General features: G+C 51.5%; 2 protein-coding genes across 2 annotated transcripts; both read right to left on the bottom strand.

The window, feature by feature from the left end:
• Nucleotides 1-33,773: 33,773 nt before the first annotated feature.
• Nucleotides 33,774-43,691, bottom strand: MFNG (MFNG O-fucosylpeptide 3-beta-N-acetylglucosaminyltransferase; the record flags this gene model as incomplete). The annotated part of the gene is made up of 8 exons (XM_080632589.1): nucleotides 43,266-43,691; nucleotides 38,162-38,210; nucleotides 37,567-37,669; nucleotides 37,319-37,472; nucleotides 36,763-36,848; nucleotides 35,294-35,459; nucleotides 34,682-34,767; nucleotides 33,774-33,843 (listed from the first exon to the last, which is right to left on the bottom strand). Exons 1-8 carry the CDS (start codon nucleotides 43,602-43,604, stop codon nucleotides 33,774-33,776), a joined length of 1,053 nt encoding a protein of 350 aa, XP_080488715.1. The 5' UTR covers nucleotides 43,605-43,691.
• A 4,697-nt stretch (nucleotides 43,692-48,388) lies between these two features.
• CARD10 (caspase recruitment domain family member 10) lies at nucleotides 48,389-62,613 on the bottom strand (the record flags this gene model as incomplete). Its single annotated transcript, XM_080639652.1, is given in 21 exon segments — nucleotides 48,389-49,107; nucleotides 49,356-49,471; nucleotides 50,100-50,215; nucleotides 52,297-52,455; nucleotides 52,917-53,016; nucleotides 53,368-53,437; nucleotides 53,723-53,963; nucleotides 54,316-54,439; nucleotides 55,250-55,430; nucleotides 55,847-55,967; nucleotides 56,654-56,694; nucleotides 56,919-57,034; nucleotides 57,786-57,923; nucleotides 58,022-58,216; nucleotides 58,390-58,515; nucleotides 58,641-58,796; nucleotides 59,167-59,349; nucleotides 60,780-61,105; nucleotides 61,780-61,917; nucleotides 62,294-62,541; nucleotides 62,543-62,613. Coding segments are annotated over 21 exon segments (3,174 nt in total). The 3' UTR covers nucleotides 48,389-48,899.
• Between the last annotated feature and the right edge of the window lie 8,525 nt (nucleotides 62,614-71,138).

Here is a 71,138-nt window from a genome sequence, read left to right as displayed (position 1 = left end):
ACACTGAAAGCTTAGCCTCTAAGCTCAATTTTGCCCCCATTAATTTGTCTCCAGGCTTCTTCTGAACAGAGACCCAGCCTTTCATTTGTTGCTCACCAGCAAGGCAGTGCACTTTTTACACATAAGCGTACTCAGAGTCAGATTCCTCCCTAACATTTTCCCCACACTGTACAAGACAGGGATCTTCCCAGCTTTTTATCCCTAGATTCCTGCTCAGCACTAACACAGTTTGGGTGCCCTTTTCACTGCTGGAAGTCATAACCAGGAAATACAGCCTATTGTGTTAATATTTAAACACCCCCCACATAAAGCATGGGGCCAGCCTCAGGACCTCGTTCGTGGCTCTCCCCTGTGCAGCAACACCAGCATCACTACCCAACTCGCCCCAATTCTTTCCTCACCTTAAGGTCTTCCCCTCTGGCCTTGCACCCTCCTATTCCCTCCTAGGCTTCACCAACAGCTCCTGCAGATGCCTTTCCTGTGTCCTGCCCTGCAGCCTCACCAGCTTTCCCAGCTATGCTGGGCATGTGGACAGCGAGCCCCTGATTACCATTCAAGCCAGATTCTCATTAGGCAGAAATGCCCCTCCAGGAGATCCATTAACAGTCCATAAGGTTAACTTAATCCAGCCAGTCTTGTGTGGTCTCTGCCCAAATTCCCTATTACATTAACAATCTTGAGCCTTAATTAGCATGTGAGGCAGAGGTGGCATTATTAATGGATAATACGGAGCATTAAGAATAAACAGGCCAGGCTGTCTCTCCCCGACCATGCATGCAAATCGTCTTCGATGCAGAATCAGCATGAGCTTCCCCCGTGGGCAGCACATGCTGAGAGGCTGGAGTGCCCCACACCAAAGACAAGCCCTGGGAATGTATGGCCAGGCTGGCGGAGGAGGACAGCAGAGAGGAAATGGGATCCCAGAGAGACCCTTCATCCACTTGGGAGAAGGACTGCCAATAAGAAGATGACAGTGTGGCGAGAGAAATCCTTGCACTGGAGAGGAGCGGTCATGTCCCTGACTAATCCAGCTATCCCATTGTTCTGGAAAGCTTGGGAAAGCGAGGCCAGATTGTGTGAATCTGTATTCCCTTGGACACTCAGTTCACACTGCCATACATGTACCATAGGATAAGACAATAGGCGTACATCTTTGAACACTATGTGCAAGGAAGGGGTGTCTGCCTGATGGCGTACGGACTGTAGTTGCTAGCTGCAGCTGGGGAAGATGCTCTTCATGAGTCTCCTTTTGTGACCACTGAGCCTTGGTACACTGAGAACACAGTCCAGAACAGCGGGGGTTCAGGTGAAGGAGGGAAGCAGTCACCTGTAGGATCAGAGAACAAGTGGGCTGGGGCTGCTCCTCAGCACGGATTCACTGTGCGGTGGGAAAGGGATGGGTCCCTGTTGGGACACAGTGATCAAATCAGCTTGGTCACCACAAGTGAAGGGGCAGCCTGCTGCAGACCCCCTCCCATCCCAAGCAGAGACAGCTGCTCCGCTGGGTGAGAGATGGGGCAAACTGGTGCTGCCAGCAGCAATGAGATGCTGGGGAGGAAGCAAAGGCCATGAACTGGTCAGGGCTGCACAGCGTGCAGCTGTGTGAGGAGGGCTTACATATGGCCTGTTGCCCTTCTGCCATCCCACAAGCCTGACGCTTTCTTCTCAAACACACACTTACAAAAGCATAAGACAAGCAAGGGGAGGAGGGAAGCAGAAGAAGCCAACCCAAGGAAGCAGAGTCTAATGACAGCACTTCTGGACTGCTAATTCACACCTCCAGCAGCACCCGGCAGGCTGCGAAGGGAATGGGAAGCTTGCCATGGAGACCTATCACTGCGGGGAATGGCATCCTGGCTTGTTCCTGAGGCCTGACCCACGCTATTCCAGCTGTACATCACTCTGTTGTGATCGGCATGTCCCTCTAGGCTTTGCAGAGAGGCTTGTGCTGGGTGCAGTTGTGCCTGAAGCACAGAGATATCCCCTGTGCATTGGCCCTAAAGCACCTAGCCTGCACTAAGTAGCCTTGCTTAGCCAAGAGTGGTGCTGCAGGCTGAGACTGCTCTCTCCTGGGGCAGCGACAGCACTGTGCTCAGCATCAGCCCAGCTGCCTTCACTGCCCAGGGACACAGTGGGCAGCAGGCAAGGAGCTCTCCCACTTTGCAGCACAGCTCCTCCAGGCCCACCAGCCAGCCCCTGCCAAATCCATTTGTCCGATCTTGCGCTTTCTACTAATCCTGTTGAGCCATCCTTTAAGTTGCTCTGAGGCAGAGATAGAAAATACAAGCGATGCCTTAAGAAGTTTCCCCTGACCTTGCTCAATTCAAGATAAAGGGCTTTGATTTAGAAAAATTACAGTGGGGGTCTGTCACTGATCTATCACATGGATTAAAGGAAAACAAACAGAGACACAGGATGCAGCACGTGTTAGGTGAGCAGACAGCGAAGGGAAGAAAGGTTACAACCAGCATGGGGGAGGAGACAGAAGAAAGGAAAGGGCAGAAAGTGAGAGGGGAGGCAGAAAAGACACCTTCTCCTTCACCATCTCCACTCTGGACTGCTAGCAGAAAAGCCTTATACACACATGGTGTGAAACAACAAGTTTCACCACCTTCCTTAGCATGTAAGGAAGAGTGAGGCAGCTGCACTGTCCCAGTGCGTGACCAGGCTGGGAACAGGTTGCTGGGGCTGAAGAAGACTTCCTTGCCCCATGAGAGGCACCGAGTGGGGAGCAGAGACTGAAATCTCAAGGCATAAATGGCTGCTACAGACATCTCACCACCGCTGTCTCCCCTGATGTTATTCCTCTCTGCCTTCACCCCTTGCCCCTTCCTTCATACCAGACCTCTCCCCTCATCTCCTCCCCTTGATGCCTCTCCTAGACCTGGTCACATCTGGCAGCATCTAAGCAGGCTTTCCACACTCACCTCAGTCACCTACTGCCTTTAATCCAAAGGCTACTCAGAACATTGTTTCTCTGTAGGAAATAAAAGGGCTACCAGGGCACCTTCTTCTTTACCTTCCAATACCACGAGGTTGTTGCACCCCACCAGGGACTTTTTCTTCCCGGCATGAGTTCCCTCCCTCTGAACCTATTGTGATGGAAGACCACTCACAAGATGGCTGATGTTACATTTTCATTCATCTTGTCTCCATAACCTGGCTGTGGGCCTCGGCTAGCCAGGAAATATGAGAAAATCTTAATTTCAGCCACGGTTTTGTTGCTGTATCTCTCAATCTGCCATACGAAAGCCTAGTCCTGACCTGGAAGCTTACTCTTGGGTGTCTCTTTCAAGTTGGTCAAGATGTCCCTGTGCTGTGCTTAGGCCTGAGGGCCTCCTCATAGGTGGTCCATGTCCTCTTAACCTCCTCCTTCCACTCTCTTCCATCACCCATTACACCAGCAAAAAAAGTTCTTCAGACTTACCTTGCTTCTACAGACTGTCCCACCATCAACTGACTTACCTGAACATGCTTCAGTAAGAGCTCAAATCAAATCTCTATCACCTTTCAATGCCCTCACTTGCTCTGTATTGACCAATTCCTGCCTCTGCTGACCACCAGCACCCATGGTCAGAGAAGCTATCCTCACATCCTGAGGTCCACTTCAAAATTCCCCCTCCTATTTTCCAAGCCTCCTAGGATCTTTCCCAGTCCTGTCTTGATGTTCCAAGGGCACCCTAAAATGATTCCAGAGATTTTGCCCAGCTTCTTAACCTCCTACAACATGCCACTGCAGCTGACACAGAAGTCTATACCTGTGTGGGACTTGGCACAGCTCATCGGTGTGATGTCTCTTCCCATCTAGCGATGCCTCATGTTCTTCTGTCACTACAAAGATGAAGTGCTATAGCCAAGAAAGAGGCAACTGATATATACAGAAAGATGAAAGGTGAAGGCCTACTGGAAAAGAGGCAATAGAGACCATAAAATAAGACAGGTCTATAAAACCACAGATGACACAGGAAGGGTCAAGAAGGCAGGTGTTAAATATCTCTTCCCACCCAAAAATTGAGGGCCAGGAAATTAAACCAGAAAGTAACGCGTTCAAGACAAATGACAGGAGGACTTGCATTGCACACTGCAATGACTTCCTACCATGACATTTTGTGGGTGCTAGCGCTTCACCTGATTCCAAAAACTGGCTGGACATATTCAGGGAAGAAGCAAATCCATAGAGATCTATGAAGCGTGCAACAGATCTTCCAGCACAGGGTCCGTCAGCCACACATCACTGGAAGCCAAAAGAGTGTTCAGAAAAAGTAGTCCTAGACAGTTGTCCTGTCTTTATGCTCTTCCTCTTGCCTCTTTCAGACACTGCTGGGGATCTGGAGACCGGAAGGACCTCACACCTGGCTCAGTTCTTATATTCCTGTGGCTTTCAATAGCTAGGCTGATGCAGAAGTCGTGGGCAAATAGTACCTCTGTGTAGCAATATCATTTTGGTGCATTTGATCCTATTGGAGGTATTGACAAGGAAACAAACAACAGAGCCCATTCCAAGAAGGACTTTTTTTCCCTCTGCCCTAAAGCTGTAAGGAGGTCTGAGGCCATTTAAACCAGTCATCCCCAGTACAGATCCTTGCTCGGAATAACATCTATGCTTCACTCCTACCGCTCTCAATACCTTTTGACAGACTTTTTAAGACCAAAGCCCTTTTCCCTGTTGATAAACATGGAGCCCTTTCAGTAGACCATCTGTAACAGGGCCAACCGCCCTGAATTCCTTTCCATTTCACTGTCCTGTCTATCACACTATTCATGGCAACCTCTCCACACTAATCCTTTTATTATGATCTGACTCAATTTTCCTGGCCTGTGACTGCAGTGGGGTGAAAAAGGAGGGGTGTTAATCTTTCTGACCTTGTTGTCCCAATTCTGAACCATCTGTAAGCAGGAATTCAGAGGAGGGAAGTCTGATCCTCCTGACCCCACTGTCCCCATGCCAAGCCATCTTTGTCTGGAAAATGGGAACCACTTGCTTTGGTAGGTTCAGCCTGTACCCTCCCAGAAAGTTGTTGTGGCAAAGCTCCTTTTCACCTAGAGGACTGCTTCCTGGAGTACCTCTTCAGCCGGAAAGGATGGAGAGGTGGAAGGAATAATGTCCTCCACCTCCATCAGACTCCATTTACTCATTCCGCAGTAGTGCGTATGAAGAAGAGGCCTTGCAGATCACTCCACCTCCACCACTGTCCATGGTGTCCATGCTTGTTCCCTCCACCCCTTTTCACCATCATGTGTTCCTTTGCTGCAAGCAGTTGCATCTTCGTAAACCTGCCAGACTATTTCGTAGTCGGTCTGAGCACTCGTACCAAGAAGCTTGCATGTATCCTCAGAGCCAGCCAAATATTCACCTTTTTGCTCAACCTCATCCCATACTTTTGAGTTTGCCTGTCTTTTTCCACCTTAAATAATCTCTTCATTTCCTTGGTGTTTACAGTCCTCAAATACTTGTAAACGGTTATAGTATCATCATTTAGTCAAGCTCTCCATATTTAGTTCTTTTAATCTCTTCTCATAAGTAAGTCCCTCTAGCCCTTTCATAATTTTTGTTGCTCTTCTTTGAATTTCCTCCAATTTATTTATTCACCCTCCTTCAGCTAGCATAGCACCCAGGACTGAATGCCAGGTTTTTCAGACTGGTCTCCATAAAGCCTTGGAAATATTAATTGGTTCTCCTTGTGCTTCACAGCTTGATGTTTCTGGATGTACTTGAGTACACAGATGCCAGGAAAGCTACCTTACTTCATACATGTGGCACCAGGTAATACAGCTCAAGACTATCTCTTGAAGCACAAGACCTCTCCCCCAGGAGAGGAGGAAGAAGAATCTCAGGAGGTGGGGAGAAGACGATATATGAGCAGGTAGGATGGATGTCCTCCAGCTGAGCATGGCACACAACTACAAACACTTACATACTTAGATTGAGACACCAAGTACTGAGATTTGGACATCAAGTCCAAGAGATGGAAAAGGTGCATATACATGCTCATACACGTGTGTTCACTCCAGATATAAACCAATTACCTGCATCACACAGAGGCATATACACAAATGCACACAGGAACACATGGATACATGGATAACACAGATGAAGCCGAAGAGGAAATGAGACACACATGCGCACACAGACTTTGTGCACACACAGATGTGCATACAAGAGCCTAGCAGAAAATGGTTCTCTCCCTGTTTATATCATACATGTTCTCATGCATAAACCAATGTTCCCAGAGGAAGGGTAGCCGATGGAGTCCTCACAGGAACCTAAAATTACACAGGCAACTCTGACCCATCTGGTCTACAGATTGAGTGCATGAGCCGTGGAAAGAACGAATACAAACATATGATACCTCGCCTTAAGGCAACTGGTAGCCTGCACCCCATCCTGAGACACAGTCTGCATACCTACAGTGCCTTCCATGGTGATTAGCTTATCACCCAAGCCATTTAGAAGTTAGGAGGGAAGGAAGGAAGCAACATCCCCATAGGCCAGTTGTGGCACTTTGTCACACCCTCTCCAGGTCATGCTACTGATGATCCTTCTTATTTGCTCCCTATCTCTGCTGTCAGACTAACTGACACCCACAGGAGTCAAAAGTACCTACAGTTTCTTGCAAACAGTCCTTCCCCTACAGCTTACTGAAACCAGATGGGTGTAACTCTTGTGTGAAAAGCTAAAGATGCACTCCCCAGGGTGACTGTAGACAGGAAGGAATAGACCCAGCACATCAGTTGGGTCAGCAAAGGACGATGGATGGGCCTTACCTTCAGCAATAGGACAAATTTTCCTATGGGGTTTTGAACCTGTGCCTATCTCCATGGTGTCTGGTGCTATGCTATAAGGCACCATGTAGCCACTGTGTCTAGCCAGGGCTGCCTGGGAACCTTAAAGACTCCCTGCAACATCAACATAGTGACCAAACCCATTAAGCTATTCACCTCAACCTGGCTCTTAATAGCTTGCTTCCCACCCCTTACAATGCTGTGGGAAGAATGACAACTGCCCTTCCCTCCTTCTGTACCTCAGCTGGTCAGTTGGAACTGGGTTTCCTCTTGGCTTATGAGTGTTGAGCAAATGAGGTCATTTCTCCTCAGTGACAGAGAACTGTTTGGTCAGTGCAGTCTCTGGTGAAAGCAGTTCATCTCAGGCAATGGCTAGGTATCCCTGAGCTCCAAGGAGACCCGAAGAACTGCTGTAATCCCTTAAAGAGGAGGTCAGGCAACGGCAAAGCAAGCTACCAAACTAACACCAGCTGGGGAGCACAGGAAAGCCAGGACACAAATGCAGCTGTAACTGCTGCCAGACCATCTAGCCACTGACGCAAACACTACAGCAGTCCCACAGTCACTGTCACCTCCAAAGTGCCAAGCCTGACCCGTATGGGGCTTTAAATACAGCCTTCATCTGGATCACAGCTGACCCAGCTGACAGAAGGGGCTGGAGGTGGGTCACAGCCCTTTGGTCTGCTGCCTGAGCTTTGCACTCTGCCATTCCAGCCCCAAAAAGAGGACTTCACACCCACACATCCAGCATAGGAGGTGGCTCCCATGCCTTCAGCCTGCTTCCCTTCAGTGGCTGAAATCCATATCCTCCTTAACGCCTCCTGCCACCTGGAAAGACATCAGGGAACACTGACCTCTGCCCCCAAAGAACCCCAAATAGAGCTCAACCCCCTCCTCAATCCCCTCGCTCAGCATCGGGACCAGCATGAACAATCCCCATCAGCAGAACCCGCAGTGCTACTGAGGATGCTCCAGCTTTCCCCATACCTGCTGGCAGGCTGGGATCCCTCACTGCTCCATGGAGAAGGAAAGCAAAAGCCCCTCCATTCCCAGAAAACAGGGTATTTTCCTGGAACACCTAACCTGCTCCTGTCCTGCTCTGGTACCCAGGCATGGGTGAGGGCTACAAGTGTGTTTGGGGGACATCACATGCCTCTCCCAGAGCAGGGCTCTGCTCACCAGCTCACCAGAGTGTGAGGACAGGGGTGTTCCCTGCATGTCCTCAACCCCACTTCACACTAATAACAGAAACAACTTAGCCCAGGCCCACACTTGGAGACCTGGGGACCCGAGGGGAAAAATCACACTATTTGAGATGAGAGAGAGAGCAGCCAGGTCTCTTCCTCTCAGCAAATGTGCTGATGCTTTCTGACACATCCGCTGACAGCACTGGGAGGTTTCAACAGGCCCTGATGTGACCACTAGCTTTTCTCCCAGGTGAGCAGGGCTCTCCACCACTCTTCAACAGAGTTAGATGAGGCAGCCGCACTCTGCCTGAAGCTGCATCTGGCTTCTGACATGACCCAGGTAGGAATAAACGTCACGGACATCATCACAGCTATGGTTCCCTCCCCTCTGCTTCCCCCTGCCTCTGATTTCCACCTTTCCGATTTTAACCGCAAGCTGCCCCCCAGCAAAACCTCCACCTTCGTATGCCCCATTTTCCCAAATGCCCTCTCTACCCTCCAAGCGGCTTCTGCTCCACAGCTGAGCTTTGCACCAGCACGGCGGATCAGGCAGCATATTCCCAAATACCCACTTTGCCTGGAGCTGGGTGAAGAGAGGGAAAGGCCATTCATTCACAGTTCTTCCTTGGGTGTCGTAGTTTTTGAGGTGAGGGAAGAGCAATGAAAGCAGCTTGCTTCATTCTGACATATCTACATGCTTAGTTGGATGTGAGTTGGATGCCCTTAAAGCAAACCACCTCCCAGAGGAAAACAACAGGGTGAGGAGGGTGGCAAGTGGGCAGGGGGCTGGGGGAGAAAGATTTCTAGGCTGGGGAAATCAGTGGGATGAAAGCGGCTGTTTCTCACCCCTGGCACCACGTCAGCCCCCCTCCATTCCCTGCAGCTTCTTCACTGCTGCTGGTACGGTCTGCATAGAGCAGGGAGGCGAAAGGGGGGCTCTATTTAAATATATTAATAATGCATGTTCCATGCACATGAAGCTTCCTTTGAATAGAACATCAGTGATGCTGTCAGGCCACGCTTCCTGGGACACAGGAGTGTGTGGGGACGGAGCAGGGGATGCAGGTCACCAGAAATGCCCTTCTACCCTGGCACAGTCCCCTTCCTCCCCCTTCACCCCAGCTCCCCACTTCACACACAGTCTTCTCCCTCCCACCCCCCGGTGCATGACAAATTCCTTGGCTCACAGCATGCAATGCAGCCAGGCTGCCCAGTCCCCTAGGCCCCCTCTAGGGACATGGACCCCCCTCTTCTCCCCACTCCCTACATAATCTTTACCCCTCCCAGCTCCAATCTCAGCAATCCTCTTCCCGCTCCATAGTTTGGTTTATAGCTCCCTACCTCCAGGGTGGGGAGAAGCGCTGTGCTCTCCAGCCTTTAGGGGAAAGGAGGGGGAGCAGCTCCTGAGTCTGGCCTGCACATGTGCACCCACTTCTGTGTGCACACACCAGCTCCCAGCAGCAGACGCTTGCGTGAGCCCATAGTGGGTGCCAACGGACCGCGGGCTGTGCATGGCTGCAAGATGCATGCGCCCGCAGCGCCCGAGTGATGCTCTTCTCCCCATCACCACTTCCTTCCCTGGGTGCTTGCAAGGCTTGCAAGCATATTGCTTGTGCACAGCCACCCCTGCCTCCACACACACACACATATGCAATATGCACACTTGTGCTCACATGCATGCACACAGAGGTAAGGGGGAGCCACACCAGCACACACAGGAGAGGGCATTACGTACAGCAGCTCCCAGATATGCTGCCCGCTGCAGCATTAGCAGATTTATGCTGCCTTTACCCAGCCAGATCCAAGCTCTGGAATGGGAACAGCAGCAGCTGTGCACTCCTGCCTGTCCTGGGATGAGAATAGGATGCGTCTGTTCGTCTCTCTCCCCCACCCCCATACCTCCTCCTTTCCCCTCCTCTTGTTCCCATTCATTCATTCAGCTTCTCCTCCCCCATCCCATGCTCCAAAGCAAGAGCATCTTTATGCATAAAAATGTGGGCATGCTTTTTCTGGTGGAAAAAAAAACCAAAATGGTCACGCAGACCCCCTGCAAGCAATGCATACAGACATACGTGTGCATTTGAGTAGCTGTCCTGGGCCCCTACATAAATACCCAGCTCCCACCGCCACCACACGCACACTCACACACCCGACAGACACCACGCAATGACTTTTCTGCAGCCAGTCAGCCTCCCAGCAGAGCAGTGTAAAAGCAGAGCAGAGATTTACTCACTCCCCTGCATCCAAACCAGGCGAATGTTCACACACCACACACAGAGACAACACACACACACACATCACTGTCTGCAAAGGCTCCCCGGCAAAGTTTGCTAAGAGGCGGGGAGCAGAGGGCTGTGGGATGAGGCTGTCTTCTTCTGCGGGCAATAAACCTATATGTCGGTGTATCTATACCTATATACACACATGCATGTACATAATATACGTATATAAGTATACACACACAGAGACACACACATACATACCTATACATACATATACATGTACCCCCTCCTCTTGCAAGGTCTGAGTAGAAGCAGACCAGTCAAACCCAGCTGCGTGCAGCAAGCCCTGATCCTATTCAGCATCCTGATCCTAAGCGAGTTGCACGCACACACACACACAGAAACGGAGACCTGTCTCCAAGCCTCCCTCCCTCCCATCACCCCGTGTGGGCATCATCTCCCCCTCACCCCTCGCCACTTCCCCATCTCCCATGCACTCACCCCTTGCCTTCATCCTCAGCTCAGAAACATCCACCCCCCGCCCAGGGGGTACATGCATAGGCTGGAGGAGAAAGGCAATCCATCCATCCTGCCTTTCTCCCCCCCCCACCCCGGTCCTCCCCCTCCAATCTCAGCCGCTTCTCCGAGAGGCGACGCGAACAGGGAGCCGAGGACACGCAAGGCAGCTGCACCAGGACCGCACACAGAAACGTGTCACAGACACACTCATGCAGACATACCTGCTTCTGGAGGGGCGATTGCTCCCTGCTTCCATATCGGGCATGGCAGAGACGAAGTGGAGGCACGAAAGACCCCTATCTTCGAGCAACTTGGAGCCCCGCAGGGGTCTGTGTTGTTAAGGGGGGGATCCCCCACCTTGTATCAGTCACCCCTGGAGCTGTGCTGTCCCCTGCCCCACAGCTGTCTCATTCCCGGCTGCACCTAAGCAGCGCTCCCAGCCACGCACACACGCGAACACGGCAGCAGCAGCAGTCCGGGGAGGGCACGCACAGCCGGAGGATTTGCTGCCTTCGCCGCATCCGCATCACCGGGGGAAGAAGGCAGAAAGGGCTGTATTGGCATTTAAAACGCAAGTGATTAATTCGCCACAGGCTCGGCTGATAGGGCTCTGGGAGCAGAGCCGGCACTGCTTCTCCCAGCTGGGAAGGCTGTGACAGGAGAAGATCCCTCTCCCATGGAGCCAGCTCCGAGCTCTCCTTGACTGCACAGCCACTGCTTGGGTACAGGCAGAAAGGGGTGGGCCTCCACCGGAGACATGAGCACGCATGCAACAGCTGCTGGGGAACTGCACACACACACCATTTCCTTCCAACAGCTGCCGAACAGCTACACACAACATACAACAGCTTCCCAGGAACACACACAAGCAGCAGCTGCTGGGGAATCACAATCACACACACGGGCTACAGCTTCTCAGAGCCAAGTCACCCTCATGAAAATACAACAGCCTCTAGGAATGATGCAGGTACGAGTAACAGCTCTTGAGGAGCTACATACACACACGTATGCATGCAACAGCTATACACCTACTGACACAGGTATGTGGGAAACTACGACTTAATATATACCCCTGTGGTATTTACTAAGAAGGCTGACATACAGAAATGCAACAGGAGGGGGGAGAAACCTTTCATCCGCATACAAACACACACATGTGGCTGCTCTGGGGAGACTGTCTTTCCTACACCTCCCCAGATCACCACACAGAGAAATGCAACAGCTCCTCAGAAATCACCCTCAACTACATTCCATCAGGTACATGCAACAGCTCACTGGAAGAACTTCCACCTCCCCGTGCCTAACCCCACACATGCCAGTGCTGATGGAGATCTTGCCTACAGTCAGAAACAAACATCCATGTGTATCCGGTGCTGGGGATCCAACCACAGCTCAGCCCCCAGATACCGCACACAGGTCTAGTGGAAGATGTCCCTGCCCGTGGCAGGGGGTTGGAACTGGAGGACTTTTATGGTCCCTTCCAACCCAAACCATTCTGTGGTTCTATGGTTCTCATATGGGCTAGGAAACCACCTTAGCAGGCACAGGGTGACTCTTAAGAAATGACTGCCCAGCCTCTTCATGGAGAGCACAAACACACGTGACGGTTAGACATACACAGTCCCTGCAGAGGGATGTCTATGTGCAGACACAGACCACAACTGAAGGGACATGATGCATCCCTCACACTCACCACAGCTGTGGAGGGATTGCCTGTCTCACTTGGGTATGCTCAGACAAGCAACAGCTGCACAGGAACTTAGGAAAACACAGGGCATTGGATGGGAGCTGGCTTTCTGGGATGTGCAATCCAGTCCCCTGCCATTCCAGGCAGCCACACCATAGAATCATGCTCAGAAATGTCTCCAGGTCCATCCTAGCTCTGTGAGACCTCTTGCTCCCTGCTCACAGGCTGTTCTGTTAGATGTTAGAAACCTGCCCAACACCTGCATTTACTCATGACCAGTTCACACCCACATGTCCTTGTACCAGCTGTCCTTCACAAAGGTATGAATAAAGGTTGCGAGAACAAATGGAAACGCTCCAAAACCTCCGCTTGCAGCTGAACAGACACCATCTGCACCCCTGCCTCACACAGACATATGCAATACATCCAGGTGAAGACACTCCTCCCAGCACAAAGATCAACAGCCTGTAGGAAAAGACACCTAACCCTGCCACAGTAGCACTCACATGCACATGGGTACAGACATACAAGCTCGTAACCTCTGATGGGAAACTAATGGCTTTCTTCATGCAGTCCAAGAACTGCAGAGGAATTACTCTGCCACAAACCTCCATTGCAATCAGAACTATTATTAAATGTGTTACATTGTGATGTCCAGTTGCATCACCCGTAGCCCACCTCCCCATCCTGCTAGTTGTTGTGTGAATACAGAGCAATATAATTACCTCATCTATCTCACACCTGCAGATCTACAGGGGGCACTGAGCTCCTTTGACCCACCTGCAGATTCTTCTCTCTGTTGGTAGAGAAATAACCCCATGCAAATCCAAACCCAGCAAGTATGGGGCTGCTCCCAGCCTCCTGACATGCATACAACATCCTCAGAGGTGGGACACCAAACCCACAGACTGAAGGGGAGGGATGGAGACTGCAACAGTGTCCTGTAGGGACAGCCCTACAGGAATGAGTTGCCTGCATCAAAACACAAGCAACAAGTGCAAAGGACCCATCTGTAAAACTAGCCCCAGGCATCACACATATCCATAAGGCACAAAGACACAAGGTCAGCCCTGCTGAAAAATGGCACACAGGAAGCTTGCTGTAGCCTCTTTTACTCAAAACCTGCAGACCCAAATGTGAAAGAACACACAGCCACACACACTGTGCTCGGAGACAGGAGGTGAGCAGCTCTGAGGACACTTCTGGATGTTCCCTGAACCATCTGTAGATGTCTGTTCTCATAGATTAAATGCCAGAGCTACTCGCTCCACCTGGGATGAGAGGAGAAGGGAGCTTATCTTGGCAACTCCAGACTCCAGTTTTCTCGCCTTTATCACTTTGGGGGTTATGACTGTAGGGTTTTTCCTCCAAGCTCTTTTGAAGCTAAAAGCTAAAGGAACAGAGACTTGTTTCCATCTTTCTCTACCTCCTCCAAGGACAAACATGATCTAATCTTGGAGGGTGTTGAAGTAGGAGAAAAGGTTTCCAGCTCCAAATTAATGCAGGATTTTCTCCTGCTTGAGTTCCCCCAGGATCATCTTGCAGTCTGTTCAGGATGAGTCTCCTAGAGGCTCTCCTGCTGGCACAGATCGATTCTGGACTGAGAAGTGATGGGGCAGGATCCTTGTGCTGCCAGTGCCCATGGGGGTCAGACAGTACTTGCTCATACTCCCACTAACGTAGGAACAACACTTAGATCCAGCAGAACAGAGCTGCTCCAAGAGACAAGCAAAAGCAAGCACCACATCCCTGGCGGTGTGGGACATTTGGGTCCTCGATCTCATTCAAAGACAGAACCCCTGCTGCTTTCTTATCCCATTGCAAATGATCATTCGGAGGATACTGATGCTCACCCTCATGTTTATGTTGCAGATGCTCTGACCTTGTCAAAAGTGCTGGAAAGACTCTGTTGTTTGTTACTTCACAAGTGAAAAAAAAAAAAAAACCTTAACCAAGGAAAAAAAAGCTTCCTAAGGACGTCACAGATACTTTAAGTCAGCTGCAGAGGCACCTCATTCCCGATGTCCAAGCCTACGGAAGAATAATCACCTCCTAATTCTTTTGTTCCAGCGTCTCAGAGACCACCACCCTCCAGCCAGGCCTGACCTCTCTACCCCGTTAATGGGGATGGGAGCAGCCCCAAGGACTGCTTTGGTTTACACCTTCGTTCTCAGCTGCTGCTCTGTTAGGCTGCTACATCCTCTTAAGACTGGAGATGCTGTTAGGGGTGAACAAGGGAACTGAATTTATTAGAGCGATTCTGTAGTGTTATTCCAACATACGCCAGGGAGCTGTTAAGCCCTGGAATAGCCCAGAATCTGGGAGTCACAAAGGTGATGATAAATATGACTTTTAACCCTCTGTGCCCAGGCTGAGGAATACTGGAGGTAATGTTCAATGTGGACGGCACCTCTAGGAGAAGGAGTAGTGCAGGCAGCCATTCCCTCTCTCCCCTCCATGACTTGGCCCTTGTGCCATTTGCCTGCACGAGGAGGGAAGAGTCAGGCAGGGAAGGCAGTCACGCAGTCTGCCTGCACTGCCTTTGGTGTGTGCTGCCAGCGAAGGGAGTCTCGCTGGGAGTGTTTCCAGCTCACGGAGCCGGCAGATCAACCCTTCTCGCTCTCTTCCCTTGCCCATCTGCCATCTGCCCCAGGGGTACCACCGGGTCCCTCGGCTGGGGCCCCGGGAGAAGGCTGGGCTCTGCCCTCGCTGCAGTCAGAATCTCTCCACTGATCTATACTGCGGTGAGCAGTGACAGATTGATTTTACAGCTCTGCTTGGAGCCGGCCGCTGGCCCTGGGCTGTGGATGAATCAGCTTTCTCTGGGCCTTGGCTTTTATTTCATTATTTTACTGCAGCCTCCCTCATAGGCAGCTAAAGAGAGAGCGAGAGGAGGAAAGGCGAAGTTGGCAGATTTTCTTCCTTGCTCGTGTGCTCCCAGCCTCACAGCTTGGCTTTGAGACTCTAGGAGGAGGGAGGGAAGGGACTGTTTTCCAGGGACTGACAGCTGTCAGGAATAAAGACATGAGGCACCTTCTACATCAGTAGCTGCACATTGCAATGGCTGTGTGCACTACAACGGCAAGTAGTGCGTAAGCACTACGTAGCATGAACAGTAATGTTATGCCGATGCCTCGTTCTTTGCCAAATGGAGGAAAGCCCATTTTTCATTACACGGGGCAGCATGTTTGGAAATCACATCCCATAAGAGCATTGGGCATTAACCTGCCTGCAGCATCCAGGTTGGAGGTGCTTCCAGGTCCTCCCCTAACAGCTGTGGACCTAGAGAAGGGGGCAAGGGCTGTATGCTGCTGTCTCCATCAGTTTGAGAGGTCTCTGAGCATACCGCAGCTAGGAGATTCTCCTGGGGTGAAGAAGCACCTCCAGGTATGGAATCAACCTTCTTCCCTCTCCTGGCTGTTATAGATACTGCAGACACTACCCGAGGGGAGCCAGGCTCAGTCCTAACTCTGTTAGTTATTGTGCCATCAAGAAGAGCAATAGTGAAACCAAACAAGGAAGGAACAGCAAAATCAAAGGGCAGAAAAGTGTTGGGTTTTCCAGCCCTGGTCTGGAACTACAGTGGAACAGTTCAAGCCCCATTAGCAGAAGGCAGTCTGGAGCAATTGTTATTCTGTGGAAAGGCAGAGAACAGAGGGACCAGCCCAAAGTGCAACAAACATTCCTCTCCACACCCCCAATACCTCAGGAGTGAACAGGGACAAATCTCTGTCATACTTGCTGCTGAAAAATCCCTTTGTCAGCTCTAAGATCTACTGTGGGGTCCCTCACCTACACTGCAAGAGGAGTAATAACCAAAGGAACCCACAACGAGTTGGATCTGCTCCAGACTTCCTCCCACACACTCACCTCCCAAGAGGGGCTTCACATCACCATGGGTGGTACCTTCATTGCAATGGGTTCAAGATGCCCTGAAGCTTTTCTTTGCCTTGTCACAGAACTCTGTCTAGCAGTATAGGCTGCCTGTGGAAGCAGGGTCCCTCAGAGGAGAAATGCTGGAGTTACTAAAGATAGACAGCTAAGACATGATGTGAGTGGCTTCCCCAAGCTCACACCTATCCTTTCCCTCTCCACCTGCCTGTGAGAAAGGATCAGAGGGCGGCCTTGAAGATGGACAGAATGGCTCAAACCATCAGAAGGCAAGGGCCATTTGATCCGCAGAGATCAAGGAGTGAGAGGGGAGAGAAGATGGGAAAAACAGGAGAGAGAGAGGCTTCTCAGAGGTCTGTCCCTGCAAGAGGGAGGGACGGAGACAGCAAAGTCCGTCTCATCCACTTCGTATAATCTTTTAATCTCTTGGGTTTTAATCTTTCACATCATGAATGAGACACATCATTAAGAGTAGAAGAAATCCCAGTTGAAATGGAGATGGGGATAGTGACGGAGATAAAAAGGTCTCTTATTTCTAGGCCTTCTGCCTTGTTCCTTTTTTCTGTGTCTCTCTCCCACTCTTCCTTTTTTCCTCTCTGCTTATAAGCAATAACACAGGTAGTGACCTGACAGACACAGAAACACACTGCGGGCCTCAGCATCTGGAGAAAGGGCAGTGCTATGGCCTCTGCTTGATGCAGGTTGAGCCCTCCCATGGTGACAGTCTATGGTGGCACAGAGGCACAAGGCTCAGTGCCTCAACTAGTCTTGAACAGGCTTTTCCAGAGCCAGAGACAAACAGCAAACATTGGCAGCAAGGTCTCTTCTTGTCAGAGACAGCGTGGCTCAAAGAATCCATCTCACGCCTCACTGGGAGAGGAGACACAAGTTTATGGAGGGCAGGGGACTGCCTCTTCCTACAGCCCCAGGCTGGCCGTTCTACATCCCAGCTTCCCCCATCTGTCCGATTCTGTGGATAACAATCCCAACCTCAGAGGGTGACTGCAAGAGGTTAATGAATTAACATTCGTAAAAGCTTTAGATAAAGGGCTAAGGATTATGACTGTTGTTATACATGGAAACAGCTCCAAACAGAGTATTTCCCACCTCCTTCCTCGTTTGAGCCTGGGGGATCATCTGACACAGATGCTGCTGCACAGGAGCTCCCCCAGAGATGGTATTACAGGAGAGTAACAGAGAGGGCTGCGGGCTGCCAGCGACACCAATCAAGGGGCGACAAACTGGGGACAGTCCATCAACCAGCAACCCATGCTGGGCTGTGGGGCCAAGAGCCCTGCACTCACTCCCTAAGCATGGGTGAGAGGTTCCTCACACTCCCATCAAAGTTCAGCAGAAAACAGCAGCTGATTTCTGACCACGGCAAACCTGCTGCTCCTCTCACCATTTCAAGGCTGTTGACTTACCTCAGACAGTTGCTCAAGACATATTTGCTTTAAGGAGAGCTTAATCCCCAAAGGAAACATCTGTGCTGCTGGTCTGGGGCAAGATTCAGAAGAATAAAACCACACAGACCCTCCCTTCATAGCCCTAGGAAGAGGCTGGATGGGATCTGATTTTGGTGTCTTAAATCTTGTGCAAAGTGTTTTCCAGGCTGGGGATGGGAACTGATTCAAAGCAGGAGTCTTAACATCATACACCTCTCCCTCACACACAAGCATAACCTCTAGAGAGAAAAGCCCTCCCTAACTCGCCTACTATAAATACACCAAACCACTTAAATGGCTACGTTAAAAGAGAGCTGGTAATTTGATAGTGGTCTCCACTTAATTAGATTAGGCTCTTCTTGAACTCAAGGGCTGTAAGCAGCTGATCCTCCTTTCTTCTTCAGTATTATCCTGTCAGCTGCCAAGCTGCCATGACCATCCGTGCTTGGTCCTCATGGGATGCTGACAGCGAAACCTTGGGGGACCAAGAGCTGTTGTCAGGCAGTGACCCAGCAGGGCATTTAAGTATGTGCCCCTAACCCTGCACAGAAGTGTGCCCACTTGATGGAGCAGAGGTAAAGTGGTCTCTCAGTGAGGGTGAAGCTTTGGGGCCTGCTCTGCAGCCAAAGTCCAGAGGATGCAGCTGGGCAAGCTTTCTGCTCTTATTCACTGGTCAGGTGATTCTCTTCCTCACATTCCTTGCCATGTTTGCATGCCTTTTGCCTTCACTTTCCATGTGTATCCATGGCAAGAAAAAATGTGAACTGGAGTGCAGCAATGAGTATGAAAGTAACATGGAGACAGAGCCAAATTTTGACCAAGGTAACTGGCTGAGGACCTTTAAATAACCACACATGAATGCACGTTTCCATGACATCCCATGTTAATGAAGAGGGAATGTTTGGGTTAAGGGCAATCATGTCATTCACGGAGATGAAATCATGGTGCTCACCCATGTTCTGGACAGCTGGATCACCAACCCCATCACGGACCATGTCTGTGCTGTACAGTGCGGAGCTGCAGATCCCAGAGTAGAGTGGCTGCTCTCATACAGTGACCTGCCTGGGCTGCTTAGCACTGCTGAAAATAAACCGTGCTGCGCACAGTTGGTGACAGAGTGTTTGAAGCACATCTGGGGTAAAAATCAGCCTCTACACTGCAGTGTGTGGGAATTGGCCCTTGAGCTAAGGAAACAGGAAACAGCACCACTAGTCTCCCCTGCAGAGAGAGACCAGGGGACAGCACTACCTTGGTCTTCTCCTCAGGAGACCAGAGCAGATGTTAATAAACCATAACATAGCCAGAAGCTTTTTCTAAATGTCTTGTTTTGCTGATTTCTCACTTGGAAGGAAATAAGTAGCCTGTTTGTAGGGCTTACTGGGGCTGGCTGGCAGAGTCTGTAGCCTGAACATCACTGATAATAAGACAGAAAGTCACCTGAAAGGAAGAGATCATAGAATCATAGAATAGTTAGGGTTGGAAAGGACCTTAAGATCATCTAGTTCTAACCCCCTGCCATGGGCAGGGACACCCCACACTAAACCATGTCACCCAAGACCTCATCCAACCTGGCCTTGAACACCACCAAGGATGGAGCATTCACAACCTCACTGGGCAACCCATTCCAGTGCCTCACCACCCTCTCAGTAAAGAATTTCTTCCTTATATCCAATCTAAATTTCCCCTGTTTCAGTTTGAATCAGTTACCCCTTGTCCTGTCATTGCAGTCCCTGATGAATAGTCCCTCCCCAGCATCCTTGTAGGCCCCCTTCAGATACTGGAAGGCTGCTATGAGGTCTCCACGCAGCCTTCTCTTCTCCAGGCTAAACAGCTCCAACTTTCTCAGCCTGTCTCCATATGGGAGGTGCTCCAGTCCCCAAGCCTACAGCACCCGGGATTCCCAGGTGGTCTCCCATCCAAGTACTAACCGAGCCTGACCCTGCTTAGCTTCCGAGATCAGACGAGATCGGGCGTTTTCAGGGTGGTGTGGCTGTAGGCCAGACCAGAGATGAAGTTGTTCTGCTGTTAGAGCAGGGGATGGACTTGATCAATGCTTAAGGGCCTTGTCAAGCTTCCCTAGCAATGCAGTAATTCAGTCAGTACCTTTTCTATGAGTCCAGGTGCTGGTCTCCCTGAAGTCTGATCCAGCTCTCACCCACACCCAGGCTAATTGCAGCGCTGCTCTTAAACTTCTGGATTGGACTGGTGCCTGTCCTACCCTGATCCTTCATCCTCTGCTCAGTGAGCTTTATTCTGTTCCTAGTAGGGCTGTACTCTGAACAAGTTCTCTGCTCCATGAAACAACCCCAGCTTTGGAGAATCAAAACACTTCGACCTTTTGCTGTCCATCAACAATGGAGGAAGTTGGCTTTAACAACAGACAGTTTGATACTCAATGTGTTCTTAATTAATACTAAAACCTCTGTCAGGTTGTTTTGTTGCGGGTTTGTGGGGTTTTTTCAATCCGCTACCTCTTTGTTATTTATTCAGCTTGATTTTTTATTTTACCTCATTAATGTAGTGGTGATTTAGATGCAGTTTCCTTTCCCTACTGCACTTAATGAGTCGTCAGCTTTATTCACTCTCGCCCGCATCCTCATGGGAGCATGCTTTGATTTTCTAGTGGGTGCATGAAAACACAGATTAAAGCAATTAGACAGAAATAATCTTAGGGAAAGGGGAGAGAGATCCAGAGCGCCTAATTATACCATTTTAATCAAGATACAATTATGCAGAGACTTTTATAGATTATAAATTAACCAAACTCCAAAGGCAGAAAAAAAAAATATCATTTTAAATATGGTTCATTATGCTTGTTGTTTCTGCCTTGTGATCTCTCCCAGACTGGACTTCAGCGTTCATTTAGAAAAAGTTCTGGATGGGGCTTTGCAGAAATGGAGAAGAAATAGACTCAGGAGACCCTGCTTGCTAGGAGCAGGGTCTGGAAACGGCCCCTGGGAGAAGGTAGGGAACTACAGCTGCATTTCTCACTTGCTGATCTCACCAGTCTTTTCCCAATGAACTAAGTGCAGCTCATGACAGGCCAGGTTTGACTGAAGACCTCGAGCTGCCTGCATGGTTCAGGTAAGGAAAGACCCAGTTCAGAGGTCTGGGTTTTACTCTGCCTTCACAGGCTATGCTGAGCTGCCAGCGAAGGACTGTGGGTACTGTAGTCTAAGAAGCAATTTCCTAAGCTACAAACATTCCAATTAGAAGCACAGTGAGTGGGCAAACAAAACACATCAGGCTGGATGTGTTTTCTTCTGAACCCTGGAGGAACTTAAGCCAGCTGCTCCAGATTTATTGCAGCAAACCCAGAAGGCGCTCAGGCTCTCAGAGCACGTAGGGAGGTGCTCTGCTCCTGCTGTCTCTGCAGAGGAGCCAGGGAGACCCTACCCTTCCCCAAGAGCTCCAGGAAATCCTGGTTTCCCATGTAGCTGTCATACTGCTTTATGATGGGGATGGTCCCGGTTCAGGCACCTCTGATTTTGTGGCTGCAGCCCGGTGATGTCTGTGCTCTTTTGCTGTGAGTGCAGCACTAGCGATCCCTCCTGCACCGGGTGTGCAGCGCTCCTTGAGCTGTTTGCAAAGAGCTTCGGGTGTTAAGGAGACAGGAGAGGGCTCACCGCAGTGATCCTTAGCTTCCTGTGAGGTTTGCCAGCGAGCATCCTGAAGGGTTTTGCTGTGCAAAACTCTTCTCCAAAAGAGGCTGCTACCAGGCACCTCTCACAAGAACATCTCAACCCATCAGGGCTTCACCAGGCCCTTCCCCATTGCCACGGCCACCCTGTGTCACGAGGAGCAGTGCTGAACTGGCTGCTGTCCTCTTGATTAAGAGTAATCCTCTCATCTACCAAGGGACCAGCCTCAACCGTCTTCCCTCTGCAAGCCCTGGTGACACTCATGCAGGCTGTCTGCAAGGTGGAGATGGCTGGGACATGCCCAGAGCTTGTATATCCAAGTGACAGGTACACCACCAGGATAGGCAGGTGGGGAACAGAACTGATGGGTCCTGCTATTGAGTCCACCTGAGGTGGGCTCACTGTCTGAGGCTCAGCAGTCCTTGCAAGGAGTGAAAGGCAATATCTCCCCTCAGCTGCCCTGTGCCAGAGTGATGCTGCACCCATTCCCTCAGAGTGGAAAACCTTTGGCTCTATGCATTCTATCCACCATCTGTGTCCAAGTGGTGGGACTGCTGTAAGATGACGGAAGCAGACATGGCTGGCAGGGAGGTTCCTGGGATATCTCTCCCTTGCAGCCTCCTCACTCACTGTCCCCTTCCCACAGTGAAGAAAGCACGGCTGCAGGCTGCTGCCCTTGATCCCTGCTTTCTCCTACAGCCAGGGCAAAGCCGAGGAGGGCTGCAGGACTTTGGGGGCTGCCCTGCTCCCCATCTGAGGGCTCAGTCCGGTGGGTGAGCGGTGGTATCAGAGTGCCCTCTACTGGCCCCAGTTCTGGACTATTTGGACCGTCCAAAACTTGCACACCCCCAGTACCCCTGAAAAGTTGGGTCTCGTCTTGCCCCCTGCCACCCCTGCTATGGTGGGCACTGCTCCAGCAGCAATACAAGCCAGCACACAAGCCCCGTGGAGTCCTGTCAGTGCTGGCTCACATCCCCAGAGGAGCCAGCGTGATGGAGAAGCCAGGACAGAAATGACTGAAAATCAGCGTTTGGCTCTGTGTATGTGGGTGAGTGTGTGTGAGAGCACAGGCATCACTCTCATGCTTACCAACTGTTATTTCAGAGATGTGGTGGGGACTCCCAGGGGCTTTCTGCATATGTTCCCAATTCCATGGCAGGAAAAGTCCATCCCCTGCTTCTTTGCTCCAAGCAGCAAGAAAATCAGAGGTGTGGTGAAAGAGGCTGAGAAGGAGCACACTCTCTCCCTTTAGGCTTGGTGCAGGTTGACTAGGCTTGGTTGACCCTCTGATGGGAGAGGGCCACTTTGAATAAGTCTTCACAGAGCTGGGGCAAAACAGCTCTGCAGCATCCTGGTCATTCATCTGCTCTGGGTCACTGGGAGCCTCCATCCCACTGGGATGTGCATTCCTTTATTCTTCACCTTAAATTTCTCTCCAGAACTACCCTAGGTATCTCCCTAGTGTTTTGAATATCTCAGTACAGTGAAACTGGCAAGGAAGGTTGGAATCATTGTGCCCAGATCCAAGACAACTGTGTTCGGACCTACCAGTGGGTTCCTGGGTTCTGCTAAGCAATGCACAGTGTGCACAGTGAGTGGGGGCCTGCAGTCCCTGTGGATCCATGCTCATTTACACCAGCAGAAGATCTGACACACTGTCTCTGGGCTCCAGAACTACGGAGGTGACCTTCTATTGCTATCAGCAGAGGAGAGAAGGAAAGAGCAAGGTTACAGTTCGAGGAGTTCAGGTCCTTCTGCGGAGCTGGTCATTTTGTGCTTTAGTATCTATGTCATTCAAGCAGGCATAACACTGATCTGACAGATAAGATGTGAGCTAATTAGCAGTGCTCTCTTCGAGCTCCTTCCAAGCTCAAGTGATGCAGAAATTAGTATAGCAGGTCCGGTTACTGTTCAGGCCATTTGTTAGCTGGAAAGAGGCAATGGAAACTGGATTAGCCAGGGAGATGGCTTGGATTTAAGACTGGGGTGCTGTTTTGAGGTATTTGAGGGAGAGACGGAATGAGGTGCTGGACATGCCAGTACCAGGGTGCCTGATGGAGCAGAGAAGAATCCCAGATGAGCCCTGAAGGAGAATCCCTGAGGAGAAACTTCTTCCCACATGTCATAGGTAGGCAGCTGAGCCCTGTGAGCACTTCCCTCAGGAACTGCCTTTTGTAAATATTACAAAACAGTGACAGCAAAAAAGAACCCAAAAACAAACAAACAAACAAACAAACAAACGGAATTCCCCCAAACATATCCAGGAGGAGTTTTTTGGTTTGTCTTTTTTTTTAAATAAGACATTGAAATTGCTTAGACATGCAGTCCATCAAAAGACTTCAGCATGGGACTAACACACAGAACACACAGTGTAGACACCCTCCCTGGCACGCTTATGGTCTTGAAATGCTGTGGCACAGCAGCTCTCTGCCAAGGAGGAAGCTACGAGTAGATATCATTCTTCCTTGGCCCTCATTAGAGTCATGTATAGAGTAAGCTGATTGCATCCAAGGTGGAGTAAAAACTTCCCTTTCTTTCCTCTCAGCTTTTCATGGCGCACTGCTGAAGCCACTGCCCTTTCTCCCCCTCTGACACACTTCTAAATGTCGAGCCACAGACAATGCGGAGCCAGCCTCTGCTCCTATTAACCCGAAGTGCTGGAAGAATTGCAGGCCAGGAAAACTTCAGTAAAAATGTGAATGTCACTTTACAGAGGACAGCTCCAGCTTGACAGAAAATCCCCCATTGCGTTTTCCAAACAGCTTGTGGGCTCTTCGGGATTCCACGCTGTGACTTGTTCAGCAGGCAAGGTGGAACACAACCACTATTTTTCCAGACCCATCTACTCAATCTCCAGTTGCTGCAGTCTATTTACCTGTGGATGGGCCTCTGGTTCACTGCCACAACGGCTCCCATTTTAGAAGGCACCAAAAAAAAGTGAAAGGCAGCCAAGACCCGCTTCATTTCTCCTCACTACTCAAATCCAGATGCCTAAGGTGTCAGCATGGATCCCATTCTCCATGGTCCCATGACCAAATCCCAGCCACAGTGGTGTCAGGCTTGGAGTTCCTTGGTCTCCTGTAAATGAAAATCATTTTCTGAAACTGAAACTGAGATCCCATTATCCCAAACTGGATCATTTCCAAGGAGCACTGAAGCACTCAGTCTGTTTTCTTGCCCGCTAGATGCCAGCTCCTACCAAGTAAGACAATGCACATTACTGCAGCAGTATTGGAAACCTGTTTCAGGGACATTGCAGGGGTTGTAGAGCTCCCAGGGGAAAGCCAGGGATGATTCCTGTGCCACCCAGACTGGACTCTAAGAAGAGCAGAGAGACAGAAATTCACACTGGATTCAACAAGCCTTGACTACAACTGTCTGCAAACTTCTTTCCCTTCAAGTTTCTATAGCCTTCTGTCCCATTCCTTGGCTGGTGGTTCTGTGTGGGCACAAACCGTGAAGGAAACAAATATCAGAGCTCTTCTGAGAAATGGGAAATGTGTTTTATCTGAGCCATACCCAACCCTCCCATCCATCAGCCAGTGACTCCAACTGTCTCTCAGACTGCCTGTAGCTTTAATTCTTTCTCTGTGATTGCTTTCTGTCTCCACCACCCTGTAAGTTCCTTATCAGAGCAGTTGGAAGGTAAGGGGCAGTATATAAAAAAGTTAAGTCCCCTGCAGAGGATATCAAGGTCCGCCAGTTGTAGTAGCATCCCAAAACCAAAGCACGTGCTAGGTATTTCCACCTGATCTCAACATGCAGAACTCCAGGGCAGAGAAGGCTCTCTGGTAAGCTGATATTGCTGTGGAAATGACCACAGAGAAACAACCAGGAGAGGGAGTGAGAAAAAGAGATATGAAAAGGAAAGCAGTAAAATACATAAATTTGAGGGCAGCAGAAGAGTACCGTGGAGATGCAAAGCAGCAGAAAGTGAGCAGATGAAATGACATTCAGGGGGCTAGCTATAGGGAAACAAAAGGGGAGGGAGGCATATAGAGGGAATAGCACAGATACAAGGAAAGAGAACACAGGGCAGGAAAGAGAAGAGGGAAATCAGAAAGGGAGAAAGAGAGGGATCTGGAGGGATTGCCTGATGTCAAATCTGATAGAAAAGAGGATTTATCTTTAAAAAATAACCCAGATCTAAGCTACAGCTTCAGAGCAGCTGCGTACAGATCCACAGCGCTGTGTATTTGTTCTTAAGCAAGAGCAAAAAAGCGGCTGGTACAGGCTGCAAGCCAAAACGGGGTCGTGCCATACCAGGAGGCTGCCCGCCAGCCTGGAACAAGATGAAGGCAAGGCAAGGCAAGGCAAGAGAAGGAAAGACAAGGAGAAGAAAGATAAGGCAAGCAAAGACAAGGCAAGGCAGGGGAGGCAAAGCAAGGCCAGGCCCTGTCCATGGTGCTGACCAGAGCCGACCACAAGCCAGCCCCAGGCCCCGTAGCCTCTCTCCTCCTGCTGGCCCCTGCACATACAGCAGAGACCATTCCAGGGACTTCAAACAGTTCTTCAGAAGCAGTGTGCTTCCTGGAGTGAGCTGAGCAAGGGAAAAAGAAAGCACACAGTCAAATAGATGTAAAAGATATTTTTTTCCCTTCCTCTTTCCTGCCAATAATTTCAGCAGAACGCTCTAAGGGCAGGGCTGGATGTTAGGGAAGTGTGTGCCCATGGCTGGGGAGCTGAATGAACATGAAGCATCTCTGGAGCTGCATTTCTAACCTGTTAGGGTAGATCATTGTAAGGATCAGCCATTCTCTTCACCTCTCTGTGAAGGACAGACCTCAGTCCTCCTCAGGCTGACCTCTTCTGCTCTCAGCTCCAGGATGTGTCTCTGCCGCTTTCTAAACACGTCCTGGCCTTACCATGTCATTTTTGTTCCAGAGAATTCCAAATTAGCTGCCCCACAGAGGAGAAAGCCATGCGCAAGAGCCTGAGAGAGTTGCTTTATGGGCATCTACAAATCACTGTTGGTGCAGAGTTGGAGAATAAACCTGTCTTTCTGACATCAACCTAGTACCAGTGCTTTGTCACTAGCAAACTGGTTTTCCAATCTGACATCAATAGTCTGGACCAGAACAACATGTTTTAAGGGTCAGTTGGAAAAACATCGGACAGCAGGGCTGCAAGGTGTCTGGACCTGCTGCAGGACTAGATAACCTCCCAGTAGCCCAATAACACCACCTCCTTAACTCCCTCTGATTCTAATATGTGACCAAGCCCAAGTGCAAACTCTCCAATCACACAGACTCTTGTGTAACCAGACTTAACAACACCACAAACATTTCTTTCCTACACTGAACATGTAGCAAGAACCCATAGAGATTCCTGCCACGACCATATAACAGCAAGCGCAACTTCATAATCACCATTCTCCAAGTCACCATGGAAGGCAAAATGCCCTTCAGGGATGCAGACATGGGGCATCAGCTGGGTCCCAACATTCCTGTCAGCAGAGCAAATCAGGGAGCTTTTATTCAAGTGGGTCCACAATTCCATGGGGATGTGTTGCCTGCCAGCAAGCCATTCCCATCTTTTGGAATGATTGAAGCAAGCAAAATATACCAGGAAGAGCCAGAACAGCACAATCCTAGGCATGAACTATCTGCCTTGTAGCATCTCCCCAGTTCTGCTCTCCTTGTGCTGTTCCCAGCAGCTGGCTGGCTGTGTAGCCATCCCCCTCCTGCGGGCCGGTGCCACGTGTCTAAGTTGGAACATTATTCTCCCGTTCTAGGAAATTGGATTAAGGGTCAGAGAATACTGACTGTTATTTACCTTTGATTAAAACCAGCCCTCCTCCCTCCCAGACCAGAGAGGCCAATGTTGCTGTTATTTACTCTGCTGCCAAACCTGGAGTTCAATCCTGCCCTGCAGCACTCAATAAAAGCCAACACAGAGGTGGGGGGAGAGAGTACAGCAGCAAGTGGGCAGGGCTGTGAGTGAAAGCGGGGGGATTATCCATGCCACTAAGCCCAGTTTTTGCTTTTGCAGCCAGGCTCTGGCTCAGCAAGGACAGGGCTGCTGGAAGTGCATGCCCCTGCAGCTCACAGCCAGGGGTCCAGCCAGAGTTATCCCTGTTTAGCCCCATGCCGATCTCTGGTCCTCTTCCCTCACCACATCACTGCTTTCACACAGCTCCCCTTTTTCTTTATGCCCTTCCCTCCCTCCCTCAGCCTCCACCTTCACCCTCCTCTCCTCTCCATGACCTTCCTGTCTCCCTTTTTTGCCTTTTCCTCTCCTCTGCTCCCCCTCCTTCCATCCTCTCTCCCCACCTCCGTTTCTCATTCCCCTCATTCTCCTCCTTCCCTCTCCCCCCACCCTTCAAGCAGCTATTCCAGGACAATAGAGCAGATGGCAGGCTGTTTGTTTTATATGTCCCTTTGGAAAATCAGCTCAGCTGTTGAATCTGCGACTTTTGCTAAAAACAGACACCGTCCAACACTAGCTGAATGCTGGGGGGAAAGGAGGGGGGGTATGGAGGACTCTGCTCTCCCTACCAGCTGCACTGAGCCCTTGTCTGTCTGCACCCCACACCATGCCTACGGGAAACAGGACCATTCAAGAGCCCAGACAGAAGCATTCCCCCTTGCACAGTAGAAGAAACACAATCAAATGGAGAGAGCTTGACCAGCTTCTGCATTCAGCCTTGCTTCAGCCAAAGCTGATGGTACAGACAGCGCAGGGAGGAAGGGGCAGAGTCTTTTCAGCACATGCATCCTGGTCACTGCCCCAGTCTGCTGCTTCCCTGAGTGCTCATTAAAGCCAAGTTACATGCAGCCCCCTCAAGCAGAAGACACTCAGCACAGAGTAAAGTTTGATGCTCTTTCCAAGCCCCACATCTCCTCCATGGCTGCTGGGGTAGCCATGGGTGAGAAGCCACAGGCCAGCATTGAGTGTGTGGGTAGGGGAAGATAGTTCTTGCCTTTTTCTTTCCAGCTTTCCCTTCTTTTTGTTAAGCCCCTAAACCCCAAGGTACCAGTCAGGTACAGCATTCATCAGCTGCCAACACAGCCATGAAGAGGATGTAGATTTTGATCTGGTTCTTTCTCTTGTCCAAACCACATTCTTCATCCCTCACCTTTCCCTTCTCATGCTCTTGTATCAGCCATCTTTCAGATAAATTGCTTCATGTTATTTCTGGGTGAAGAAGGATCTTTTCTCCTGAACCCTGCCCCTTCCTGTCCCAAAGACCATCTTGTTCCCCCTGCTTAGATGTGACAATACTGCCTCATCATTCCTGTAAGCCCTCCCTCCCTTCCCCAGCCTGTCTCTGCTTGTAAGTGCTCAGAAGTAGGCATCGTTTTCCTCTATCCAGCACCAAGCACAAGCTGGCCTTGGCTCACAGCTGGGGCTGCTGGATTTTCTGCCAGTGCAGATGCTGGGTGTTTCATGGCATATCCTTCACCTGATACACTGTGCCTAAAGGCATGAGCTGCAGATCTCCCCATGCCCTACTTGTGTGGGGGAGCAGGGCTTTCAGAATAGCAGCATCTCCCCTCAGCCATTGCCCTGGTTAGTTGCACTTCTTTTTCCTATGTGGCTAAGACCAAAGCTGCCTTCTTCTCAAGCAGCAACATAAGGGTTAGGACCAGAAAATCCATGTACAAAGCTCTCAGTTTAATGTGTTCTCAAAGTTCTCTGTGAATCAGACACAGCTCCCAGCAAAACCAAGGGAGGCTTGACCAAGGCACAGTCAGATGTAACATCTAAAGAGGCTCCTTAGCCTTGCAAAATTGCTTGGAAAGCTATTTAAACATGAAAGATAGGCAAGCAGCCCATTCTCAGGATCTGTAATTAATCACGTACAGTTCAAACTGGGAGAGGGATGAGTTCCCAGCTTTCTTGGAGTCCAAGCTGGATCAAAGAGAGAGCAACAAAAATCTCAGGCTATCAAGGAACTATCTTAAAGAAGCAACACCAGCCGAGAAACAGCAGCTCAGCCCTGCACTCGTTTAACCTCCCAGGTAATTGGGCAGAAAGTTTAAAGGAAAGATTCCTGCATCAGCTGGTGAGAACTGAGAGAGTTATTTATACATTTGTGATGCTGCTCTTTTTTCCTGGTCTTCCTTATGTTCCATGGTAACACTCACATCCTTTTCAGTGGAGCCATAAACTGAGCAGTATTTGGGACAGAAGAAAGTCCCAGTTAGTATAAGATCCCACCTCTACCACCAGCTGCTAGCAGGTGCCTTGAGGAAGAACATAAGGATGGTCCATTCCTCTCTGTGCCCTCACTATTACAGAATGGAGCAGTCACCCACCCTCCTTCACTTTTGCATTTGCCCCACAAGCGCACTCAGCTGTGTAGAGCCCTGGTCGCCTGCGGTGCCAAAAGGGCAAGCCAGATGTCTTGTAGGGTTCTTCAGGGGTTAAAGACAAAAGAAATTAAATGAATGAAAAGAGCTGCTGATCCCATCCCTGGACTGTCCGAAGAGCCTGCCTTGTAAGCAAGGGCAGAAAAACTATCAAAATTAAGATGCCAAATCTGCTGTCAGGAATTGCATAGAACTGTCAGATGGAAAGACATCAACTTATCTAGCGTGTTATTTAGAAATACTAAAAAAGAAAAGAAGTTTGGAGCCAACCAACCCCATCCCACCTCTTCCAAGATGAACTCTGACTCACAGGCTGGCATCCTCTGTGGCACTGGTGAGCTGCAATTGTCCTGATCACAAAAACATCCAGAGCTGGAGGTCCAGGAAACACCCATTTCCCATAAAAGCTCCCAAACATCACTTTCAATGCACAGCTGAGATTCCCATGCTCTTCTCCAAGGCCCCACATACTGGTTTCCTTCCTGTTCCTATTTCTCACCTTTTGGCTTCTAATAAACTGCTCATCTTTTAAAGGCTGCATCTTCAGGAAGAGGCCTGGGGAGACAGCTGGAGGCTGCAATCCAGGTATGAGTAGGGTAAATCCCACAGTGGCTTAGAAATCAGGTTTTCTTCAACAGCAGAGCTTTTAAGAGGAGTTGGCACCAGAAACAGAAGCATTGTCTAGCACTATTCTTCTATTCTTCTCTCTCCCCTTCAAACCTTTAGCAACAACAGCAGTTTCCCACCTATTTTAACTAATTTCTCTTTTCCCCCTAAAGAAAGGATAGTCATTAGCATTTTTTTTTTTTGCACTGTCAAATAGGGGTTTCCTTATAAAAATTCTTCACAGCTAAGGGGAAAATGAAGAAAGGGCATTGTTAACATGAAAGCCTCACTTAATACTTTACATTTCAAATACTGTAACTGCCTTTTTTCCCCTCCTCTTTTTTCTGAGTCTTCACTATGCAGCTTAAACATCATTAATAGTGTTGGTTGCTATGGTGCCATTGGCAGGCAGAGGTCTCTGTACTTGAAACCTTGTACTACACTTAATGCTGTAAAACAGCAGGGTCATGCCAACACCTTTGACTTTGACCCCCTTTTCCCAGTAAAACATAAAGACCACGTCTCCATCACTTTTTCATTCTTGGGAGAGGGTGTTTTTTTTTTTTTGCCCCTGCAATGAGAAAAGGGAGCATAAGATAGAGAAAGAGAGAGATAAAAAGAGAATAAGAGAAAGACCCAGTGGAACCTTTCCAAAACTTCAACTGTTACAACAGAAAATCATGAAGGAGAATTAAAAAAACCAGCCCCCTGAAAAGTTTCGTGTGAGATTGTTTCTCATTCTCCCCAAACAGCTAAACATTTTAATAAACTAGGGAAATGAGGCTGTAAAACTGCAACATCTGACAGCAAGCCCCAGGGGCAGGAATAGCTCCTGAAACTAATTTTAACACAGGTTTTAACATTGATCAGATTTCATGTGGTGAATGTCCCCTTAAGCTGTCTCTCTTTTCTTAGAGAAAACCTGGTTTCTTTTGTCGACTCCAAGAAGCTATTTTCTTTACAGCGCATTGTCATCACAGGCGTAACGGGACTTGTCTGTCATTCATTGCTCTATAGCCCAACAGATGCCCTGTCCCAGACATCTTCTTGTCTGTTCTCAGTTTCCGTATCAGACAAAGACATTTTTCACAGAAGTGGCACTTAACTGCTCCAGCAGTGAAGCCCAGTCTTAAACAAGCTCCTATGCAGCCACTCAAGAACTCAACCCATGTAATATCTGTTCTTCAGCCAGGCAAAAGGCACCAGGTCAATAAAGACCAGCTGAATCAGCCAGAATCCAAAGCAGGCTTCCAGTTTCTCTGCTTTGCTTTTCCCCAGGGAAGTGAAGCTGCTCTACCAGTTTCCTCTCCTTCTCTGGGCACAGGAATCACATTTTGTTTTGACTGTCACCAGGACATCTCCAGATAGGACTGGCTTTTTAACTCAAAGTTTCCATTAAGAACAGCTGAAAGTTTGAATGGTGGAAAAGTAAGATATCAGAGTAGTGTAGACTTCTCTTGAAGGATCTCATTTCTTCTCACAGAAGCATTTCTCATCTTCAGATGGAGTTCAAACCAAACCATTTGCCCTGTGGGGGAGGACTTCTTTATGCTGCACTTGCTTTCTAATAGTTGGGTGTCCCTGTTCAGAGCCACATGGTTCCTAGGTTCGTGTAGCTGTATGAGCCAAGAGCTTCACACAATTCAAGTTATGGGCACTGGCAACAGCTTGCTCCTGTGGCTGCTCAGGACGAACTTCCAGCTCAAAGGCATTTTGTGCAAGAGAAGAAAGCAGGGTGCTCTGCTGCTTCACAGGGTGGTTAAATGCTGGTAAGAAGGACCTGGTTGGAAAACAGCTCTATGGGCTCCTGCTGTCTGCTTCTCCAGAGATTAAAGTGCTCATTCCTTCTAGATGCTCCTTTGCAGAGGTGAAAGGTCTTTCTGACACCTTCCCTTTAAACTCACGTGTGCTGTGTAGGAGATGCTGGTGCTTTGGGACAGGCTGGCCAGTTTTCAGAATGGCAGCGGCACAGTGATAGTCAGCTTTGGCTCTTCCAGCCCACCAGCCACAGGCTTAGTCACAACAGCAGCGTCAAAGCTGAGCAGCTCTTTGGAGAAAGGGCATCTGTCCTTTCATCTGGAGATTACAGGAATCTTTCACAGATCCCAGCAGTGTGCTTGGAAATGTTCCTTAAAGAGAAATACCTGTTTGTGCTACCACCTGCCATTTAAAACAGCCTCTTTTGCTTTCCAGCTTTCCCTGCTATGCTCTCCCCCAGCCATTTAACCATGTGTACAAGGGCAAAATGGTGCCAAAGTTCATTCCCCAGCAAGCAGAATTGCCCAGCTTTCATGCCAGGCTCTGAGAAAAGGACTCTACACAAACATGCCAGAAAACCTGTAACCTATTTGGGCCTGCTCCTTTCCTCTCTTGCACTCAGCAGGGACAACAGGAAGGCAGAAAGCTGATCTAAGCACCTGGAGGAAAGAAATGCAGAGATAAAAACCTCTTTGCCTTGCTGTTTCCATTCCTTCATGACTTCTTTTTTTTGGTCAGGGCACAGAGAAGATTATAAAGCTGTAACCTCTAATCAGCTCCTGAGCGCTCCTTCTCCATCTCTTCCTTTCTCCTCTCTTTCAGCCAGTTCTAATCCTTTATGTCTCCTCTCTCACAGATAGGAGCTGGAGCGTAATCTCAGACGACAGGTTGGTAATTAGAGCAAGAGATTATCCTGACCCCACATCAAGAAGGTAAAAAGAGAAGGATAATGCAGTGCCATACAAGATCAAGGCTTCAATGTTCAGTGCAAGAAGCATCCTCATTGCGGTCAGTCTCCTCCTGGCTCCCCTCCCCTCTGTCCCAGCAGAGTGGGGAATTCCCGATTCTTTGTACTTCCTGCCCATCTTCCTCTGCCGAGCAAGGACTAGACTTTTCCAGCACTCATTCAGCACAGAAATGGTCACATTTTCCATTTCTATAGACCTTGACTAAGCAGAGACTCAGGAAAAAGTCTGTGGCGGAGAAGTGTGGGAGTTGGGGAAAGCACAAGCAGATATGGAGGAATAAGGCTTGCTCATAGAAGCTGGAGCCATGACACACTATCAGCCATCCTCAGCTGGGTGCTGGTTACCCATACCCAGGGCCTTTCCAGTGCAGCGAGGTGAATCCACAGCAAGGAGCAGCAGCAGATCCCCACCTCTACCCGGATGCCCAGCAGTCACTACCCGGTCCTTGATCTGCTCAGGAAGGCATACTGCTGCCATCCCTTGCATGTATCCCTGCACAGATGGGAAGCCCATCTATGTGTCCAGCCCACGTTACCCATGACTGGGACAGATCTTGCCTCTTGTCCTGTATCACTGGTATACAGCAAGGATCAAAAAAACACATCACACAGCCCCAAAACCACCATAGAAAAGGGGAAACTGGGACCATCGAGCTTCTTCAGGGTCCCAACCCCTGCATGCACAGGGTGAATGGATGTGTCACCAGGACCCATGGATGCCACCAGGACCCACTGTAGCTGAGGCTCACGCATCACCAGCCAGCAGCCTGCAGGCACCAGGAGGTGTCGGGATAGAGATGGCAGTGGAGTGATCGAAACCTGCTGGGGAGAGAGCGAAGGAAGGTCAGGTAACAGGTTTTACACCAGCACACACAGGAGAATGGAAGACCTCTCCCTCATGTCCCATCCCATATCAGGTGCCCACTCTGCGCTACAGGGTCCCCACAGAGCTCCAGGGCTGGTTGTTCACCTCAAGATGTTTTTTCTCAGCAAAGGCAGGCAACCAAGCCTCCCTCCGACACCTGAATCCAGCTCTGGCCCATGCAGCCCCAGCCCATGGCTCACCCTGATCACAAACAGTGGGATGGACACTGCACCAGCCCATCGCTACATGGTTCTGTTGATCTTTTCATCGCCTAGTTGCTTCCCACCCCTGCTATCTCCAGCCAGGAGCTTCCTACCCATGCTCTGCAAATAACAACTTTAGGTTTGTTCACTCAAAGCAGAGAAGGCAAATCAAAGAACACTTTGTTTGCAGTCAAAGTGAACCTTTTTCTTTCTTCCCTTCAGGTTTCTCAGCAAAACAAAAAATGAAAAAGCGGGCAGAATTTCCTTTCCTGAGTTTAAAAGAACCTATCTGTTCCTATCCTGGAGGTAAAAGGTTAGCTTGATCTGTCTCAAAATGTGAAATAAATGGCAATGTTTTTTGGCTCTGAACTGAATGTTTTGATACTCCTTTTCCACCCACTCATCCAAAAAGATTTGCAAAGTTTGTAAATGTTCCCAAACAGCTTAATGCTGCTCTGCCCCTCATCCAATAAACGACATGACTGCAAGGTTTCCATCCTTCACCCTAGACCTTCTGCACCCCATTTGGCTGCCTCCCCCTCCCAGCCTGTTGTCACACCACAACAACACCCAGAGCACTCATGCCCTGTACCTTGAGGGATCCTTCTGAGGTGAGAAGGGGCCACTGAGTTTAATAACATTGAGCTTGTTCTCAAAGACACCATAGCTGAGGGTGACCTGCAAAAGGGGGGTGGTGAGAAGGAGCAGGGAGGATAAGGTGAGTTCAGGAGCAAGGAACTTGCTTTGAGCAACAGAAACTCTCATTCTGGTTCCTTCTCTACCGGCTTGGTGTCTGCCTTCCACGTTTTCTTTCCCATGATGGCCCACTGTGCTAGTCTTTTGCCTCTGCAAGCCCCCCACACCCCTTGTTATCCCCCCACACAAGGCAGACATGGTGCCATGTCAGAGCCCCTTCCCCAGTCAATTATTTCTGCTTGCCTTTGTGCCCCATTCCCCCAGGGATGCCCTCAGTCCTCCCCTCACTCCCCATCCATGTGCTCCCCACCACTGACCCCAGGGGCACTGTGACTGGCATCTGTGCTGCAGGCAACATCTGCTCCTTGTTTCAAAGAAGCATTTGTCAGGGAAGCCTTCCCGAAAGAGCAGACAATTGATTCAACCCATGTTGAGCAATGTGCCTATGCACTCTCCTCCACTTCTCCTTCCTCACACACTCCCCTCTTAATCCATTTCCCCTCCTCACCTGCTGTGTGAGCTGAGAAGGAGGGATGAGCTGCAGGTTTTCCAGGTGGGAATGGAAGAGCGCATTGGGCAGCAGATGCCCACCAACTTTGCACTCAATGATGTAACCCACAGTGCAGTCATCCGGCAAGCGGATCAGCTCGGAAGTGCTCAGGAAGTTCCTGCCACTGGAAGAGAGGAAGGCTGCGTGTGTTAGGAAAGGGGTCAGGGGGGATATAGGCATCCACTTGGGTGGGATATTAGTGAAGGACTTAGCTGAAAACCAGAGTAAATCTTGAATCTAGGCAAGAAATCCCTGAGTTCCACCTGCAAAGGTTTGGGAATGTGCTTTATCTGTCACTGCTCCCAGCCATCCTGTCCCACCAATTGCAAGGTGCTGCCCCTGATACACATCCAGCTCCTCGGTGAGCTGATAAAGAGCTGGCAGACCTTGACAAGTCACTTTTCCAACTGTTTAGTCAGCTGCACTGAGTCCCTAAGGGACCAGCTAGCAGTGGGACCACATGGCCAGGACCAGGAGGAAGAAGAAACAGGACATTTTCATGCAGCTTGAATAAGCCATCCATGGTTTCACTGTAACTACATGTTCCTACATGCTTGGCCATCCTCTGATGACAGGTCAAACCAAGTTTTACAGCTCCTATAACTGGAAGCAGCCACACAGCGTGAAGCAGCGTTTAAGCATTTCAACACAGTATTGGCAGACTTTATGCCAGGTTAGGCTTTAACCATCCATTCCGCTTCCATTTCACACTAGATCACAGATTATCCTCCTGTTTGGGTTTGCCATAAAATACATATCATGGGCTTCAGCTACACCAGCCACCTGGCTTGGACTGGATCTGTCCTTCTGGGTATGCACAGATCTGGTTAAGGCTGGCACAGTTATTGCCTATCACTGTGTGTATATAGCCTGTGATACAACCTAGTGCATCATGGAAAACATCATCTTGTTGTAGACTGGGCTAACACAAGACGCCAGGACCTATCTCTGTTCTCTGAGGAAATGAGAAAGGCACTGAAGAGGGTTTGGTGTGGGGGAATGGGAAATTAGCTCGGGAGGGAGGGTCAGGAGGTTGGAAAGAGGCAGGTTAAGGAGAGAGGAGATAGGCAGACAGAGAAAGCACTTAGGAAAAGAGTCAGAGGAAGTTGAAAAGGATGGGAAGGAATTTGAGGGAATAACCAAGAGCTGAAAGGAGCTGGGAAGAGGGCAATACGTCTTCCCACGGTCATGTCTGCCAACATGCCTGCTCTTGCCTCTTTTTAATCAGGTGGCTGAGCCATCCGCTGCATCCTTCCTCCAGTCCCACGTGCTTACAGACATGCAGCCTGTGGCACTGTGCACCCTTGCAAACATCCTTGCAAACACCACAGACACACATCCAGATCTGCCACTTCCAGGGATTCCTGTGTGGCCGTGTTCCTCATCCATCCCCAGTGGCTCCCATACTCACCAGCAGCACAGCTCACCTGGCCCACGGCACCATCTTGCTCGCCAGCTTGCGGCTGATGCAGAACCCAGCTCCTCCCGTGGCAAACCAGAAGCGCACAGGTTTCTGGAGGGAAACAGCAGAGAAAATCCACGGCGGAGTCTCAGACAATACCATACTCCCTGAGATAGGAATGCTGGAAACCCAGCTTTGGTGCCAGAACAAAAACAGCCCTATTGTCACCCTAAACCCTTGACTGCTGCCCAGAAGAGGGACTTGCCAGCAGTACAGCATGGATTTTGACCTCCTTATATTTGGAGCGGCCAAGTTCCCGCTGGCAGCAGCAGGCGGGCTGCCCAAGGCAGGCTTATCTCCTGGCAGGCAGGTACCCAAAGGCTCAGCAGCAATGTGGGACTCTTCCCCCATGCAGAACAGATTGAGTCAACACCTACAACCTTGTTCAGACAAGACCGATGAGTTTTCAGCTCTTGCCTGCTCCTCCTGGACCCTGTCTCTTGTTGGGGCACATCTACAGCAAATGAACCAGAGCACTAAAAACACCCCATTTGCCCCTGCATCACCACCATGGATTGTACCGTCTGGTTGTTTGGCAGCGTTTCGGAGGCTCGGATGGGTCGGTTCAGGCTGGGTTTCCCCAAGTAAACATCCCACGTTGCAGAGTAGGAGGACAAGAGCTTCAGGAGGGCCTGAGGGTTCAGGTAGTTGTCATCATCCAAATGGCAAAACCAGCTGCAGGGAGGCAGGAACAACAAGAACACAAGAGGTTTGAGGTAAGGAGGGTGCCCCTTTCTCGCAGGGGATCCCCGCATCAGCCCTGCCTCACCTCCGAGTGCTGGCCAGGAAGGCATCAAACTCAGCTGCCATCTTGCAGGAGAGGGCCGGGTGGCTGTGCTCAGCAGAGCAGTTGGTGAAGATCGCGTGGTCACCTGCCCAGACAGAGAAAGCTGTGGCCAACCCCCTTGACATGGTCACGGGGAGGACCTCTGGGAAGGAGGGAAGGGGCTTTGTTCACAGACAACCTCCTTATCACCCCCCCAAACAGGCAATCAAGCCTGCTATGACATGGGCTCCATCCTTCCCTCCGCCACGAGATGGAACCTTGGGAGAGCCAAGCACCTTGGCCAAGACTAGGACACTCATCAACTACACTCCCACCCTGCCCACTGCTAGCCAGGGTGTGGGGGCTGAGGGTCCCTCTTACGGGCTGTTTCCACCCATGGATGCTTTAAGGCAGTCGGCTGCATGCCCTGGGGTACACCAACTAAACCAAACCATCGCTGCTGGAGCTTGGGGTCCTCCCACATGACATGGAGAGGGGTGTGCTTCAGAAGGCAGCACTAGCACAAGACAGTTTTCATGCTGGGCCCATCGCAGAGGCTGAAAGTGGAGGGATGTGGTGTTACAGGACAGGTCATTACCCATTCTCCTTTTCAGGGCATCATCTTCTTCATCGGTGAAGACGTAGGTCTGGGGAAACAAGAGCAGGAGGTTATTCTCAGGGCTGGAGCTGGTGCTGCTCCTGGCCACCCACCCCTTTTTCCCACAGGTGGACATGCTCACCATGGTCACCCCACTCCATCCTGTGCTGCCCCTCTTCCAAATAGCAGTTGAGCCTGAGAGGGATGGCTATGCTTCCCCTTCCCACGTGGCACAATAGTCAGCACTTGTGTGGCTTCATTTCCTTCCACCCCACACTACCCAGCCACCCTGGGGACAGAGAGAAGGGGACCCGTGACACTAAGTGAGGAGGGGAGGTCTTAGGTGCTGGTGGCAGAAAAGCAAAAGCACTGTGGCTGAATGATGCTCGGGTTAAAAGGAGAACATCTGCTTGTGTGTTAAGTGTGCACAGCCCCCTGCCGCTTCCCACCTCTTCCTCCTCTTCCTCCACCCCCAGGCCTCTCTAATCCCCCTCACTGCCATTATGTGGCACATCTCCCCCTCTTCAGGGCCTGGCAGGGATCGGGGCTGGTGAAGAAAAGCTTTCCTCAGGCAGAAAATGAGCTTTCACTAAATCAAAAAGGAGTCGCGAGCCGTAAACAGTCGCTCCACCAGCTGCCCACAGCCTGGTTAAACACAGCACCTGGGCAAGGACAAAAGGGACAAGGCAGCCTGACAGCAGCTTCAGGAGCATCATTGCTCCCAAAAGCTCTGATGAGGAGACAAATCTCTACATCTCCCCACACTCAGCCAGCGTTTGGGAGATATGTCCCCATCGGGACCACGTGGCTAGAGAAATGTTCTACACATGACAAGAAGGCAATGACCTGTCTCTAAGCAGGGACAGCAGGATGGTTTCATGATCTCAAATGTATGTGCTACAGTGACTTGGCAAATAACCCTCCAACAGTTAAGCTGCAGCAACAGGTCACACACACATTCCTACCTCACTCCATTGGTAAAGCCTTTTAGTTAAAACCACCTTCAAGGTGATCACGGGACAAGAAACAATTAGCTAAGTCTCAGGTAAAGGAGTCACTCTGGGTCAGGGGACCATATCACAACCCTCAGGCAAGGCAGGGGTTGCCAGTGGCACGGGATTTCTCTTGCCAGAGCGTCGGAGCCAGAAATTTCCACTGTGACAAATATTTAATCTTAAGAAGAAAACAACATCTGAAACTGTTGAAATTTTCTGACATTTTCAAAGAAAAAAAACCCAGAAATGTTGTTGCTGGAAATGACTTTGTTTACAGATACAACTCTGACTAGAAATCGTGTGTCTAATAAACATCATATCTGATTGACTTAAAATAGGAATCTGCATCTTTTCCCAGATTTTCTACTTGTGAAAATATACGGAGGTTCCCACTTTTCCCCTTGATGCAGGGTGGCAAATAGATTTTTGGAGACACCCAACATGTTTCTGTGGGAACCCAAGGATGAATGAACATTGCCACCACGGGGAACACCAGACTGTGCAAAATAACTGGAAAAAGGAGGTTATGAATGTGAGGACTAGGCTAATCTGATTCCTCTGGCTCTCCCAAACTCTGATGTCCATGGCATACGTGGCTACAGCACTCCAGAGGTGCTGGAGCGTGTTCCCTGGCTCTGTCCTGAAGGAGATCACAGTAGCACAAGCAGCTGCCTGCATCCTCATCTCTCCATCCCTCACACCCCTGAGAATGGGCAATCAGCATCTGCTGCCAGCATCCCAGTGTCCACTGCCATGTGTCCCTCAGAAAAGCTACACATGACAGCTGGGATGGGGGAGACAGGTATTTCCCACTGTTGTCCGTACTAATGGAGTCTGGAAGAGATTCAGAAGGTCTCTCTGGCTATGCCAGACCTATTCTACCTGCTGGGGACATGCATACAGAGGAATACCTGGTGTCCCTTGTGCCTCTGCAGGCAAATGGGGTAGACAGAAACAGCCTCTCCACCATATCCACCCTCCTGTTCTCCACCAAACCATCTGTGGTGTCATGAAGGATCTCCCATTGTGGTGCCTCAGCACATGGAAACTGGGCTAGGATGCTAATGTGGAGCAGTTGATCTGGCCCTGAGGACAGATACAGTATGGAAAGCATCCAGCATCCCTCCGTTCTGGAGTGGAGAAGATGGTGGGGTGGGAAAGGATGTCTGCTGAATGGCACTGCAAGCAGTGACATGAAGCCACTAGCGTCAAACAGCTTTGTGTGGGAGCTCTCCATGAACATAAGAGCCCATGAAACGGATAAATACGAGACTTTGAGATCTCCTCACCCCAAACTGGGAAAGAGGCCTAGCAAGGAGGAGCTAGGAAAAGGAAATAAAGATGTGGAATCTCACAATCCAGAGCCATGCTCATCTCCCAGGCTCCCAGGGTATCCCTCTGCCAAGAAGAGAGCCCCTCCAAAATGCGGACACCTCAGCAGGGTCATTGTTGTATCCTGCCTGCAGAACAGATTCAAAAGCTGCAGTGTGTTCACAACACTGAAATGTGAAATCTAGTTCAGGGTGGGCCATTCGAAGGTTGAATTTCAATTGTTGGGATGTCTGGATTTCTGAAAGGAGGGGAGGCTCTAAAATTAGTTTACATTAGCCAACAAACTGCCATTTCAGACCTGAAAACTAGACTTATCTCTACTGGGGCCAAGAGTGTAAGCCACTCCAAGATGCCTAAACAAGGCTAAACACCTATCAAAACCAGCACCTCTATTTAAATGAAACCTTTGCTGAGGACCTCTCGCTGAAATGACCTCCACATCAAGCACCAATGGAAAGTTTGTTGTGGACCCATTCTCAAGAGGCAGAACATGGTCCACAGTAGAGAGCCCACCTTGCACTTCCCCTTCCCCATCTCCCACCAGCTGTTTAAACAGTGCAATTTCAGAGAAAACATCTCTCTATTTTATTGTCTACCCTGACAGAGTCCAACATAGAGGACTTTTAATTTGGCTCCCATACAGTCTATCCTAGCCATAAAAACCACATCTGTTCCTGCCTCCTGTTACAGCCACCTAAGCCTGACCTGTGAGGTCTGGGTTGCCTCCTCCGGGAGGACACCATGCAGGTAATCAGCTCTGAAACCGGGCTTAGCGTCAGCAGCATCACCATCTGCAGAGAAGGATGCACTGGACCGGTCTCCAGCCATGAGTAAGAGCGAGTGAGACAGCAAGATGGTGGCTCTGCCCTAGGAGGAGGCAGTCTCTTCATATCAGGGCTTCTGAGACCTGGATCTCTCCAAGACTGACACTTAAGGCCTGCACTTCTCCATAGGGACTCAGTAATAGGAAATCTGGTGATCTATCCCTGGTCCCACAACCATTAAATGTCTTTTGCCATGGAAAGCACTCTTTTTTTGCTAAGTAAGGTTTCTATATCATCAGTTTTTCAAAACTAAAACCCCTCCAGCAGCAGTATAATTAATAAAACAAAAAGGCTCCCAACATTCATGTACTTCTCCTTACCCCGCTTCCTGCCTCCACTCCCCTGCCCTCAATGTCATTTAGTGAAAAAGCAGAAGAAAAACATGGAAAACTGAGGAGGGGTGAGGAAAACACTGAGCTTGCAACAAAAATGGATAACAACGTAAAAACACTTTTACAATGACTGATGCTCCCACTCTACTGTTCCTTCCTATTCTCCTGCCCAGTCTGTGAAGCTTTCCTAGAGGCTGGCAACAGCATGGAAAATTCAACACCTCTTCCCAGGTTTGGACATCATTTGCCAAACAGAGAGGGTCAGATGACTCTGGGGAGCCAGTGTTTGACTCCTGTCATATGCAGAATGACCAGATGCCTGTTTGTCAGACGTACAAGGTGAGCTTCTCCATAAAACCCACTCCAAAATCCCCAGTTACGATATCTTCATGCCAGTGCGGCCGTGCGGATGGGTTTGGTGTCTCCAAAGAGCTGCTGGGCTGAGCTGAGGCAGAGAGGAGAAGTGCATCTGGAGGAGGAAGCAGGGCATCACGGATGGCGAGAGGGACACTCAGACAGGAGAGGAAGCGTGCTCAAAATAGGGCATGGCTTCCTGTGACGCCCGCAGCAGACCAGACAGTAGCAGCAACACGAAGTGGAAAACCTCCCTTACCCAGCAAACCCTGCACTGCTTCAAGCGCTGTCTTACCCTGTACCTCCACCCCTGTCCCCCTTCCTCGCTGAGGCCTGAATTTGCCTTCTAGGTGCCCATCACACCCAGGCAGAGGCAAGAAAACACAGCCCTTGGGGGCAGCCATGGGATTTCTTCTTTCATGAGAAGCAGCTCTGCGAGAGAGGGAGAGAAGTGCCTGGGCTCTGGGGAGTACTTCTGCCCACCACTGAGCCAGTGCGCACAGAGCCACCAACGTGGTGCCCCACGTCAGTTCCTCTAACAGGAAGGAAACTCTCCGAACTCTGCTTTAGCAAAGGGTGGAAACATCAGACACCAGTTAAAAATAAATAAGTAAGTTTAAAAGATCAAACGCGCACCCACATCACTTGAAGATGATGCACGTGAGGGGATTTGCCCAAGAAAGAAAGGCATGGACTGCGCTGATGTGCTGGGGAGTTGGATAGGGCTGCAAGCACCCCTCCTGCACTCCACAAAGTCCTTCAGGTCCTCCTGCCTGCTGCACCACACCGTCCTGCAGCAAAGGGTGCCCAGGCAGCCTGATGGAGAGCCAAGGAGCCACTCAGCTTGAAACCTCGCTAACTCGTGGCACTTGGAGGTAAAAAAACACCATTTCCTACATGCCCAGTACAGTCTGTGCCCACGGTCTGGTGTGGCACAGGAAGTCTGCAGCCCTTGGTGTTACTAGTTAGTAAAAGCGAATTAAGTCCTTGCCACTTCAAGCTGAAAGTCAAACCTAGGTTAGGTGTGATGCTTGCTAAGAGCATTTGTCCTTCCAGCCTTCATGGGAAAAGCCCACACAAGCTCCATGAAGTAGCTGCCAAAGCAGAGACATGGCTGCTAGCATCCCCCTTCAAATGAACAGAAGAATTAGGGAAAACCAGGCAAACTACTGAGTGGGATTGCACTGCCCGATCTTCCCTTCCTTTGGCCTTTATCCCCCCTGCTCAATTATCAAACACTCCTTCTGTAGTCTGAACCCACACTCACCTGCTCTCTGATCCGCGATATCCATGTGTCCAGGAGCAGCTCCATCCTGCTTTGGTGAAATCTCTTGGTTGTCTTCACAGCTATGAAAATGTCCTCAGGAGTCAGGCTTCCCTCAGTCCTGTATTCCTCTGGCCGATGGACTTGCGGGTCCTTCTGCCTCCTGCCACCTCCTCCCTCTGGACTCACTTTGCTCCTTTGCTCCGGCTTCTGCGACATGCCCTCCCTGAGCCCTGGGTACCGAGCTGTTTCCCGAGCCCCACGGTGCCGCACAGAGAGGAGAGCCACACTGACGAGGAAGACTGCGGCTCCAGAGAGACCATGGATGAGCCGACGGCCCATGGCTTCCAGTTTATTCCCGTCACAGCCAGTATCTTACTGAACTAAGACAACCACTGCGGGTACCTCCATGTGAAGCTGTCCACTCCTCTTGAAGCATCCAAACGGGCAGAATCAGCCAAGAGGAAGGTCTGAACAGGATCTGGCCAAGGAATAGGGTGGATGAAGACCAGAAAGCCAAAGAGAGAGCAGCCCTGGAGGGCATCAGTGAAGCAGGGGGGAATGTTCACAGACTCAGATGGCTCAATGACCCAGCAAGGCAGGGACCCCCGATGGGAAAGCACTCCGAGGCGGCCGGCAGGTGGCTGGCACAGCCTTCCCGGAGGAAAGCGAGCATCCCGAGGGTCCCCGGGGGCCATGCGTGTGGCGGCGCTGCCTCTCCACCTGCTCCCTCCCTGCTGCTCGCTTTGGCTCCACGCCGGCACCGGCCCCAGCCCCGGTCCCGCCTCCGGGTATGGGGCGGAGCGCCAGCCCCCGGGTAGGAAGATGATGGAGCGGGGAGGATGGGGACGTGGGAGCACCTGGGCTGACAGTGGCGTTAACACGCTGATAACCTCGGAGCTGAATTGGGCGGACAAACCTGTTGCTTGACTGTTGCCCCCGCTCCGCTGTGAGAGCGCTGTGCTCCTGCGGGTGGAGGGGAGGGTGGCAGGGATGTGCGCGCTGGTGGAGTTAAAGTGCAGGGTGCTCCATTGTCCTTGGGGAGAGCTATGCTTCCCCAGGAATTGCTCCAGACGGTTCCTGAATTTATCTTTAACATCACCCTGCCTCTCCAAAGCAGGACTGTGTGTCCACTGCTGCCCCCTATTTCCCCACATGCCCCACAGTCTCTAAGGAGAGTCTGACCCCCACTTCTGGCACTCATCTCCCCAAACCACATCCCAGACCCTCCCTACTTGCGAAGGTCCCTTTCTCCCTGCAGCCATGCATCGCCTCTGCCCCATCTGACATCCTCACCAGGGATGCCCCACTGCTGCTCAAGTGACTGCAGAGCCAGCGACACACCAACACCAGAGAGTGCAAGGGAGGGCCTGGCACCTCCCTTTCAATGTCTGTGGTCACCACTGAGTTTCTATCAGGCCCCTGCCTGCAGCAGGGCTGAGCTCAGCAACTTGTCCCTTGCAGCTCTTGTGCTGTCCAAGATGCTGCTTCCTTTTCCCCTTTCCCCAGGGAAGGAAGGGGGTGAGCTCTCCCTCTGTGAAGTACACCAAAGGGTCCTGCAGGCACAGCAGAAAAATAGCATCTCCAGCTCCTTCCTCCCAACACTGTTGGGCATGGCTGTACATCTCCCCTGTGCCACCATCACCAACAAGGCCAATGAGACCAAGGAGGGCATTCTGGGGCCACAACACAGAACATGCTGAGCGTAGCTGAGCAAATCCTGCACGGAGGAGGCTTTCCCTAGGGATAGGGATATCAGAGACCCTCAAAAGGTGTCAGAGCCCCTCCTGAGCCGAAGAACACCACGGATAGGAAATTTTGGGTCAGCACCATGGATTGCTGCGTGATGTTCCTGGTTCACTTGGATATGGGGTAGGTGACCATGAAGATCCCCTTCATGCTATCTCTAGGCCACTTCACAGAGCAGCCAGGAGGGTACAGAGAGGCAACCAGCTATTTGGTATCACCCAGGAGGGAGATGACAGCGCACCCCTGGCTTCCCTGTGCAGCGAGTATGGGTACAGCAGGATGGCATTGCTCCACATAAGCTGCTGAAATCAGAGCACCTCCTCAGGGAGCTGCAAACTGTGGGCATTCAATCAGCATCCCACTAAATAAAAATAAGAAGTAATAAGATGGGGACCCAAGGGAAATGCGTGGGGACACAGCTCCATGTGGCAAAGGACCCCCTCTGTGCACATGTCAGAACATAGCACTTCAGAAAAGGGGTCAGGGAAGGAATCAAGGTCTCTCTGTTCCACACTCCCACTGTGCGTCCAGACACAGACACATCCCAGGTACACACTCCCTGCAGGGCTAAAGCCATGTGCTCAGTTCCCCCAAGCCTCACACGTACACCTTCACCCCAGCCCTGTCCACAACTTCTTTCTTTTGTAAGGAAGAAACCACCAAATCCACTTCTCTCTCCTCCCATGTAGCTCTCTGAGTCTCCATGGCTCCTAACCTTCTCCTGAAGCATGAACATCTCCAGAGCACCTCCTATATCCCTTTGGAGGGTCCCTGCAGGTTTCATTTTTAGATCCCTTTGAATAGCGAAGCTTCCTTACACTGATTTGGGGCAAAGGGGGGAGTCATTCACCTTCAGGCCTTACATTACTGCAGGGATGTGAAGCTAGCATGACTGATCCACTGCCTCATGCTAAATACTGGGATCACTCCCATGGCTATTTGCTGCTCCTGAACCAGAAATGAACCTCTCCAAGTGCTCCAGCCACATGCCAGGCAGCCGTAAATGCAGCTTCCATGGCTTCCAGACATCCTGCAGCACCTCCCAGCCCTGGGAGGGAAAGGGGGACACAGGCAGAGGATCCTTAATGATGTCTCCAAAAGACATACAAATATGACACAAAGCTACCTTGTACAGAGCATGGTGCTGGAATGCAGAAGAGGTCACATCCAACCACGTACAAACCAGAACACGCCTGATGCTAGAGGTGAGCACAGCCTGCTTCTTGCACTGAGACACCCCTTTCTTCTTGGCTACCGAGGATGGGGGGGGGGAGCATCAGGTGCCCAATCCTGCCCCGGGGGGGGGGGGTACATGGGACATACACCCCATAGTGCTGCACCTCTTCTGGGGCATGGGGGGCAGCATGGAAAAGGCCGATGCCTTCTCAGAACAACACACACACGGCCTTGTTGTTCCTTGCTCTTGGGTGACTGTTACAGGGGCTTGCATAAGGTTGCTACAGCTGGTAATTAGTGCCCAGGGCTGCTAATTGCATCCTGTTACATAACCCGTGACTCATTCCTGGGAGCAGGCAGCACCCCCCCCCAGGGGCACAAAGAAGGTGGGATGAGGTGTGCAGGGCAGCAGGGGGTCATTTATGTTTGCCCTGGAGCCCTCTGCTTCTCACCCGTGTCCAGAACGAGTTGAGGCTGGATTTTGAAAGCCTCAGGGCAGACAAGAAGGAGTAAGAGGGGGCCTGGAGGAAGCCTGGGAGCGGGCAAGGCAACGGCGCCCGCTGCTTGGAGAGCTGGGCAGTGCCAGCTTGCCTCCCAGAAACACTCCGTTGCTTTCCTTTCCCTCAGGCTGACAACACCGATGGCCCAGGGAGGTGCTGGGAGACATCGATGTTTTGGGGGGGGTGTGGTAGTAAGCACCAAGCTGGGAGCGTGGACTACCCAAAATGGGGGGCTTGCTCTTAACCATCCTCAGCCTAGGCTATAGGATACAGGGGATGGTTCCCAGTACCAGCAGGGACACTGAGTTGCCGAGCCCTTCATCAAGTGCCTCACACGGTGTTCTCCCTGGGTACTCAAACACTACTTTTTTCCCCTGCAAAGATGCAAACTCTAATGTCCAAATCCATGCCAGGGTGGATGGGAGCTTGCTTTGGGACCTGTCTTCTCATCAGCTCAACAAGGGTCCCAGTTTGTCTGCCTGCAGGGCAAGCACCCTCACAGGGGCCTGTGCTGAGATGTTCAAGCTGCATTCCCTGGAGTGGGTATAATTTGGGAGCTTTCATGTGGAGCTATGTGTTACAGCAGTTCCCCCTTCCCTGGGAGGAGAGCTGCATTGCTCCAGGGCAGAGCTGGGACTCTGCTCTACATTTTAGTGACTGCAGGTTAAAATCTCTTCATTTTCTTCCCTCCTCCCTTCACTCTTGTCCTCATAAAAGACACAGACAACTGGTTTAGAGCCTGAAATAACACCACACAGGGGACCCATGAAGACCAGCAAGTTAATCTTTGCTCAGAGATTCAAAACACATGGCACTAGCGGTACCCTTCTCGCAGGGGCGAGGAGGACACAGAGAGGACTTGACTCTGGTGCCGATTGCCCATCTTCTCCCATTGACCACAGGATCAGTGGGCTCAGCCCTCTGCCTAGTCTTGTGCCCCATGGAGCCTCCCAGAATCATACACTTCATTTTCCTCTTGTATGCCCCAGGAAAGATCATCTACTACCATAAAAAACACCAAGTATCCTAGCATCCCTTTCCCATAGCAGAGCTGATAATGGCAATTGGTTAGGAGCCAGGACCATGTTAGAGTGGGTGAGCATGGCTGCTGCTACCCCAACCCTTCCTCTTCCCTCTGCCAGAGCCTGAACCCACACTCACCCCATCTCAGGGTGAGAACAGCCCCCATGAGAGGGGCACTGTCCCCACTCTCCTGGCAGCGTGCCTGGGCTCAAGTCTCACTGTTGTCACCCAAGAGGATGAGGTAGCTGACTCCTGATGTCACGATAACCAGGGCACAGAGGAATGCGAAGCTCTAGAGACCTCAGCCAGACACATCAAATTAGCTTTTTCCCTGGCTTTCCTAAAGCACCGTGACCACTGGGAAATGAGGCAAGGGACTGAAAAACAAGGGGCAAGTAGAAATTGGAGCGGGCTTGGTCTGTGGCACACTCAGCATGCTCGCCACAACAACAGCAAAAGCAGGGCTCCATCCTTCCCCTGGAGGGCTGGGCAGCTGGGTCTCAGCTAAAGGAGGAGGAAAATACCCTGCCATGCAGCAGGCAAACCTTCCCAGTAACACACATGCCCACAGCCTGCCACCCATTCCCATTATGAACGGTATTTAATTATCCTTTATATGCGCTGTGCCAATAAAAGGCTCCATTAATAATTTACAAGCAATAAAGAGTTCAGCTCCTATAAAACAAGTGTTTGTCGCAAGCTTAGTGTCACTTCAGCCATGACAGGGCATTGGCACACAAGCCATGCTCCCTGCACCACGGGGGCGAGGTAGACAGGGGAAGAGGGGACCCAGAGCACACAGTGCCGCAGGGCAGAGTAAACAGAGATGACGGAAAAAGGGCTTCAAACGTGTGTGAGATATGCTCCTACACAGCCTGATCCCACACAGTACCTCTGCATTCCCCACCTGATAATCTGACCACGTACCAGAGACAAGAGCAGCCCAAGGTGATGGGGAACAGCCCACGAGGGTGATTTCCCACCATTATGGTGGAAGACGTCTCTCCACTAAGACACAGAAAGCTCGGACAGGGGAGGCCTCGACTCTTGGTGGCCTCAAGGGGACCAGAAAGGCTACTCCTGACGGCCTTTGCTGCCAGCATCCCCTCGGTGAGGAAGGACACGCTGCCTGTTCTCCTGCCCGAGAACAGCTCCTGGGGACAGTAGCTGGTAGCTCTGCTACCCCAGCTCAGTCATCGCCCTCCTCAATCCATATCGGTCGGGTTTGCTCCTGGAAGATGCAGCCACGAACCACCTTGGGCAGCTCCTCAGCGTGGCTCCAGGCATGGGGCTCCACACGGGCCCAGGAGCAGGGCAGAGTGTGAAGACCCTGCTCCGCAGTGCGGCACACCTTCAGCACCTCCGAGTCCCGCTGGCCCACCTTCCCCAGCAAGCTCCTGCGGAAAACACAGAGACAAGCGTTACCCTTGGTGTAAAGGGATAGGGGGACAAAACCACCCAGGAACAGCCTCACACGTACACAAAGCCACTTTTCCTGCCCTTTCTCCCCTCGCAGCGACCAACCACAACACACAGAGCAAGTGTTCTCACCCCAATTCCTGTCCCTCTGAACAGACATAAAGGCTTCTCTCCCTTGTGTCCCTCCCATAACACCCTTCATCCATGCCACTCCATCTTCTCTTACCTGAGTCCTCTAATGTTCTTCTCCGTGACCTCGACATGGATAACGATGGGGTATATCTCACTTTTAATTAGATCCCTCACACTCTGAACTCCCAGCTCTAGCAGGCAGTGTTTATTCTGGAAGGGAAATTGAATAGATTTACCGATTTAAATGGAGAAAAAAATAACCCCAGCCCCTGACAGTCACATTAAATCAAACCCCATACTGTGCAATATCATTGCTTTTCCAATAGTAATTCCATTAAATGTGGGATTTATGGACAGTGCCAAGAAAGAAGGGGAGAATTACAAAGCAGGGTCACCCACTCCATCACTGCCAACCCAAGCAAAGAGCCCACTGGACTCCTCGCTCAGCCACAGACCATCTTCACATTCCCTTTGTCATCATCGTCACCCACAGCTCCACATTTCTGCATCTGCCCTGCGCAGAGCTGTTACTGCTTTGGCAAAGATGAGGAACATGAGAGCAGGGAGGTTGCTCCTGCATACGGCATTTCCCACTGCCTCCCCATGAATCCTCAGTTGCCGTATCTTTCACCCGAGCTCAATAGAGACTCAGGGAAAAGTCCGTATCCGCTGATCCACAACCCCTGCACCTAAAACACACTCCAAATTACACAGCCCTCAAGCAAGCAGCTTCCTCTCTATCGCTGCACCACCCTCCTTCCTACCCCTCTCAGCTGTCCTCTCCTCTCCTCCAGTATGAACACAGTGACATCTCCCTCAACACCAAACAGCTCAGCACCTTCTCCATCGCCTCCCGGATCATGCGGATTCGCCCACTCTCTCTCCGGTCCTGGGGGCCAGTTCTAGATGCAGGGTGAGTGTGAGTTGTGCTGGGATCCCCTTCTGCCAGCTTCTCTGTGAGCCAAGAGGAGATACGAAAAGGAAGAAGTCAGCCCCTTCTCCCTCTTGCACATACTTTCTACCACAGACCCCACACGTTTGCTGCTGCACTGATGTTTATCAAGATCAGTGTTTATGGATTCTGGAGAGCAAGCCTAATTATACAACATTATACGTTGGCATGGATCTCCTGCAGCTTCCTGCATACAGAACAAGCACGATATCACAGCCGAAGACACCATGCAGGGCAAAAGCAGCACTTGTGTCACAGTACTACAGCAGCCTAAGACAGCTCACAGCCATTCCCCACCGTCCAACCCACTTCGTGATAGAGTACAGCAGAAAAATAATCACTTTATTTTGCCAGGTTGGTTTCCTGCAGGGTTTGTGAGCTACATGGGCTCACAGATGGCTCCAGTGAGCAGCAGGGCTGGGGAAGCAAGAGGAGTGCACACCATGGCATGGGAGAGTGAGAGAAAGATGGGGGCAAGCTGAGCATCCTTGTGTTGGTGGCAGCCTGCTCAGGGGCAGAAGGACAGCACCCAGCAGCCGAGCCAGCACCAGGCAGGACAGCAGCAGAGAGGTGATGCTGAGACAGTGAACTGGGGGCTGAGCTGGCAGGACAGTGAGGTCTGGCATGGTCAAAGCAATGATTGCCAGATGCCCTTCATAGCTCCCAGCAGAAGATGACACAACACACACAGAAACCTCACTTGGGAGCCATAGGCTTCACAACCCAGTGTGGCTGCAATAGGCACCAGACTTTACCCTGCTGCCCACACAGCCACCAAAACGTGAGCAGGGAACCTAATAATGCTTTTAGGAGCTGCCCACCCTGAAGGTAGAAATAAAGGAATGCATTTAGGAGAAGGCATGTTTGGGACTGGGTCCAGAACACATTCCAGCTCTCCCAAGCCCCAGGCTGGCTGGGCATCCTCTGCTACCTCTGCCTGGTGGCACGGGTACTTCCTTAGTAGAGCTGGATCTGCAAAGCCATCTATCTGGCATTTCCTTTGGGGGGGGAGCAGGCTCCTGTGGATGATCACCTGGCTTATACCAACTCTGCACCGGCTGAAGAGTTCTCCAAAGGAGAATTGGGGTGTCTTGAACACCACCGGATCAGCTTCCTTCCCTCACAACGGGCAAAACTGACCAGGGAGAATGAAGTGGGATTTTTCCCCTCAGTGTAAATTCCCAGGCATAGTAATGGCTTCGAAGCATGTCCCCATGCAATGTGAGTGGGACCCTGCAGAGGGCTCAATAGGACAGGGTATACGGCCGAGTCACTCAGTTAAAAGCAAAAACAGCCAGTCTGCAGAGCTATCCTTCCTCAGCACCCAGAGAGTTTTCACTACCTCCATCTCCTACCTGCCCCCCAGAAAATACACAGACTCGTTTTTCAGTCCTGCACTTGGCAAAGGGAGAACTCTAAACACGGGGAAAGGAGAGAGATGGAGCAGGGAGGAGGAAGGAGGTGTCCTCTGTGAAAATTCCCTATGGGAGTAAAGCCCTTTCCCCAGCAGCCTTTGAAGCAGTGTGTCAGCCTTGCGCTGCTGGCAGAAGGAAGAGGACAACATTCCTGGGAGGAAGAGCTGGTATGAAGTTGGCCTGTGGATCCTACCTCACCCAGGGGCTTCATCTATGGGAAAAGGCACACAGAGCAGCAAGGCAATGCCACCACAACTCAAGGGAAGAGAGGATGCCAAGCCCCAGGAGACCAGAAGAAAGGGCTGGCTTCCCTGTGGGCCAAAGGGATACGACACTGCTAAAAACAGGAGGGAATGTCTTGCAGACACTCAGCCCACAAAGGTGACCTGTTAACAGGTATTGTCTGGGAAAACTGAGAGACCTCATGTTCTTTCCAAGAGTCCCAGGAGACCACATCTCATACTTCCAAGACTAAGAGTATCTCTTCCCAGCTGGGCTAACCAAGACTCCACGGAAGTTACCCCCTTTCAGCAACATCTTAACTTCCCACTGTAAGGCTAAGAAGCAGCAAGAGGTAAAAGGGAAGCAGGAGACTCGCATATTTTACCTCACTTGGCCACAGGCTCCTAAACCAGCCTTGGACATGTCAACCACTTATGGCTGCCTACCTGCTGGGCATACATGGAAGTCCAAGCGAGAGGTGGGCAAGTCCAGCAGGTTCCTGATGAGCCGTGGTGCAATGCAGTTAGGTGAAAGCACTACAGGACGTGGGGTCTTGACCACCACAGGACGCACCAGGCTGTAAGGCTTCAGGCTCATGTCTGGGTCTGAAAGGCAGGAATGAAGAAAAGAAAGGCAAAGGTGAGAACATGGGAGACCAGCCTGTCACTGGCCCAAATGATCATCCCATTCTTCCTGTGCCATCCCTTCATCCTGACTCATGGAAGCACCTACATCCTATGTCTCAGGAGAGATCCTAGCAACACTCACTCGCTGCAGATACCTTTGCTGTAGACCCCCTTGCCCACTTCCTTTGAGTTACACAGCAGTATTCTCCACAAAAAGTGCGATGACCCCAAGAATCCCAGAAGAAATGGAAAGCCCCAGAAAATCAGGGAAAAGAGCAGGGGAATATAATACGCACAGGTTTCCCCAAATCCCGTTAGAGTTGTAAGAGGGATCCTGAGCAGAAAGACTGAGGCATCCCAGATGCCAATGTCCTGTCAGTGCCCACAGGGGATGACTGTGTCTCCAAGGGTGACGGGTAGGTGCAGGGCTAACAGCTCACCTGAGCAGGGGTCCATCCACAACTGCCGAGGGGGCTGTTCTGGGCTCCTCTGTGGTTTGGATTTCACCAGGCGCAGTTGGTCCAAGGCCCGTTTCTTTAGCTGAGGAGAAAGTGAGGGCATTAAGGCTGACAGCATAGACCACTTCACACACACACACACACACACAAAGAGCTGGCTGCAGAACACCCGCTGGCAAAAGCGATGGAGTGCACATACACAAAGCATGGGACCAGGTCTGCCACCCATCAGGTTCAGTCTGGGAAGGGGGCAGGAAAGCAGCCATAGAGCAGGAACACTGCCTGGTTTATAAGCCCCTGCTCTGCTTGCTGACCCAGCTACCACCTCTATACAAGCTGGTTTGCCAACAGTAGGGCAGATTGAGTGCTGAGGTGGTGGGGTGGCCATAGGCACACACACGCGCGGTTCTCACTGCTGGCTTCTTCGGCTTACGTTATTTCTGTGGCCCCTCTGCTGCACAGGCATCTGGCCCTTCTCCTGGATCTTCAAAAGCTGGTGAGCCCTGAAAAGACAGAGAGCTTGAACTCAGTCAGCTCTAGAGCCCCCATAGCCTGCTGCGATCCTCTTCACCAAACCCCACTGACTTGCTAAAGCACAGGCATATCAAAGCCCTCACTCAGCCTCCCAGTCTCTCAGGGCCACCCAAACACTACTGCAGTTATCCCTCATACAAGGCTTGCGCAGCCCACGCTGTCAAGAAGCCCCAGGGGCTTTAGGGGATGCTCACCACAGATAAATGGCGCAGGTACCCTATGCACCCCCCTGCCTTCCTCCTCTCCCTGATTACCTGCTGTAGTTAGGCACTGTTCCTTTGTCCAGGTCCCGCATGGTCAAGGGGTCGACGCGGGAGCAGTACCACTCCAGCCGCCCTTTGTGCATGGTGTCCGTGACATGGAGGATCTCCCGACACTTCACGCACAGTGCGTAAGGGTCTGACGGCTCCAGGAGGGAGAGGTTGGTGCGTACATAGAAGGAGTCTCCAGAAAACTTCTTCCCTTCTTCCAGGGCATCCCGCAGAGGCTGGTATCCTGGAGCAGGAGATACAGGTCACCAAGTGCAGGGAGACAGGAGACAACCATCACCGATAAGATAGCCAAGGCCCCAGCACAGCTGTGATGCTATGGATTGGGGTGGGGGGGTGCAGAGGAGGCAAACAGACAGAAGGTCTGTACCTCCATCCTGTTACTCAGAGGATGCACAAGTCACACCAGACAGGGAAAGCTACCGGAGCTACGGCCAACCCCTGTGTCAGATGGTGGCCTAGGACCAAACAGGAGAGGAGAGAGAGTAACTGAGATTTACCTCCAGGGTTGGGTGGAGGGTCTGGAAAGGGGGACAGAGAGATCAAGCTCAAAAGAGACCCACCTGCCAGGGCCTTACCTTCCAGGTCCAGCTGAAAGATGAGGCTGGAGGGCTCATCCCAATGCAGCAGGCTCAGGAAGGCAACCTCCCGCGTGCAGTTCTCCAGGGAAAGCACCTCTTCCTTCAACGACGGCACCCTCAACTGGCAAGGCCCCAATGCCATTAGACCCAAGGACTGGAAGAGCAGGCTCCCCTCCAGCTCCCTCACCCATCAGGGTTATACAAGAGATGTTACAGAGTGAGGCAGGCCCAGGGAAACCTCTGCCTAAGGACAAAGCATCCTCAGTCTGCCTCTGGCTCCCTCTTCTGCCTCTGAAATACCTGCTGCCACTGCAGATGCTGGGCTGCTGTGAAAGCAAATGTGTGTGCATGAATGCATGTGGCAGTGGGGCAGGAGAGAGAGTTTTTTTTTGGTTACAGGTGGGATATTAATTCAAGTAGTGTAGCTGTATATTTCTAGTGGTGTCAAGCTTGCCAAAACAAATGCCCTTCCCCTCCTCCTTCCAGCAGCTTTCTTCAGAGCAATTATTCTCTATAGCTCAACAGGGTCACAAAGGGCAGAGAAATCTTGCTCCAGAATTGATTGCTTTGCAACGGCCATATGCAGGATGCAAACTGCTCTGATACACTACAAGGTGACAGCCAAGCCCAGTGCCATATAGCCATATTGCTGTCTTAACTGTGTGACCCCTCTTCTTTCTCCCCTCCCACAGCTGAAGGAAGTGTTTTGGAAGGTCTCAGCATTTTTACATGCGCAGCTACACTCAAGTACGAGAGCTGGATGGGTGTTTGTGCTCCATAAAGCTCTAGGCAGGAAGCACTCTGGGATACAAGAGAAATGGAGGTGAGCTTCAAGCTGGTTAGACGTGAACTTGCACTGGGGACCACTCGACACTACCTGCATCATCCCATATGCCTTACAAACCCAAAAAGAGCTCTTTCCCAGACTCACCTCAATAAGCCGGCACCCTTCCCTAAGTCCTGCATCCTCGACCTGTGAGCCTGGCTTGACCCACTGGACATAAATCCCTGTCCTGTTCCCTCCAAGGATGGAGATGTCTGCTCCAAGCCTCTTCTCCTGGGGTGAGGGGTTGCGGGGGTGACTCATGCTAGAGAGCTGTACCACCAGTGACCTGGCAAGGAGAAACACCAAGTCCAGCAACTGAAGTTTGCTACCTTTCCTAATAACTGCTCCCTCATGCCTAGTGTCCAGCTACAGGGTGCTTAAAGAGCTCATGATTTATGGCTATCACACACAGAACCCCTACAGCCCCTTTCATCCCACCAGCCCCAACACCGAAGCCAAACTGGGCTCCCACAGACCTTTCCCTACCTAATCAGATGTGTGCCCAGGCCAGGGCAACATCCCCACCCTGCCACAACACATGGGACAGCACAAAAGAGTGAAGTCCTGCTAGGAAGCAAGGACTATTGTGGGATCTTCATTGCTCTCCTCTCCCACTAGTGAGAAAGAGCTCAAGAAGAGAGGCAGAAAGGGTCCCCCCACAGCACCACAAACCAAGCAGCCAGCTCAGAGAGCAGTAGTCACCTCCTGGTGACCTCCTCGCGGCTGGGAAGCGTGGACAAGCAAATCTCCGACTTCACCCTCGTGTAGGTGCTGCTGGAAGAAGAGGAGAAGGCCCCAAGCGAGGTGCTAGCGAAACCACTACCTAGGAAAGAGAGCAAGAGGGAGAGATGGAGCATGTGACCTCTCTGAGTGCTGCTGGGACCTCATGTTCCTAGAGTGGCAAAGGTCTGTCACCCCCTCCTGGGCATTTTCTAGCATCTGACTGGGAAACTGAGGCTGCAGCAAGGCTTTGAACAGTCGCCTTCCTGGAAAGGGTTTCCCAGGCCTCTGAGAACAAGCAAACCTTTGCTGCCTTCATCAGCATTTTGGTCAGAAGGCAGCAGCAGCCAGGGCCACCTGGATGTGTCCAGAGATCAGCCACCAGCATCCACCACAGTACTTGTCAGCACCACGAGCTCCACTCCAGGACATTTACAACCAATCACCCCGGGAGTAGCAGATAAAAGGAATATCTTGGTAACAGCCCAGGGCAAAGGCACTTCTCTCCTCTGTTAGCTAATCCCTCAACCCCATCAAGTTCTCCATCAACACAGCTCTCCATGAGTTAAAAAGAGCTGATATAAATAGCTACTGCTTTGTAGAGGAAAAGCCAGCTTTTCCAGCTGCTGTGCCTGGGGAACGTGTGGGTCCATAGCATCCTGCTAGAGGTGCGGAGCCTTCACAGCTGCACACACCAAAAGCATGGGGAGGCTCAGTTCTCCAACCCCTCTCCCCACGCCACCACTTCTATTTAGCTACACCTTCTGGGGGAAGCCCCCACCCTGGTACCTGTTGCATCTTCAATGCTGCTAAAGGAGCCACAGGACAAGCTACAAAGGAGACACAAAGGGGAGCTGTGAGGCAGCAGCTTTCCCAAAGCCTGTTTGCATCCCATTCTGAACCCCATCCCCACCTAAGAAGCACCCCCCAGCCAGCACCCAGCTCCCAACCGGCCTCCCCACTCCAGTTTGCCTCCTCCCCTTCCAGCCTGCTCTCCCTGGACCCCACAAGCCCCACAGAGGAGACACAGACTCAAGCAGCCCCTAGCAATCACCTTTTGTAGGTCATGCACCTATCTTCCCGCTGCCGACGGAGGATGGAGCCGATGCAAGGTGGGAAGGGGAAGGTGGAAAGGCGGTTGATATCCTTCTCACTGTCGGGAGTCACCTCCTTGGGCAGAGTGAAAGAGAGATGCCTGCTAACACCAACACCCAGCATCACCTATCCCCTCCCTGAAGGCCATGCTGCAAACAGCTCCTTGGGTAACACATGCCTCTTAAAGGACCATCCACATCCCTCCAAACACCCAGGGGCACCTTGTTTTCCCAAGTAGAGCATATGGATGGAGATACGTGACACTGCATTCCCATCTTTTTGCAATATACAAGCTGTGGGAGCAGTAACAGCTTTAAGGAATACCTAGATTTGTCCTCATGTCTCACGTCTAGCCACTGCAAACCTAGAGGTGTAACCTGTGGGACTGCCCATTTAAGGGTGCTCTAGGATGAGAGTTCAAAAGAGTCAAAGGAAAGAATTTGACTCCCTTAATAACAACACATTTCTGCTACAGGGTTGGAAAGAGCTAGGACTTCTCCTGCAGCATACGTAGATTGAACAGCTTTTTGGGGAGGATAACATCTTACGTGAGACTGTTGATTTCTAGGGTGTCATGTGGGATGAAGAGAGTTTCACTCCTCCTTCTTTCCCAACCAGCTGAGCACTGCACACCTTGGCCAGTTTGTCAGAGAACACAACACTGTGCCGGGGATCTGCTCCCACCTTACACGCTGCCCCACGCCCAGTCTTCCACCAAGTCACAGCCCTGCAATGAACCTGCTCCAATGCCTGTGTTCCCTTCCTGAGCAGCGTGGTTCCCCACTGCCCTCAGCTGAGGGTCAGCCTCTCCTGGTCAAGCACTCACCATGCTCTGAATGGCCGAATCCCCTGGGAAAGGGATAACAGAAACCCCCAGTACATCCACAGGTCCTGTCGTAGGGTTGTCTACAAGGCTCCAGGTGCTGCTGAGGTTGGAGCAGAGCGAGTAGGAAGAGCTGCACATCTGGGAAAGAAGGGACTCCATCAACTCATTGCATCCCCCAGAGATCAGCCCTGATCCCTTTGCCTTCTCTGTTCCCCCTTCTTTCCAGCCCCCCTCACCTTGCCCAGGCTGCGGCTGCCTTGGCACCGCTGCAGCTGTGCCTCCAGTGTGCTGTTCAGCCCTTCTGCCTGGCTCAGCTTGCTTAGGAGCTCATCCCGCTCCTCCTCCAGGGCACGTACGCGTTTGCGGTACTGGTCCTTCTCGATCAGGCTCTGGGAGTATTGTAGCTGCACCCCATCACGGCTCTGGATTGCCTGCAAGGAGAAAGGCTGAGAGTGAGAGGGGGTACAGAACTGCACTACTAACCTCTGCCTCCCACCCTGGCATGGATGGAGAAGATCCATTGGGGAAGGAGGGGACATCCAGAGCAGAGGCAAAAGCTCTGGTCCTACCGGGAGGTGGAGAGCCAGGGGGGACAGCAGTTTACCTGATCCCGCTCTTTTTCAATCTCCTCCAGCTGCAGCAGCACTGTGTTCATACGATGCTTGTAGAGATCACAGTCCTTCTGCAGCGTCCGGTACTTCAGCTGCAGATCTTCCACCTCCTGGAGGTACTGGCAACAGTGAGCAGCGAGCATTAGGCTCCCTGGAAAAGCTGCTGTGTCTTCCCAGCCCCCTCCCTGCCCTCTCCCAGGCCCTGCTTGGTGTGTGGGGATGGGGGCAGTGATGGATGCTCTACCTTATCCCGCAGCTCTTCGGCCCACTGCAGTTCATTCTGCAGGGAGTTGAGTTTCTGGCAGAGATCCTGCCGGTCATCTTGGGCTTCCTTCCAGTCGTGCTCCAGGATGTCCAGCAGGATCTGTTCAGAGCCTGGCACTGGACCCTCGCCGGGTGTCTAGGAGGTGAGAGGGTCCTGTCACTGCACCACAAGCACCGAGGGAGAACCAGACCAGAGCAGTGACAGGCAGACCTGGCACAGACGTCATCAACACTCCTGCATTAACCTACTGTGCACTCCAAGGCACAAAGTCACACTTATGAGCGCATCCAAGAGCTGGAAGAAAGGACCCATCACCACCCACATCCAGAAGCAATGGTGGCCACCACAGATACTTGGTGTGATACAAGAGATGTAGGTGATATGCTCAGAGGAAGGGACAGGCCAGCCCAGTGATTTCCCTCATCTTTCCAGTGCCCATGTCACCAGCACTGGGACTGCCCAATGAAAGGAGGTGTCCGGACACCTGCTCTGCCCCACCAGGTACCTGCAGCATGCCCTGCAGCTCCTGCAGCGATGCTGTGAGCCGCTGGTTCTCAGCCCACAGCTCAGACACGGTGTCGGGGTGTCCCCGCTCCTCTGCCTCCTGCTGGGGCGGCGCAGCTGCCTGCTTCCGCAGCAGGCTGCACTCCTCCTCTAGGCTGGTCACTTTGCATTTCAGCTGGTCCACCTGCAACCAGGGAAGAAAACACAGCCTGACACACACAGCCCTGCTCCTCTGCCTTAGCGGGGAGTGAAGCAGAGAGGATGCTGGGCAGAAAAAGGGGCTGGAGGTGAGGGAATTGAGGGCTGAGCAACCACGCGAAGGAGTATCCTACAGCTGGGCCAAGCTTAACACAGCTGCATGCAAAAGCTTTTCTCTGCAGGGCAAAGGAGGAAGATGCACTTGCATAAGCACATTCAGTCTCAGGATTCTCTCCCAGTGCACGAACATTCATGCTACCTCAGGGCATTCCCAGTGCATCTGGCCTTGACTGTGGGTGAACTAGGGAACTCGGGTGCACTGCCAGGGCCAGCAGCTGTGAGATCCAAAGGCTTCCCAGCTCCTAGCACTGGAGACAGGGGAGGTCCTCATAGACCTGTAACAACTGATAAGGTTCATCAGAGAACCAGTTTCACAGACAGGCAAGGCTATGACAGCAAACGGGACAGGGGAAACCTATCAAAGCCATCGAGCACCAAGGAACACTGCCAAAATTGCCAAGGAGGGGCTCAGGAACTGGATTACTTCTGTAAAATCTACCAAAAGACCTAGGATGACTCTCAGGGACCGGTCACTTCTGGACCCTGGAGTCAGGAGGGGGAGGCACACTGGGACCTGGGGATTAACCCTGCTTGCAAGGGGATTTCTTCACCCCACAGCCACGCACCAGGAATTTGCCTCCCTGCTCACAGAAGGCCCAGGGAGCTGGTTTTAGCAGGAATACCAGATAAAACGTAGGGGAGGATCCCAGCATTGGCAGAGCAGAATGAGGAATGAAGGGTAAACACAGGGCTGTGTGGGAGATCCAGGTCCAGACTGGTAGGGGGAATGCCAGGAGGCAGCAGAGCACTGGGGAAAATGGGTTATTAATAAGCTCAAGGTAGGGCTGTCCTTGCCCAGGCAGGAAATGGGTGCGTTTGCTGGAGGTGAGAGCTCTGCAGCTGGAGTGCAGTGTCACAAATTCCTTCAGGTATGCAGGGCATGAGTCTCCCAGACGTCATGAGAGAGACAAGGAGGTGGTGGGGATGGAGTCTGTGCCAGAACACTCCTACGAGCTGCAGAACGGGCTGGGCAGCTCTGGACCTCATGCAACGCACCCAGCACCCCATGTGCATGAGGCTGTGCAGCCACCACGCTCGCTAGAGGGGAAAATGCAAGCCCTTTCCTGGGGAGAAATGAATACAAGCACCATTGCTCCCCAGGGCAGCAACGAGCCTCCTACGCTGTGCCCATGACTAAGGCGCATTCCCTTCAAGAGCAGGAGCATTTGCCCTGACACACATCCCACCCACCATCAGCTCCATGCTCATGGGCCACCACGCACACTGTGCATCCCTCTCAGCCATCAGACCCCCGCAGCATCCCACCACCAATCCTCGCGCTCCCCAGGACCATACCACCAGCTGCAAGTCCCTGCTCCGCAGCACAGCCATGTTCTTCTCCTCGCAGAGCTGCGCGTAGCGCATGGCCATCATGTAGTTCTCGTCCTTCAGCCTCAGCAGCTCCACGCTGTTGGTGTCCCACTCCTCTCTCAGCCGCTGGCAACGCTCCTGCACCTTCAGAAGCTCCTGCAGCTGCTTCTCCAGCCGGGCCTGCTCTTGCTCCAGCATCTGGTTTTTCACCTGGAGCTGGTGTTCCTTCAGCAGGAGCTCTTTCCGTTGAGCCCTCACCTTCTTCACCTCCATCATCAGGAACTGAGTTAGTCCCTCAGGGCCTTCCTCATCTGGGGGAGACAAAGGAGAATCTGGTCCTGGCTGCTAAGACAGGGGTAACCCCAGAATAACAGCCTGCAGATTTGCCCAATGCTCTGTTTCCATCAAGGGATGGAAAGCTCTCCCATGGGTTTGCAGCCCTTCTTGTCCCAGGCTTAAGGCACCACAGTCCATCACACATGTACATTTCATTGAAGCATAGAATCCCAGACTGGTTTGGGTTGGGAGGGACCTTAAAGCTCACCCAGTTCCAACCCCCTGCCATGGGCAGGGACACCTTCCACTAGACCAGGTTGCTCCAAGCCCCATCCGACCTCGCCTTGATGGGGCAGCCACAGCTTCTCTGGGCAACCTGTGCCAGGGCCTCACCACCCTCACCAGGAAGAACCTCTTCCTAATATCTAATCTAAGTTTCCACTCTGTCAGTTCAAAGCCATTCCCTGTCCTATCTCTACCTTGTAAAAAGTCCCTCTCCGGATTTCTTGGCTGCTTCCAGATTGGAAGGCTGCTTTAAAGCCTATATTTTTTAAAGCTATATCTGGCCCCCGCAACGCCAGATCCAGAGCACAGAGCTGTCAGGGTTCCTCGCACACCGGTAGCATGAAACAGGTTGTATGCATGTACATGCACAGATTTCTGGCCTTTCCCACACAAGCAGCAGCTGAAGAGAGGCCGAAGCACCTACCCAGGATCATAGAGCAGCGCTGGGCTGGCTCCCTCCCCGTTAGTCGTGTGTAGTGCTCTGGGTAGTAAAACTCTAAGGATTCCAGGAAGGCTTCATAGCCTCGCTTCCCACGGCGCCGGAGGATGTCCATCAGGTAACCTGGGAGAAGGATTAAGGAGCTAGGATGAATTCCCTGCAAACCAGAGAGAAACCAGCATAGCCCAGCTTTGTGATGTGAAGTAGCATCTCCATCATTTCCAGTTCCATCCACAGGAATAGGAATAGCTAGAAGAAGGATTGTGGTGGGAGCACTGCCCTCATCTGTGTGCACCCAGGGGGAGGCCCACAGAGGATGAGAGGGAGGTCTGGCTGCAGAGCACCTCAGAGAACAACAAAGCCAAGGTAGCAGTGCAGTGGAAGGACCCAGGAGGTCACACCACCACATGCTGTGTAGTGCAGCACCCACTGCATGCCAAAACCAGGTTGTCGCCCAGAAACCAGGCCCATCTAAGTGTGAGTTTGTGCTTTCTCCCACCTGTCTGGTTGCTTTTGCAAGGGAATCGGCATGAATTCAGCACCTCCTCCTCATCCTGCTCATCTATCACGCGGCACTGGCGCAGGTATGGGGTGAGCTTCGCGGGGTTTAGGGAGCGGGTTAGCTGGTGCCGGGCACTCTCAATCTTCTCCCAGACAGCATCTTCTTCCTCCTCCTGCTCCGAGAGGCTGTGCGCTTGGAGAGGGGCATTCTCCAGGGCTGTGAGGATAAAAGGAAAGAGAAGGTCTGAGGAATGATGGAGGAGCACGGGGTAAAAGGCATGAGTAGGCATGGGAGAACATGAGTAGACGTATGAGCATGCAAACGACTAGTTGTCTTGCAAATGGAACTCAGATACATCACAAGCCATTTTGCATACAAATTGGTCCAGCAGGATCTTGAGTGTCCACCTAGGGCCTTAGATATGCAGAAAACAAGGGGTGCATAAGGGAGTTAGGAGTATATTACAGTAGGAAGTCTAGAGAAAATGTCATCTTCATCCCTGAAGCATTCTTAAATCCCCACACACATCACGCATCTTCCCTTTTTCTCCATCCCTGAGAACAGGAAACTCTCTGGACCAAGCCTTTTCAGAGCCTGGGACATACTTTCTCATACTGTGGCTTGAGAGGAGGGTTTGCCTGCGAATTCATTTGCCCTGTGCATGCCCCAGGCATCGGTGGCCAAACTGGAGTTCTTGAGGACACCATCCCATGGAGCACTTTTGTCTGCAGTACCTGTAGCCAAAGGTGAATCGCATAAGAGTATCTCCCATGTATCTTCCACATATCAGTGTGAAAATATGTAGTAACAAGGCAATCCCACTGTCAATCAAATAAAGCAAGAGGGACTCCCTGAAGTCAACGGACCAAAAACCTTTAGAGCAGCAATCTAAATTAAAACTGCTCCATGAAGTCCTACAAACCATGATGGAGCAGGTATGTGCAATGAGCTCTCTTCCCAGCTGTGTGTCCACTCAACCACAGTAATCTACTTACACTTTAGGAATAATACCTGCTTCACAGGCCAGCACAAATCCTTTTAGTAGGCAAGACAAAGCCCAGCAAAGATCTCCTGAGACCTAGATGCGATCTCTCCTGACCAGTGCGCACCATCTCCTGCTGCTTGGTGCTGGCATCAAGTCCAGCTTTCCTACCCCAGCCACACAACATCCCCAGGGGCAGTGTAGACATCCATGTTGCATGAAGGCAGAGAGAAGGAAGGGAAATCTCCTACTCTGTTTTATTTGGGTTCAGGGTTTTTCCTTCTTTCCTGTGATGAGAATGATACCATGCTATTTGAAACAGCCAACTAGCACAGCAAGGGGGATGGCTGAGCGAGCTGTACAGAAGTTAATCCTCCAAGTAAAAATACAGGAGATCCAGTGCCTCCCAGATGAAGGACAACAGGAAAAGAGAATTGCTGAATCCACAAAAGACATTCGAGTGTCTGATTTCCAGCACCAAAGCACTTTGGCGCCTAAATACCAATACAGATCTGGACTGTCCTAGGCTGAATAAAGACAACAAACTGTGTTTCTAGCAGAAACTTCTCTCTTTCATTTGGGACAGCCTCGCTTGCCACAGAGACACAAGAATGCAGGAGGAGGACGCAACAGCAGGTCACAGAAGTTGCACTGTTTTGAGGAGCGGATTTATGCCTTCAAAACAAAGTGTTTCTCCAGGAAACGCAAGCCAGCTCTGCAAGCAGAGACCAGCTCCTCGGCAGGCAGGCTCAGAAGAGAGCAGGAGAGGTCTGGGAGCCGGTACCCCTCCTCCCGCCCGGGATGGGTACCCCTCCAGGCCGAGACAAGGCAGCGCTTGCCCTTTCGGCCACCGCGAAGGCGCTATTCGAGGAATGCCGAGCCGGAGGCCAGCCCTGAGGAGGTGGCTGGGAAAGAGGAGGAAAAGAGGAACAAACACCTCCCGCAGCCCGCGGGAAACCCACACCCCAGCCGCCCCGGGGCCACCCCGACGGGCGCGGCAGCAGCCGCGGCGGGAGGAAGAGGGGGACACAGTGAGGCTGCGGCAGCCCCGAAAGCTCCGCAAATATCGGAGAGACGCTCCCGTCCCCCTCTCCCGGCCAGGGATCGCCCCTTACCTGCCATTCCCCGCACCGCACCGCTGTCTGCCGCCCCGGCAGGTGTGTCCGAAGGGCTCTCACCACCCCGCTGCACCTTCCTTCCTTCCTTCCTTCCCTCCCTCCCTCTCTCCCGTGTTCCCTCCTCCAGTCCGCTGGGAGGGAATCGCAACCCCTGGGCCATGGAGAGCCCAGCCCAGCGCTGCCCTGCCCGCCCCCGAGGGTAGCTCCTCTTCCCCCCAGCCTCTCCCGGGCTCTGAGCCCCTCCTCCGGCTGCTCCTCACCTGAGCGGTCCAGGGAAGAGGGTGTCTTTTGCCCGCTCCCTCCGCAGCCCAGGGATGGAGCTGCTCTCCGGAAGGATATGGCTCGCCAGCGACTTCGCTTCCGAAAGGCAGTTTGGGTTCACCTCCCGATAAACCGCCGCGGCAAGGGGGTGTCCGGCTATGGACTCACAGGTCTCTCCCGGCAGGGCGCAGCTCCCTCCCACCCCGGCTCAGCCTGCAGAGAAGAGGTGCATCAGGAGAGGTTTTGGTTCACGGGCTCCAGAGCTTGCAGCCCGGCCACCCCACGTGTAGGGCTGGTTCTGGATGGGGGTTGGGGGGGGGGGGGGAGATGTCAAGCAAGGCAAGAAAATAAGTGTGATGGAAAGAATCCTGATAAAGACTTAATTTTAGCCCTCAGTAGTGTCTGTGGGTGGAGCTGAGCCCAGGGGCAGCATGACTGAGCTTTACTCCAGGGCATACCGGGGCTCGTACCAGCCATACTGACCACACACTGAGTCCCCAGGGCCAGGAGCAGAAGCCTGCAAGCTTTCCTCCTCCCCCGGTCCATAGATCCCAGAGTGGATCTGTGTGTCCACACAGCATCCCAAAGAGCCCACACAGGGTAACCTGCACCCCTACCACGTACCTAAGTGCCCAAACCTGTGCTTAACACTGGGACTAGGAGGGGTCTGGGAGAGAAGAAGTTGGGCACTGTGATTTGGACTAGCATCATATGCCTCCCCCTCCAAGGCTAAGGGGTTTTTCATTTTCTCTAGCAACTCCATTTCATCACAGCTGTGTCAAACCTCAGACCTCAGTGGCCAGGATAAGTCAGTGCGGGCTCTGTGCAAGAGATTCCCAGTGAAGTATCAAGCTAATAAGAAATGGGAGTTCACCTGATTCCCCCCACCCTCGGCGTCAGCCCCCAGGGTAGCCCGGAGTAGTGCTGTGCGTCCCTCCAGAGCTTTGGACACAACACGAAGGAGCCCTACCAACACCTTCCCAAAAGGGAGATGTCCTCAGCATCCCACCACTACAGCTTCTAGACCTCACCTCTGCATGGAAACCTTTCTCTCCTCCCTCAGATAAGAAACCAAGAAGTATGAAATGATCTTCAGGTGTGAACTGTGCCCTCTGCCCTAAAGAATTCTCACTGCACCCACAATTAAAGCCTTCATTTGTTTCTCCTGCAGGGCTGACAGCAGGCACATCCCCTCTGGTCCCAACAGGGCTCCCTCACCAGTGGTTTGAGGGAACGGAGGCTTTAGCAAGACTCTTTTCCCATACCGCTATGTTCTTTTCAAGATTAAGCACAACCACTCTCTGTGAATTAAGATTGTATCTGTGTGATACACAGAGCATCATATGGATACACAGCATTTTTGCTGCAAAACATACCCAGGTATCGAGCAAACACCAGTCACACGCACCCACGCAGGGCTCTCAGCACACACCCCCTCCTCATGGATGGCATCCATCCCAGCAGGGCGACATCCTCAGTGAATGAAGTCACTGCTGACTCACCCTCCTGGCAAGGGGTCCCAGGCGCTGCCTTTCCCTCCCTTGCAAGCCCAGCGCTGCACAGCTCCCACCCAAAGGGATGATGCTGACCCCGGACCACCAGCAGCAGGGCACAGCTCCAGTCTCCAGCACTTACGTCCCACCAGAGGCATCCAGTTGAGTGATCAAAAGCAAGTACAAGCAAGGCTGCCTGCAGGGAACCTGCTCTGACTCAGGCCGTGTCAATTTTTGCCTGCTAGTTACTCTGGAAAACAACCCACAGTCTGTCTCTCTCTGTCTCTCTAGTGAAAAGATTTCCTGAGGAGGATATTATGTGGTGGTAGAAGATAAGATCTTCACAGTCATGATAAGAGCCCCAAAACAAGGGGTGGTTTCTCTCATTCACCCAGAGACAGCTGAACTCCAGGCTGATGTCAAGGAAACCTCTCCCTCCACCCGCCCTGACCCCAATGGTAATGGCTGCTGTGCTTTGTGACTCAGAGCACACAGACATCAGACAAGAGCAGGTCCCACATCAAGCACAATCAGCCGCTCTCTTTCATGAAGGGTCTCTGAGGTCAGCAGGTATCCCAGGAACAAGCAGACCACCCTTCAAGGCTCTGGGCTGGGTAGCTGATCCCAACAGATCAGACAGGCACCTCCGGAGAGGAAGAGTACATTCCATCCCTGTGTTTTGGCCAGGGTTTGGAGGCACAGAGATGAAGAGCTCGCCCTTCACAGGGACGCTGCGGTTGTACAAGACACCCCCAGTTCATCTGAGATGCGTGGTCCCACCGGCTTGCAGGCGCTCACAGACAGGTATTACATTTCCAAAACAGCTTTACTCACAGCAGCTACTCTTGTGCTGGCACGCTTGAGTTCACACTAGGAACGACACCGGGGTGTTCGGGTGGGTTCTTTTGTGTTGGATTGATTGGCTGGGTTTTGGGTTGTTTTCAAATCCCAGCCAAAACAGTCGCACTGGTAAAACTTTCCAAGCCACACTGGCTCGCACAGGAAACCTATGACAAGCAAGCTAATGGTGAGCCACACGTTGTTTCCACCACCAGCGGAAGGGCTTAACACATGGCCACAGAGCATGACAGGCAGCTGCGTCCTCTGCAAGACCAGGTGGTGTGGCTCTGACCGACCGTGTTAAGGGGTTTGGTGGGACCCACAGCTCGGCATGGTTTGCCCCATCCTAGAAACAGCCTTAGGAACGCCCGAGGCGGCGAAGGAATTCATTACATTCCTGATTGCGTGGCTAAAACACCACCAGTCTAAAGCTCAAGCTGTGGTTACAGATGGTGAGCTTAGATGCTTCATAAAGCCCTGCCCTATGGTTTGGGAAGCGCGGTATCTTTATAAGCCTGCCCTGAAACCACCTACCTGTGCAGTGTCTGTAATGTGAGCTGGTCAGAACGTCTTCAATAATATATCTCTTCCTCTGTCCTTTAGCTCTTCCAATCAAAACATGCTATTCTTCTCGCAGCCTGGTGATTTGCAAAGACAGCTTGCAGTGAAGTTGCAGGGGGGAGGCTTGCTACGGTCCAGAATGGTCTCCGTAGTCAGGTTGAGGAAGAGAGTTTGGAATAAGCTCCCTAATAAAAACATCCACCCTGCAATAGCTGTCCCAACACAATTTGGTGTCGTGAAAAAAAACCAACTCTCTGCAGTTTTTGTTCCTGTATGGCACAAAAACAAGTGCTGAAAACACAAAAGAGGTTGTGAAACAGAATTATCGGCTCCAGCCTGATCTAACGGCTCACACATTAGTTCACACTGGATTAGTTAACACAGAGAAAAAAAACCAACACTTTTTATTGTCCTGATGACACTCATCAAACTCAGTGTTGCTATTAACAACCTATACAAGGACTTTGACTACCTGCTTATATCCCCAACACTTTTGATAGCGGATATAAGATTGCCCCAGCACACTGAAAGTTGTTTGTTCTCTTCATGTCATGACTGCAGAAGGGGAGGAGGAACAAGCCTCCTCCCCCAAAAAAAAGGGATGATTAGCCCTGATGGCAGGAAGGAAATGCATGTATCTGTGTGTGGAGATAGCAAAACAAGCAGATATTTCCTTCAGCATTCCTCCCCCTCACAAACACACCCATTGCCTGGAGCTACAAAAGGCATACTGTGTGGGAGCCTTTGGTGAGGCATTGGCAACACATCTCCATCCTCATTAGGGCATCGAGGTGTGCAGGCTGGAAAAGAAGACCAGCATTAGAGCAGGATGACAGGATTCGAGTCACTGGGATGAGCTTCCTCACTCCAAAGCTGCCCAACTGCCCCTGGCAAAAGGACTCCAGCTCAGCAGGAGCCTGGAAGTCTCCTCAATGCTTGGCTTCACCTCAGCCTTCCTCACAGTTGCCTTTTGGGCAGAAAAGAAGTGGCTGTCCAAGAGGCAAGGCAATGGATGGAGCCCAGGGAAGGAACAAACCCAACTGCAATTAAACTGCAGCCCGCAACAGCTCTCCAAACCCACCCGCTTTTCCTTAGTGGTTTCCTTGCACGCTAAGGCTGCAGCCACCAGAGGTCAATGTGACCACGTCAACCTCGCCTAGCTGTGGTGCACAGAGCCCCTTTGAAACTGGGACGAACACAAATATAGAGTAGGTGGTGGTTTCCACCTCTCAGGACATAACTTTGGAGTAAACTTGTATGTAAACCAACATCCAAAGCATCGATGACAATGTGACCTCACCATTATCCTGGAAAAAGGGGCTTGAGAATGGCAATGTCCTCAACTAGCATCCTGCAACCACTCCGAACCGAGACCCTGTTACTTGCTTGCAGTCCTACAGGACCTCAGAGTGTTCCCATCACTCCAGGGATGTTTCATCCTGGTAGTTTCAGTGTCACTCAGGTGTTCTCACCAGTCCCAGAGCTGCCGTGTTAGCAACAGGTGGAAATGGGCTATCTGTCCTCCCCTGAGTGCCAGTTCTGCTCCCTGAGGTGCAAGGTCTGTCACAGACCCAGGCTGGCTGAACAAAACAAGTAGCTGACCTGTAGCCAGAGGAAGGCAAATGGGTTAAATAAGCAGGGTCATCAATCTGGATCAGAAGCCAGACAGGAAAGAAGGGGCTGTGCACAACAGAAATCACATCTAGATAGCTTTGTAACAGCCAGCAGTTCCTCTGCACTCCTGTGCGTACCAGTTACCTTCTCTCCACCTCACCTATGTCTACTCCTAGGCCTCTTCAGTCATCGAGAAGTCCTTTCCATCCTTTCCTCCCAGCCCGTTTATCATCTATGTGGACAGTCACCTAGTCAGAGCGAATGAATCGCTCATATTCCCCCTCCATCAGAGCTCCAGCCTCCTCTCCAGCCTTGTGGGATGTCAGGTTTCCCTAGATGAGAGCTGTGTTCTCCAAGAAGACCCCACTGAACTACAGGATCATCAGTGGATGTGCTGTACCACAGAACGGGCCAGGGTTCATGTGTTGGGGGAGGAAGATGCCACTCTTTCAGACCTACCAGCAAATTTGCTCCATAAAGCAACACACTACATAATTAAGTCCCCTAAAACTCCCTTTTGCTATAACAGTTGAATGTTTGAGAACGTGGGTTGGCAATGTACATGGGAAGGCATGTTGGCTTTTCAGCCTGCAACCAGTTAAAGCTCCAGCAGCAGCTGTCAGAGAACAGATCCTGGTTCACCTGGCCTTGCAATTAACGGTTTGGGCAACGAACCCCAGCTTGGTGACTTTCTAGCCCCAGGAATATCTAACTGCCATAGGGAGGGCAATGCAACTGCAAGACAGGGAGGCTTTGTTGTGTCAGTACCAGGCCAGGACCTTTTCCTTTTGGTTGGAGAGCAAACCTATCCAGGACACAGAGCGGGAAAAGAGCTGAGTTCATGCTAATAGAAGCAAAGACTCTCTGGAGAGGGCAAAGAACAGCACCTGTAACACTGCTCCAGAGCCATAGGGTGGCACTACCCCACCGTCCAGCCTCCTGGGGAAGGAGGTGGCTGGGCAAAGCCCAACAGCTTTAGATCCGCGTGGCCTTATACTGGAGCTCCTGCAAAGGGAAGGATGTGGGGAGCCGAGGGCTGTGCCTGTTCCTACCACACAGACCTGCCAGGGCTCCTTGCTGCTGACTGCTGCGGTCCTTCCCAAGCCTTTCCACTGTGGAGATGCCAGACCCACACCAAAGTTCACTCACACCCCTCTGCTGCTGACTTACACTGGGCACAGCTATTCTCATCCTGCAGCAGAGCAGAGAGTGCTGCTGCACTGAGCCAAGATCAGGCTTTCCTGCGGGACAGCAAAGGGGCAGCATCCCCCTTCTGCTCCCATTGCCTAACGGAGTGTGCTCCAGGGCATCTGTCAGAGGTGGGGCTGTACAGAGCATCTCTCAACCTACGTTCAGCATGGGCCAAGGACTGCAAACCAAAGCTGAGACTTGACAAACTCAGTACAGATGTGACCTAACTGGAGCGTGCCAGAGGTGAAGATGAGAGCACAACATCTTGGACTTCATTTCCTCCTCCACATACCACCGTGGCCACACCAGATGCCCTGCAGGATGTGACCTTAGATAACATGGGAGGTCTTGCAGCACTTCTTTCTGCCGCACAGGATTTGTGCTGGAGCCATTATGACTGAAAGTAGTGTGATTGTAACCTTCTCCTAATCACTCCTCCATGCCTGGGGTTCCCAGAGCTCCCCATTCCTGCATCCCAAAGCCAGTATATATATCCAGTTACCTCTTCGTCTTGGCCTGAGGGGCTCTTCACCCTTTAGACCATCCCACAGAGACCAGCATCAGCCAAAGCCAGAGACAGCTATGGGAGGAATCAAAGCCTGGGGTGTAGGCACCGTGTCTCACTTCCCAGGAAGCCAGCAGCAGCCTCCCTGCTAGACCAGCTCTTCGCAAGCCCCAGGAGCATAACCCCAGCCCCTCTGTCTGCTGGATGCCCACTTCACCGGGGAAGGAGTCATGCCCTGCCCCAGGGATGCGATCCCAGGGCTGAGAGCCATAGACAG

The sequence above is a fragment of the Psittacula echo genome, assembly GCF_963264785.1.
Source record: "Psittacula echo genome assembly, chromosome: 1".
Taxonomy (NCBI): Eukaryota; Metazoa; Chordata; class Aves; order Psittaciformes; family Psittacidae; genus Psittacula; species Psittacula echo.
Note: the sequence above shows the minus strand (reverse complement) of the source record. Positions and strands in the feature narration are given on the sequence as shown.